Source organism: Littorina saxatilis, linkage group LG12, assembly GCF_037325665.1.
Source record: "Littorina saxatilis isolate snail1 linkage group LG12, US_GU_Lsax_2.0, whole genome shotgun sequence".
NCBI classification, from domain to species: domain Eukaryota; kingdom Metazoa; phylum Mollusca; class Gastropoda; order Littorinimorpha; family Littorinidae; genus Littorina; species Littorina saxatilis.
In genome coordinates, this window is record NC_090256.1 from 43,563,959 (window position 1) to 43,636,047 (window position 72,089).

At 42.3% G+C, this 72,089-nt stretch overlaps 1 protein-coding gene across 1 annotated transcript; it reads right to left on the minus strand.

Annotated features, from left to right (window-relative positions):
- Positions 1–13,790: 13,790 nt before the first annotated feature.
- On the minus strand, positions 13,791–49,181 carry LOC138982011 (sideroflexin-5-like). Its single transcript, XM_070355212.1, has 12 exons — positions 48,977–49,181; positions 48,137–48,205; positions 45,676–45,780; positions 45,194–45,248; positions 44,660–44,685; positions 44,171–44,281; positions 42,697–42,762; positions 35,989–36,079; positions 33,983–34,098; positions 33,389–33,474; positions 32,870–32,987; positions 13,791–14,374 (listed from the first exon to the last, which is right to left on the minus strand). The coding sequence occupies exons 1-12, from the start codon at positions 49,028–49,030 to the stop codon at positions 14,297–14,299; spliced, it is 975 nt and encodes a 324-aa protein (XP_070211313.1). The 5' UTR covers positions 49,031–49,181; the 3' UTR covers positions 13,791–14,296.
- Positions 49,182–72,089: the final 22,908 nt, after the last annotated feature.

Sequence of the window (72,089 nt, forward strand, 5' to 3'; positions counted from 1 at the left end):
GAGCCTGTTTAGCGCGGTAGTGGTTTCGCTGTGCTGCATAGCACGCTTTTCTGTGCCTCTCTTCGTTTTAACTTTCTGAGCGTGTTTTTAATCCAAACATATCATATCTATATGTTTTTGGAATGAGGAACCGACAAGGTATAAGATGAAATTGTTTTTAAATCGATTTTGGAAATTTAATTTTGATCATAATTTTTATACTTTTAATTTTCAGAGATTGTTTTTAATCCAAATATAACATATTTATATGTTTTTGGAATCAAGAAATGATGTAGAATAAGATGAACGTAAATTTGGATCGTTTTATATATAGAAAAAAATTATTACAATTTTCAGATTTTTAATGACCAAAGTCATTAATTAATTTTTAAGCCACCAAGCTGAAATGCAATACCGAAGTCTGGTCTTCGTCGAAGATTGCTTTACAAAAGTTTCAATCAATTTGATTGGAAAATGAGGGTGTGACTGTGCCGCCTCAACGTTTACAAAAAGCCGGATATGACGTCATCAAAGACGTTTATCCAAAAAATGAAAAAAAAATCTGGGGATATCATACCCAGGAACTCTCATGTAAAATTTCATAAAGATCAGTCCAGTAGTTTAATCGCTCTACACGCACACACAGACACACACACACACAGAGACAGACACACATACACCACGACCCTCGTCTCGATTCCCCCTCTATGTTAAAACATTTAGTCAAAACTTGACTAAATGTAAAAAGTCAGACAGAAAGGGAGAAAGAATGAAAGAAGAAGAACTGAAAGAGGAACATGATGACCATAACGACGACGATGGTGGTGGTGTTTGTGCTGCTGCTGCTGCTGCTGCTGCCGCAGCTGTTGCTGTTGCTGCAGCTGTTGCAGATGATGATGAAGATGAAGATGAAGATGTTGATGTTGTTTTGTGTGCTTTGTTTACTGCTTATGTTAGTGCTGGTGCTGCTAATACTCATTGTGATGATGATGATGATGATGATGATGATGATGATGATGATGATGATGATGATGATGATGATGATGATGATGATTACGACGACAACGACAACGACGACGATTTGAGAGAGCAACATTAGACGCCCAGTGATCGTCACTTAAAAACCTGTATAATTATGATTGACGCCCGGGTAAAGCTGTGAAGAACAACAGGGTAGAGATGGGGTGTCGAGATTATCGGCCAGAAGGCCATAGAGAGGGCGCCACCAGCTAGCCGTTGGCCTGCATATCGTCAAGATGGAGGTCAGGTCGTCCGGTGCTGGATATCAGAGGTCCTTGAGTCGGGTGAACGAATTCGGGTGGGTGGGTATATCTGCATGTGTATGACTTGCTTACTAAGATGGCGTCCCATCACCGAAAGTAATTATTACACCGATAATAACGTACAAAACTGCCAAGGACAACTGTTGAACAACTGATATTACGTGAGGACAATAGCAGTTACGATTTCTAGGCCAGTATGCCTCGGGAACAAAGAAACACAGATGAATATTGGAAATATCACAGTGACCTTTCTTTTTATAAGGGACGATTACGAACTTGACCACTTTGGCCGGAATACCAATATCTTGAGGGATTCGTTTGACGCTGGTACGGAAGTAAGCAATGTGTTAATTGCAAGTAAACCAACAATCGAATTATCAATTTCACAGTTGCTGCATGTGTTGTAATCAATCAATCAATCAATCAATCAAAATACCAATCAAGTTGTACTAATATTTCAAAAACTGATCAATCCTGCAGTGTCCTTTATAATTATTCCTTTTGATGCTGGTATGTCGCCATACGTTGGTGGGATACATCTGTGCATCCGTCACTGTATCTGGTGCGTATTAATTCTTAAAGTACAATTCAACGCCCCTTTTAAGACCCCACACTATAAGACTTCGTCTCTTTTGAGACCTTGTCTTTTCGCACTTTTCGTTCATACGCCTTGCAAAATAATGTACCCCCATTTGATGACTCCCTCTTTTGTAAGACTTGCTTTTCTCAGATTTGTGGAGGTCTTGTTCCACTGTAGTGCACCCTGCTGCTGCTCCGCGTTACGTTGGCGTCACACGGGCGATTCAATCGGAAAATTTATCCGATCGGGAGCCGATCGCAAATCAAATCGTAGGCCATTGACCCGTCACACGATGAACGATTGACGAACGATAACTCCACGCGAGCGGGGCGGAAGTGACGTATCACAGTGAACACGGCAAACGCGCTGCGCGAGAGCAGACGCTAATGTTCGCTCTACCTTTCTGAAAAATACCTTTCAGCATTATGCCTTTGCGAGAAAGTAAGTTCCCAGACAGTTGCAATTAATGGTTCCCGACCGCTGTACACGCCTAAAACGTCTCCTTAATATCTGAGTAAGAAACTGTTCTTCCAAAAAGTTTTGAATCGACGAAGGGACGCTGTCCACCATTTGTTCAAGTCACGGCGTGAAGGCCGCAACGACGTGTTCTGATTGGCTTTGCGCTACGATTGCCCTACGACAGTCTCGCGGGGATAGAACAAGTTCTATCGCTCAAAGCTACGAGGGAATCTCATAAGACAGAGTCGTAGCTTTGTCGTAGCTCTTTTCTAAGACTGTGCGACTGTAAATCTTAGGAAAATGGCAGCGTGTGACGGCCCCATTACTGGCTGAGTGCCGTGGGCTGATGTGGACGAACCGAAAGTGGGCGCCACCAAAACGGGAGAGAACAAACCGCGGGGTCTGTTTCGTTGAAATCACAACAAATCTCAATTTCAACAAATCCAACACCGCGGCAGGCTTCCATCCGGTTGGTAACTTTCTCGTGCAACTCGGCCCTGCTCACGTGAGCGTGACGACACGACTGGTGGCCCTGTCTGACCCCTTGTTCTGTCGCCGCCGCCAGGTTGCAACTGTGACGATGTGACGCACAGACGTTGGAACAGACAACGAATCCTTTATTACACCACAAACTACCCGTCCAACTGTTCACATACTGGTACAGTGACGAAAACCAACATCCACAAATGTCTGCTGGCGCCCCATAAACCAAAGTACTACCAAGACACTGATTGAATGAGGGAAAAACCCTGTAACGTCTGCTTGCATGCACCGAATGGAATTCTTTGACCTAGTTATTCATCCAGTCATTCTAACGTCAGTCCATGCAGAGTGTTGTATCTAAACAACGATGTTACTGGGGTACGGTTGTTTGAAAATCGCCCAGCGCTTTGCACGGTTCACATGGCGATTCACTTCTTTCCGTGATTTTGCACAGCCAAAATTGTTCGACCAAAATACAAATACAGTTATTGTCGTCCAAAATACCTTACATTTTGATGATTATAAAAACTTTTTTTTTTAGATACGTAAAATTTTAAATACAGATAGTTATTGTCGTCCAAAATACAGTTAAAAATCGGTGGCGAGTGGTCAATCAAATCAAATTCAAATCAAATCAAATCAAATCAACTTTATCATCTGCAATTTCTCCATGTGAGATAATCAAGTTAGCAAATAAACAATGGCGACTGCACGTGAGAGCGAACAACAAAAAGACCAAAAATCACTGAACTCACGTTAGAATGACGAACACGGAACAAATAACGGCGACGTTTCGACCTCTTGGGTCTTCCTCATGAAAAGTTAATTTGATTTGATTTGATTTGATTTGAATTAGGCACTACTTTACGTGTATGCTGTAGGTATGGCAATGCACAACTAGGGCGGCTAAATGACTACCCAGTACATGCACTTGCTTCACGTCGTTTTACAGACGACCTGCCGAATTGAACATGAACAATAGGATAGTGTTTGCACCGAAAGAGAATGGTGAGAAACAGAGCTCCTTTTCTTGTCGTGTCCTAATCACTGCAGTCATCAAGGACACGACATAGTTCCCAGCAAGGACTGGGCAGCTCAAGGTCACTGCGTGTCCACTTGCATTCTGTGTCCGAGATGCTAATCGGGACGGATCTGCTTCGGAAAGTAGCGGCTTGTGAAGCCATGACGTGCTCGGTAGGTCACTGGGAACACGAAACCAGCTGACAGGCGCACCGAACAGCTGCGTTTGTCTTCGTTTCCTATTCATGTTTGTTGAACTTTGTCATTTATTAAATAACTGATATCTTTCACGTGTGCATGTATCAATTTACGCAAAACTTTGATGAACAGGTTTTTGTATTTACAATTTTAATAACGTGCATAAAGGCAGCATTGAGCTATTTGTCCAACGAGCCAAGATGTCTCTTTCCACACGACAGACTGTTCACGCAATTCGGTCATGTGCAATTCTATTGTTGATGGTTAAATTCAATGAACTGCCTGTTATAAATGGAAAGAGAGAGACAGAGAGGGGGAGAAAGACAGAGACAGAGAGATAGTCAGTCAGATAGAGAGAGAGGGGGGGAGAGAGGGGGGGGGGAAGAGAGAGACAGAGATAGAGCGAGGATGTGAGAGAGAAAGAGAGAGAGATCGAGAGAGTGTGAGAGGGAAAGAGAGAGGGACAGAGAAAGAAAGAGACAGACCGTGAGAGTGTGAGAGGGGAAGAGTGGGGGAGAGAGACAGAGAGGCAAGACAAACGGACAGTAACAATCGAAAAAACACAAACAAATGACAAATACAAGAAACAACCTGTTTACTGTTTACATAGACAACACAATAGATACACTCAGAAGATACATCTCCGGGACTTTCCATGCTGATGATCTTGCAGTCTGGACAGCATCAGAACATACCACCACGGCAACACATACAATGCAGGAGGAATCCATGAACTGCGTCACAAAATGGGCAAACAAGTGGTTGGTCGTCATCAACAGGATCAAGACGGTGGTCACCTGCTTCTCTCTTTTCTCCCAACCGAGAGAAGTTCAGCCTCCAGACAGACGGAGAGGAAGTCCCACAGCAAGACACGCCAGCCTACCTTGGAGTGACACTGGATACAAAGCTGACATGGGCTCAACAAGTCAACGACATGGAAAACAAGTCCACGAAAAATATGGCTTGCTGATACTCAATGGGGAGCCAACAGCAGAATCCTTAAGCAAGTCTACACAGGATCTGTGCGACCCCACCTAGAGTACGCATCCACTTCATGGTCTACACCAGCCAGAACCAATACGGCCAAATTGAGCAAAATACAAAATGCAAACCTCAGTTTTAACACTGGCGGCATCAAAACCACACCAATCCTGGAGAGGACGTTCAGTTCAGGAGGATTCTCCCTCTGACACATTGCTGATAAGACCTATGCGGAATAAGCGCTTAAACGGGGACGTAGAAGAAGAATAAAAGAAACAAAAGAATAAACAAACAAGCAACCCAACAAAAGTAATACATACAAACATGTATTTTTTACAAAACAACAACAAAAACAAAGACCGAAAAGACACGAACAAACACAAAGAAAACCAACATTCTACAGTATGCATGCTTTTACCACAAATATCCGCAGGGAAAAGCTCTTTGTGCTGTACCTTTGACTATTGTGGGTCCACTCTGACCCCCCAGTAACAGATCAGCATAGTTGTGGAGACTGAAGGGCCACGGGCCAGAGGCAGGGAGGAAGAGAGTCAGGTCCATTTGTGTCCACTCTCTCTTGTGTTTTGTGATAAAACAATTGACTCTGATCGCTGCTATGCTGCCGGCACCGCGCCGGTTTGTCTGCAACACTTAGTGGGTGGAGGGGAGGGGTGGAAGGGACGCTTGGGGGTGGGGGGAGGGGCACAAAATACGTTTAATGTGGATAGAGGAAGGTCCAGATAGTTATGTAAGAGTGATTGGAAATGTCATCACTATTTTCGTATTTCATGTGTTATTTTTCCCCCGACCTGGGGCAAGCAAGTTTCACTACCACGCAGTCGTAAGATGAAAAGAAAAGACGACTTGAAGAAGTTGATTTCATTGGTGTCGGTAGGTGGGTTGCGGGGGGGGGGGGGGGGGGGGGGAGGTGGGGGAGGTATATTACTAAGGTTCAAAAAAAAAAAGGAGGACTGAAAAAATACGATTATCATTTTTGGTTTGCTCCATGCACGCGCATGGTCGTGTCGATGTCTAGACACTGATAAGATCTACATGGGGGCGGGCAGGGGAAGGAATTCACAGATCTTGGTAGTCCTTGTGGCCGCCACCGCCATCTTGTCTCCCCTGATTACGCTGACCGCCAGACACTGACAGAGTGCAGAGGCCATTGTTTTGTCGTTTTACACATCTCGCCACCAATTTGCTTCTTCGCGGCCATTAACTGATATTTGTGTGAGTACAGCGGAACTCCCTTTTAAGACCTACACAAATCTTAGATAATCAGGACTTTAAATCGTCGCGATATAACCTTCGTGGTTGAAAACGACGTTAAACACCAAATAAAGAAAGAAAGAAAGGACTTTAAAAGGAGGGAGTCTTAAAATGGGGGTACATTTACAACGGCTATGAACAGAAAGTCTCAGAAAAGAGGGTCTTAAAAGGGCGGGAGTATTAAACTGGGGGGTCTTAATATGGGGGTTCCACTGTACAACTTTCGTTTTACTGTTGGCCTCGTCTTTTTTACATTTAGTCAAGTTTTTTCTTCTTATTCTGCGCTCGTGGGCTGCGACTCCCACGTACACGTGTAGTCCGCACGAGTTGAAACCTCTTTGCCGACACATCTAGACAAATTCTAAATAAGAATAACGTGTACTTGACAGGTTATTGACACTCGTCGGCCTTGACTGTATGAATAAGTCGCTGAAATTTGCTTGCTTTGAATATCTGTCTATGTTCTAATTTGAATTTCTTTTTCTTTTTTCAGGTCGATGTTTGGGCTATCTTAATTTAAAATATTATCATTTGACTCCTGAGAGAAAAAAAACCCGTCTCCAATCGATATAGAGTAAATGGATGTGAAACTACGTTTACACGAGTTGGCTTTGTTTAGACATTCAAATGCAAGAGAACGCTAGCTTTTCTATCCTGGTGGCACACAGCAAGCCATGTAGTATTTTGCTTATCCTAGATCCTGCAGTCTGTAATCGCGTACCTTCTACCTCAAACTTCTAGACGGAGTCAGAGCAAAGACCTTGCACGGATTCCGTAGGGAAACATTCTTTGGTCGGAGTATCAAAATTGAAGACGATTTTTGTAACTATTCCTTTTACATTTAGTCAAGTTTTGACATAGAGGGGGAATCGAGACGAGGGTCGTGGTGTATGTGTGTGTGTGTGTGTGTCTGTGTCTGTGTGTGTGTAGAGCGATTCAGACTAAACTACTGGACCGATCTTTATGAAATTTTACATGAGAGTTCCTGGGAATGATATCCCCGGACGTTTTTTTCGTTTTTTCGATAAATACCTTTGATGACGTCATATCCGGCTTTTTGTAAAAGTTGAGGCGGCACTGTCACACCCTCATTTTTCAATCAAATTGATTGAAATTTTGGCCAAGCAATCTTCGACGAAGGCCGGACTTCGGTATTGCATTTCAGCTTGGTGGCTTAAAAACTAATGAGTGACTTTGGTCATTAAAAATCTGAAAATTGTAATTAACAATATTTTTTTATAAAACGATCCAAATTTACGTTCATCTTATTCTTCATCATTTTCTGATTCCAAAACATATAAATATGTTATATTTGGATTAAAAACAAGCTCTGAAAATTAAAAATATAAAAATTATGTTATGTTCAAAATTAAATTTTCGAAATCAATTTAAAAACACTTTCATCTTATTCCTTGTCGGTTCCTGATTCCAAAAACATATAGATATGATATGTTTGGATTAAAAACACGCTCAGAAAGTTAAAACGAAGAGAGGTACAGAAAAGCGTGCTATCCTTCTCAGCGCAACTATTACCCCGCTCTTCTTGTCAATTTCACTGCCTTTGCCACGAGCGGTGGACTGACGATGCTACGAGTATACGGTCTTGCTGAAAAATTGCATTGCGTTCAGTTTCATTCTGTGAGTTCGACAGCTTGACTAAATGTTGTATTTTCGCCTTACACGACTTGTTGAACTTCTCTTCCAAAGGGAAATATCTGACGTCAAAAGTGAAATAGAGCGCAAAAAGAGTCCACAGTGGGAATTCTAGCGTCACGTGAAACAAAGTTGTATCGATAATGAAGTTTGCCTCGGTGACTTCGTCACCATGAGCAGTGGAAAATTACTTCTGAGGTCTCTGCCTGACTTATAGTTTGACCCGACCTCATTAACATGATAATACACACGTACGTAAGATATATGATTTAGTTATGACTAGGGTGTTCTTTCTCACAGCCGAAGCAAATGACTTTGTCAGGATATACATTTTAATAAAATATACATGTATAAAGTATTATTTCTGATGTGAAGATTGATGTAATACCGGTATTTAAATTGAAATTGAACACATTATTTAAACACGGTAGTTGTAACTAATCACAACGATCTCAGTAAGTGTGCATACTTGGTGTGGACGCTAACAATTAAAGGAACCTTTGTCAATATGTTTTATGTACTTACGACGAACCCTGTCACTGATTCACCAACGATAAAAATCCGCAACAAATAGGCACAGCAGTAACGGCAATAACGTATCAACATTACAGTCAGAAACTGTGTCAGATTTTGAGGATTATTCAGTGCGATGGCATAAAATAGGTCAGGTCGAACAATACGAAACAGGATGACAATAACTCCATAATTGCAGAACAATGTAAATAGAGTGGAAATACAAGGGGAGAGAATACGCGCCAGGCTGACACACACGCAGCAGTATGGCGACGTAATAGTGACAAAAGTGATAATTACAAATATTACAAATATTTTATATTCACCTTCCCATGGAAATTACCATTGAGAATGCTGTCAGTCAATAATCCCTGAGCCCAAAATGATACTTACACACGATATAACCGTAAATTACCAATATAAGTCCTTTCACATCTACAACATCTGTTGGAAATGCGCTTAATTTCTGAAGATTAAAAGCGATTTATCGTCGATTTCGCATGTGCTGAGGAGCATTGTACCGGAATTTGACGCCGGGTTAACTTTGACTTCTGATGCTACATGTAATACGCCACGTGCCCAGTGCAAGAAGTGTTTTCACTGTAATTGTAATTATCATTGAAAGATTGCTCTGTTGGATAAGTTATCATCTGAGAAAATAAGCGCTCTAAATGAATACAACACGTGCAATGGAGTAAGTGAGAGTTATTCGGAACTAATCTCCTGGCACCTGAAAGAATAACAAGCGACTTTCATCCTCATTCATTGATTGTCATCATATATAAGTGATAGGTAGGTTTTTTGTTTTTTTTCTTCTTGTTTTTTTTCTTTTTCTTTTTAAAATTTTTAATCACTTTTGGCGCGTATAGGCCGCTATACAGCACAACGTGTGTCGCCACCCTGCTGTAGCCGCAGCACCCTGCCCGTTCCTCTGGCGACAACGCTCGCCTAACTGCACTTTAAACAGCCGTCCACTCCGTCACAGACAACAACTATTTCAAATGGCCGCCATTAAGAGTCAGGGGCACTTAAGTCACTCCTCGCATTGACATTCCTCAGTAAAGGGATGTAATTCAAATTCAATCGACGTGAGGGCCAGAGGAAACCACACGGTTAAGGTAGATAGGACTGACGTTATGGTAACGTGTTGTGACGAGACAAAGAGGATCGCACTTTAATGAACTTCCCACAACAAAATCAATTCTTTGTTTCCTTTTCTTAAAGCTGCACAAGGCACCTGTAAGAAATTGTGGAGCGAATTTAAGTGTCTTAACTTAGGTTGTTTTGTCATCACTTGCTCAAGAAGAATAACGGAAAATTTAAATTTAAATCTTTTTTTTTTTAAAGGTTAATAATTATTGTCAGTTTTCGCTGCAGCCAAAACAAAGCACACACACACAAATCTTCTGCCCATGCACAGAACCCCCCCCCCCCCCCAACCCTTTCACTCTCCCCCTCCCTTTATTTTTCAAACTTGATTGAACGAGGATTTTTCCTGTTCAATATCAATTCTAAATCTATATAACAACAATTATTTTACTCCAGAGGGTGGAACATTTGTTTGCTTTAGTTTGAGCTTCTGTTCCACACCATGCATAAAGCAACAATTTAGAGAAGAATGTGCCAGAGAATTCATGCTATTCGCTTGTGATGTTTGCTTGAATTTTTCCCTGTGCAAACTCCAGAGACAAGCCTAGTTTATCATCTCCACGCAACATAAACCGTAACAGCGTTTCTTTATTTAATGCCGTCGTTTGTGGAAAACAGTCGCTTGAACGCTTTTAAATGCTCGTTAGTAGAGTCATTTTGCAGAGTGGCGCGACAAAAAATAATGCATGATACCTTTCACCCCGCCCTAAGCCCACCCACCTAGCGACTTACTCAGCAGAGAACGCACAAAATAAGCAAGAAAGAATTTTTTATTTTTGTTTTGGTAAAAATATAAAAAATGAAAGAAAAAAAGCGCACGGAAAATTGGTCTTGCATACATTTGAGTTTTTTTAATCACTTCAGCTTGGAGTCGATTAAAATAACATCAAGAGAGAGAGAGAAAAAAAAGGTCGCAGACGGAAGTCGCGGTGATATCCCTACAACCTTCCCCCAAAGCCCCCACTACTCCCCCTACCCCTCCCCATTCGCGCATCCCCGCAGCCTTGTTCTCAAATTAACACGATAATCGCACATAATGTGAACATCCATGACAGATTGAACCAGGCATGGGAATGGAAAAAAGTTAAAAAAAGGCTGAACATTTGTAATTAATAGCCCTGCTAGGGAGGTTTGGGGGTATTTTGGGCGGAATTTTTTTTTCTCCAAAGAACCCAACTGGTGTAATTTGGTGTCATCTTAGCTCCAAGTTTGCCATTATATTCAGTTTTTAGAACCATTTTTGCCTCCCCCATTTATTTTTTCGGCGGACACTTTTGCTTTTTCGGCGAAACAAACAAAAAATTCGGCGGAAATTTGCCTTTCGGCGGACAATTCCCATGCCCGTTGAACGCCAAAAGAGTGGGAAGTCTTTAACGCCACAGTGTATGTATATGACCCTGTCTAGTACACCCATTCTCAAGCACCATACTTAAAGCGACTTAGGTAACCAATCGTCTTTGTTGTCCCCTCGACCCTTGACACCGCGGAATTATATTAGGACAGGTAAATAGTCCGCACTTTATTAATGACACCGTCGCCATTTGCCGCTTGTCAGCCTGGGTTAGCCGAGAAGATAAATGGGGGGAAGGGAGAGGGAGGGGGTGATAGTTAAAGGGTCGGCGTGATGGCTTGACATTAAGGTAACATAATCTCTCGCATTAAGACGGCTGACGTCGAGATTAGAGATTTTATACACCTAGATGTGGTGAGGACACGACTATCGTTGACGGGAACTGATTTTATTGATCGAGTATTTAAGGAGAAAAGCGAAAGGTGATGTTGGGCGAGCTATGGAGGTGGGGTGGTGTGGGGGGGGGGGGGGGGAGAGAGACAGACAACGGAAGAGACTGAGCATGGAACAATCACAAGATAGAACGAAAGAAACAAAGAATTAAAGAGAGAATGACAGAAAGAACGAAAGAACAAAAGAAAGAAAATATACAAAAAAGAAATCGTACAAGGAAAAAATTTAAACAAACAATAATTTATACGCGCTCAAATAAACTCCGCAAGGTTTCACGGCCAATATATTTGCTAATTTCTCAAACAATTTGGTTTTGACAAATACATAAATATAACATCCACAGGCTCACTCCTAGGCCTCAGTAACATTCATTTTTGATATATCCTCAAAGTTTCCCCGAACCTAATGCATCACGACACAAAAGGGAGCTAATCAAATAAACAAATGTTAAGTCCCCTAATTATGTGCACAGTTAACATTAACAGTGATTTAATTCCGTTTTGTGCAGACAATAGATCAGAAAATAAGCTACATCTTTTATGTTTTAAAATATGAGCGAGCTTCATTTCAACGTACATAAAATATATTTTCGTGGTAGAAAAAGGGAGCCGCGAACAGAAAAAAGTGACACCCCTTTTCTAAAGTGCACAGTTTACATTTGAATGTAATGTCGAGATGCAATTACATAAATAAATGGATAAATAAGTAAACACACTTCAACAGAGTGTTTTATTTACTTCAGCACAATACATGGTTTCATTTCAACCAAATACACCTGCACGACAGAAAAAGAGAGAGAATAGAAAAACCGTTTTGTATACCTTTTATGTGCAGACTTTACCGTGATCTAATTCCGTTGTGTACCGACAAGCCTTGCCACAGGTCGTAAAACAACAGCAAGTGTTCTTCCCTGCGAGGGGCGGGGGTAAATAGGGGATAAAGCGTCAATTTCTTCTGTTTTTATGGACGTTTACTTATAAACATATCGATTTCACAGCAGGGCAAATTGCGAGACGCAGCAGACGACACACCCGTTCAACCCCGACCTGTCTACAAGGGGAATCATTTTAAGTTGCCAAGTTGTCGTTCTTGTCGGCTTTTGTGTTTTTCGCGGCGAGGGGGGAAGACAGAAGGTTGTTAAGAGAAATCGTCATCAAAGTGTCAGCTTAAAACATTATCGTTTGCGTCACAGTGTTGTGTTCTGCTGCACGCCGTTTAATGGACGGAACGGACCAGGAAATCTGCGTGCATTCTTATCTGCTGATGCGTCCTAACTTTTTTTTTTTTTAATCGGCAATGCAGGTCACTGCAGTTTCTGCATCTTGGGAGGTTGTTATCTTCTGCGTTGTTATCCTTTGCGCGCGTAGAAAGATAGATAGATAGATAGGGATGGATAGATAGCACACACATACACACGCACGCACACACGTACATAGAGATGCACGTACGGACACACACAAGCACCCCCCCTCCCCCCCGCTCACACATACACACTGAGGCGATTTGGACAAAATGCGCGTTAAAATAAGCTATAAGTAATATATATTCTTTTTCAGGCAAAAAATCATGTTCAAAATAAGCTTTTTAGATCACACAAAAGTATAATGAAAGTGGCAATTCATCAACATTCAAGTACTGGAAAAATACTGAATAGATTTTCAACACAAAGGCTGGTTTGGTTAAGTGATAGGCAAAGCTATAAAGGCTTAACAATGTAAAGAGATTCATTATAAGAACAATTTACAATACATTTGTAAATACATATAATATAACTTCACTGTCATTATATACGTTCAACTTTGCTATAATGTTGTTAATTGAGAACACAAGACGAGGTTTGAAATAATATTGCAAAATTGATCAAAAAGATTGTTTAAAAATGGAAGCTTTCTAAAAAAAATATAAGAAAAAGGAGAGTCAATACTATATCAAAGATTGAGAAAATGGAATTAACAATTCCAAAATATCGCCCACCTTTCAAGTTCAAACACGCAACTAATGTCTATTTATAGAGTACATGAATATTATGAAAGCACTGACCACAGTTCTGAAAAATATCACGTTAAAGCTACAAAATGTATATAAATGCCCGATGTTTGGGAAAAAGCTCAAAACAAATATTTGGTTTTTCCTATTCAACAGTTCAGCCGACAGACATGGATTTATTGGGGTGGGGGTGGGCTTTTTTCCTCTCGATCTCTTGGAGCAAGACCAAACAAAAATGGAATGTTGGCCTCTCTCTCTCTCTCTCTCTCTCTCTCTCTCTCTCTCTCTCTCTCTCTCTCTCTCTCTCTCTCTCTCTCTCTCTCTCTCTCTCTGGACAAAGAAACAAACACACACTCACACTCATACACATACACAAGTGTGTGTGTGTGTGTGTGTGTGTGTGTGTGTGTGTGTGTGTGTGTGCGCGCGCGTGTGTGCGTGTGTGCGCGCGCGTGTGTGTGTCTGTGTCTGTGTGTGTGTGTGTGTGTGTGTGTGTGTGTGTGTGTGTGTGTGTGTGTGAGCGTGTGTGTGTGTGTGTGTGTGTGTGTACGTGTCTGAGTGGCTGTGTGTCTGTCTGTCTATGTTAGAATGTCTGCGTGCCTTTGCTTGTGTGCATGTCTTTGATTGCCTGCGTCTGTAAGTGTGTGCGTGCGCCCATTTCCGAATCATGATTGTTTTCAAGGATTTCTTGGCGACACAATTATTTCAGATCATCATCATCATCATCATCATCATCATCATCATCATCATCATCATCATCATCATCATCATCATCATCATCTCTCCCTCAGATTCTCCTTCTTCGCCTAATGTCTACCGGCTATAGGAGCCATCATAAAAGTTCTCCTCTTCAAAGATACAACAAACGCTTTCCAAGTCATCGGTTACAATAGACAACCAATTCCTCTGTTACAGAAACTATACCATCGCTGAATATTCTTTTCCGGTAGAAGGCAGCTTCGTCGCCACATTCGTGTCATGTCCACGACGTCATGTTCAGAGTCCTTTGTTGTAGTAGACGACGTCATCCTCTACTTCCTTCTGAAGTTCCGGTTCCAATGCATCGCGGGAAATCTGTATGAGGACGACAACAACAATACAAGAATTGTAAGGGAGAGCCGAACATGGTTTACCCACAGCAACTAGCTAGAGAACGAGCTACGTAGTACATTGTCATTGTGCATGCAGAGCATTATTTCAGTGTTGATACGTCAAAGAATACAGCATCAATTTACCACAGAGGCTAATTGTGAAAAGGAAGGCCATATACTTTGTGACGTTAACATTTCGTGCAAATTTACAGAGAGAGTGAAAGAACGAAAGAGAGAGAGAGAGAGAGAGAGAGAGAGAGAGAGAGAGAGAGAGAGAGAGAGAGAGAGAGAGAGAGAGAGAGAGAGAGACAGACACAGACACAGACACAGACAGAGAGACAGAGACAGAGAGACAGAGAGACGCAGACAGAGAGACAGAGACAGAGAGAGACGCAGAGACAGAGACAGAGAGAGACAGAGAGAGAGAGAGACAGAGAGAGTGTGTGTGTTTTGAGATAGATAGATAGTGAGAGTGAGTGAGGAAGAGAGAGAGAGAGCCATGGGGGTGGGAGTCACATAGGCAGACACGCACAAGGAATAGTAATTTCGCCTGACAATAATTAACACTATTGAGAAAGGAGATGACGACGACGAAGAAACATTACATACTTAATGTGTGTAAACATTTTAGGCAAAACATAATATTAAGACTGACTGACAGACCAACACATAGAAAATACAGGCTGGGATGATAGACAGACAGACAGACAGAACCAGAGCCAGAGACAGACAGAAGGCTGCACATAGCACCAAGGAGAACCAACAGAAACTTTCTACGGCAATCAAAGCGGGAAGGAAATGCGTGTAATGATGTCTATGAGGCTAAGTGACATCTCCATTGCCAGAGCCCCTGTCACCCTCCCCACTATCACCCGCTGCCATCACAACAGCACGCGCACTGGAATGTCAGGCAAAACATAAAGCAAACAATGCCCCTACACTGCCTGAATGTGTGTAGATGGACAGATAAGCATGAGAGAAAACCAACACTCTCTCTCTCTCTCTCTTAGTTCCCATCATCAAAATGTTCTTATTGCCTCCACTCCCCCCCCCCCTCCCCCACACACACACACTTTCTTGCCTCCACCCCCCCCCCCCCGCCACCCAAACAATGTATCTTCACTTACAAACCTTAATTTTTTGGTTTTAGAACAATAGATTAATAAATAGAAGAATAAATATATAAAATACTTCCTTAAACATGGATCCCATTATTATGATACATTTGTTTGTTACCTGAACTAAGCTTTAGATGAAAACAAGTTTTTCAATCAATTTTGTCGCTAAGATAAGATACATGTACATATTTGACCACTCTAATCATGACCAAGCCCATGATGGGTTCCTACGTATATATTACACTTTAAAGAACTGACATTGTCATTTTGTCAACAACATGCCTGAACAAATGCTTGAAATCATGTTAAGACATATTAATAAGAACTAAAAACTGCGGAAAACGGATTAAGCAAGCAGTGTTTCCGGTAAGTTGCATTATTTTATCGTTTTAAGAACATTTGGGGGAACCATTTTAGTTCAAGGGGGAATTTGTTGTGCCGGTGAAATCTTTATCATCTCTTATTAACATGTCTTTTACAATTTATTTGCCGAGTCTTTCCACTGACCCTTCCTTCGTCGAAATGGCCGCATACACTGACTCCGAATTACACGCACGCACGCTCAAACACACATTAGTACAATTCTCACTGTTGATTCCGAACGGATGGCAAGCATCCTCCAGCCAATGAGCGCACGTCTTTCGGTCGACACCCACTTTGCAAATGGCGGTCAGTTCAGCATCAATTAAATTGTAAAGAAATGCAATTTAAACCCACAAGAAAATACTTAACCACACACACACACACACACACAAACGCACACATATACACACACACATACACACCCCCCCCCACACCCCACACACACACGCACACACACACACACACACTAAACCCACGTTCTCTTTCTGACAGAAATGAAGACAATGGCGTCAGCGCAATGCAAATTGAAACGAATATGGGAGCGATGCGGGAGAAAAGGGCTGTAGCGTGGAACGGGCGGGCAAATGTGTCAAAGTGAGTGGAAACACTGAGTTTTATGCCGCCAGCATTCCGACAGTCTGTCAAGTGCCAGCGTGCTTCCACACCGCCAGGGGAAGACTTGCAGGAAAGGTGGAAAGCCTTTTAATGGAACCGCCGCTGCAGCTTGACTTTATTACTGTCTTTTGTCGCTGAGGACTGGCGGAGTGGGGAGGGGAAGATAAAGAAAAGTTTGTATTTTGAGAGGTTGTGCTTAGTATAAAATATATATATACAACGTTAAAAAGCGCAAAAAAGTAAACGACGGACTCACATGCGAGCCTATATTGAAACAAGTATGGTTTTTTTCTGACATTTTTCACCAGCCGGGACAGCAACATTCAATTCAATTCAGTACAACTTTATTATTTGAATGTAGGACAAACAGAATTTTTTCTTGATATTGACTAAATGTTTTCGGGGAATCGAGACGAGGGTCGTGGTGTATGTGTGTGTGTATGTGTATGTGTGTGTGTAGAGTGATTCAGAGAAAAGTACTGGACCGATTTTCATGAGATTTCACATGAGAATTCCTGAGTATGATATCCCCAGAATTTTTTGATAAATGTCTTTGATGACGTCATATCCGGCTTTTTGTGAAAGTTGAGGCAGCACTGTCACGCTCTCATTTTTCAATCAAATTGATTGAAATTTTGGTCAAGCAATCTTCGACGAAGTCCGGACTATGGAATTGCATTTCAGCTTGGCAGCATAAAAAGCAGTTAATTAGTTTGCTCATTAAAGTTGTCATAAAAATCGAATTTTCATTTACAGATTTAAAAATGATTGCATCGTATTCCTAAATTTCTCATGAATTCAAAAATATATATCTGTCATGTTTACTCTAAAAATGTGCTCAGGATTACAGAAAATAGGTTTAAGTAAGTAAGCTTACTGCGTTCGCTGCGAGGAGACGACGTGACCTGTCTCGGTCTTTTGGTGTGGTTCCAGGTTAGTCGAGACTATCTTGATATAGTCTCGGCGATGACTGGTTTTTGGTGTTCATCTGTTACTTTGATGCCGACAGCTTGACTAAATGTTTTTCTATCGCTTCACGCGACTTGTTTAAGATGTTAATATCATCTTGTCAAAACATCTTTGCTGGTTAATCTTTTTTAAAAGTAACTCAACATCTTCTTGTTCTAAATAAAATATCTACAAGAAGTTTTGTTTTCGACGAACATAATATAAAGTAGAGTCTTTCGTTAACAACAGTACTTTAAAATGTTTGCCAATTTTTTTTCAAAAAAAAATGTCGATGTTATCTTGTTCGAAGTACTGACAGCTTTTATACACAACATCAACATCAAAATGTAATGAACTTCGTGTTCAACATGTTGTGGAATAAAATACACGTATATATAGTTGAACTAGTTGACAAGAACCAGCTTCTCAGTCAGTGGGTAAAACCAACTCCAGACTCAACGCTGGAGAAGTGCAAAACATCGGTACTGCGTAGGCACCACCAGCATGTCAGCAGAATCTTGTCAACAAAGTCGTCTAAAAGTAATTAAATGAAAGAGAAATGTGAAAAGTGTTACCACAGTTCACCCCAAGACGTCGCGCAACAAAACCGACAAAACTTGATTTACGCGTCATCTTCTAACCTTTTTTTCGCGCCTAACAGAGCTTGTATGTTTCTGTTCATTTTATTTAAACAATCAATTCCAAAAATACCGAGAAGCATGTAAGATGCGGCGCATCAAACCATAAAAACTAGTGTAAATGTAACATTCTATTTTGTCAATAATTAAACGTTCCAATAACCTACCTTTCTTGTTTTTTGATTCTGAATTTTGGAACGTTGGCAGGCTATCTGTTTTTGGAAGATAGAAACAAGTGAAATGTGCCAAGATGATGCTTTTTTTTAAGTGTCCAGGTAGGTAACACAAATTTCGTTCACATCTTTGTCCTGCTTGCGGACGGTTTGGCCGACAAACAAAGATATGGTTAAACAAAAATGAAACGGGGTGCCGGATAGGATGAACGGTAAAAAGTGACAAAGCCAAACCAGACTCAGTTTCGACTTTACCCTGCAGGGTCCCGCAGCGCACAGGGTGCAAAGAAAGGAACCCGTCTCACTCCCTGCATACCAGGCTGTCATAATTCCGGCTGCACTTGGCGTAATGAAGCCCGACACTTTTTGTCATTGCCGCTGTCATTGAGGACAAGCGCCATCTTCCTGCCCCTCCAAATCTCCTCCAGAACAAAATGGGGGTCAGCCGGTGCATGCGCTGCGCACGCCGGGTCTAAGGGAGATAACACGTGGTGCAGTGGGCGCGACATAGTCGCCGCCCTTCTTTCTCACTCGCTCACTTGCGTTGATGGGGTCTAAGTCGACCAAAAGAGTGGGATTCCCTGTAGGTGGAGTTCCTGTAGAAGGATTCCCTGTACACAGGGAATCGCAGAGGGTGGAGTCCCTGTAGCGTTTCGCTGATCTTGCTGAAAGTCACGTGATGCTTAGCGACATCGGTAGAATTTGTTGTTTTTCTATCTTTTTTTTAAATATTATTTAGGAATACGAGTATGGTTTGCAATTTGTATTGAAAAAAAGTTTAAATCGATAACTAAATGAAAGAAAACGCAGCTAAAATAAATTACTCGTAATAACGACAAACTGCAAAGCGTTCCATTAGCATCTCACTTCCGTTTGACGCCATGGAGTTACTTCAAGCTGAGACAATTTGATGAAGTGAGGTTTCCTTAACCAAATCATTTCGAATTATACGACGTTCTTACCGAAGCATGTTAGCTTGGCTGATTGCCGCACGTAAATTCAGGAATTCTAACAGATTTTCTTGTGGAACCGCCATTTTGGAAGGGGAAGTAACGCTAAGGTAACTCAAATCGGTTTACGACAGTCACGCGCTTGGTGCGAGATTTGGCGCTATCGTATTTTCCTGCGAGATTTGGCGCTATCGTATTTTCCTACAGGAACTCCACTCTCAGGGAATGCCCCTACAGGAACTCCGCCTACAGGGAATCCCACTCTTTTGGTCGACATAGACCCCATCAGCCTCACTGTCTGAGCTCTGTTCCTTATCTCTGCCCCAAGTCCACCCCGCTCCTGCACGTGTTACCAAAGATTTGGATCCGAACGGTGGCGGTACTGACTCTGTTCATCAAATCACCAACAAGTTAGTTTGCTGTCATTTCGGCAGAGCTGTCCAACTGTCCACCTTGGGGGAAAGGTGACGCCAACAATAGTACTGCCTGAATCCTCGGAAAACTGAGTGCCCGATACTTTAACTACCATTTCGACACATTTGCCACAGGAAATGAGCAACATTTACATGAAACAAAGAGCGGATACTTCCACTAAGCCCTACTTAACTCTGGTGATGCCAATTGAATACCTCTTTCTGAAAGATTAAGGCCCAAAAAGTTCAACAAAATCTCAGCATACCACGCTCAGTCAGTTCACTGCCTTCACCAGACACTCAATGATTGTGTCGGAGTACACAAAAATGGGCCCCGCCTTGCAACACGAAAGTGATTACGGAATTGCAGAGAGCGAAAAGTACGCGGTTGCACTGCGGTAAAATCACTTAGATGACAGGGAAAGGGGGATAACTGATGAAAAAGGCGCGCTACTCGGCACTGCCAAATACCTGGCGTAACGTACGTAACGCCGGCACGTGACAGTAGATGCGAGGGACAAATGGAGGTAATTAGCCAATCACATGCAATCGCCGTGATGGCCAAATGAATGTAATCATTTCATCACGTTTTATCACGGCCGAACTTGTTAGGCAACGCGTATTCGGGACACATGTTTTTCTCATTATCAAGAAGCGTAACGGCTCTACATCAAAAACATGTTGAAGTATATGGGGTAAGCCAAGTCCAAAACATAGCTTGAGTGGATACAGGGTAAGCCGCTTCACGCTTTCTTTTAGAGATTTAGTAAGTGAGGCAAACGTCCACACGAAAAGTAGGTTTTCACGAAATGACCTTCGATGACAGGAGACTGATTTCAATGCGCATGAAGCTTGACTGAAACCGTCATAATAAAATCGATTTAACAAAAATTTGGTTAAAAAACTAGTACAATTCTTCATTCCGTCATGCCTAGTTATATATATGACAGGCAAAAGGACAAAGAGAATCGGGCATGGACTCTCTCGAGAGCATGGAGACTCACTCACTCACTCTCTCTCTCTCTCTCTCTCTCTCTCTCTCTCTCACTTTTTAATTTTTAATTTTTCAATTTTATCATTGTGTGTCTGTGCTTCCCAAGGACAGATGGTAAGAAAAGGCGTAGCCTTAAATCTTAATCCTTGTTAAATAAAGTTCAATTCAATGCAATTCAATTCTCTCTATCTATCTCTCTCTCTCTCCCTCCCTTCTCTCTCTCCCTCCCTCTCCCTCCCTCTCCCTCCCTCTCTCTCTCCCCCCCCTCTCTCCCCCTCTCCGTCTCTCTCTCTCTCTCTCTCAGCCCTTTCCCTCTCCTCCCATTCCCCCCCCCCCCCCCACCACCCCCAAAACCTATCTTTTTTTCCATTCTCGTCGATAATGCAGGTGACTTAATAAGCTCATAGGTCTCTGTCAGCCCGCTGTGTGTGTAAATCAGCGGGCAATTTGCCTGCAAATGACGGCATTGTCAGTGTAGCATCAGATAGCGGGTAGCACGAGCATTGTTCTCCCTGCTCTGTCTGTGTGTGTCGTGCCGTGACGCCACATTGCACAAATCGGCAACACTCTATGTGTCGTGCACAACATCTGTGGTCCACACACACACGCACGCACGCACGCACGCACGCACAACACACACACACACACACACACACACCATCACCCTCGTCTCGATTCCCTGTGCGCGCGCGCGCAGACACAGTCACATACGCACACTATTACACCCACAGCCCCCCCCCCCCCAAAAAAAAAAAAAAAAAAAAAACACAAACCCAACAACCACACATCCCAACAACAACAACAAAACATTGTATTACGTGATATTAACCTACACTTTACACGTACCGAAAAGATTATTTTCAAGTATTACATGTATGTAATTCTTTTTCTTTTCTGTCAATTTTGTTTTTTTCTATGACAAAAAAAATATCATAGGGCAGAAAAACTGTTACTTTGTAGCATCACGCATAAAGAACTTGCCATCGTGTAAGCATAACAAGGACGAATTGTGACTCTCAGAGGCTAAAGAGTTGAAGTCTTTATAGATATGTTTAGATAGACTGATCACATCAACTATGAATACCCCCGTATGGTTTTTAAGCCTAAAACAACAGAACTTTGGGCCTGGCATTTGTGAAATTGCACATCACTATACCCTGTTAGCTTAGCCTGCCCTGAATGTTATGGCAAAAATAAACACCGCTGAAGATCAAAAGTAGATAGAAAGTATCTTTTTTGGAAGTTGTGTTGGACAACGAACCAGTTCAAAAGAGCTTCGTCATTTTGAAACACTGAACTGACTGTCAATCAACGGTCTACAAAAATATTAACGTCTAGACACTTGGAAAAAACCTCTACCTCCTCCCCTAAATCCTTGTCTGAGACCTCACCCCCATCCCCACCATCCCCCCCCCCCTCCCCACCTTACTCTCCCCCCCCCCTCCCCCTTCCAGAGAGCAAAAAGAACGACAAAGCGGCAGAAAAATGACAGTTGTCACACTTAGACATCCCCGTTGCAGTCAGCATGAAGGAGCGAGCAGTAAATCACGAGCGCTGGCTGGCACCTTTTCAAGTCGGGGCCGAGAGAGAGGCAAACTGCAGCCCCCGTGCGCCGCGCTCTTGTTTTCTTTCAATGCCGATTTGTGTCGTAAATGCTGCGCGTGACGAGCCAGGCATAGCGTGACGGCCCACACACTCGGGTGTCTGCACTCTCCAACCTGGCTCCATCGCATGGCGAGCAGTGCCTCGGCATTCTTTACACCGTTTTGAGTGTGTGTGTGTATGTGTGTGTGTGTGTGGTGTGGTGTGGTGTGGTGTGGTGTGGTGTGGTGTGGTGTGGTGTGGTGTGGTGTGGTGTGTGTGTGCGTGTGTGTGTGTGTGCCTTTTAATAGATCTAATCTAGGATCTTCTGAACATTCACATCAACGCCTGCTTTGAAAAACAAAATGCCCTGCAAACCCTAGAAGAGGACCCCACTAACAGCTTTACTTGCAACCTAAATCTTTATCGTAGAATTAACAAAAAACGTTGGGCCTTCTTACTTTTACATTGCTTAAACTGGGACCTTCTGAAAAATCACATCAACGCCCGCTTTTTAACTGAAACATATTTTTTTTAATAAAAATGTCATGCAAACCCTTAATTAAAGAAGACTCCACTAAACAGCGTTACTTCCAACCTAAATCTTATCGTAGAATAAAAAATAAAAGGTTGGACCTTCTTACTTTCTGGTTACCTAATCTGGGACCTTCTGAAAATTCACACCAACGCCTCCTTTTTTACATAAAAAAAGGTTACGCAAACCCTAGAAGAGGACCCTACTAACAGATTTACTTACAACCTAAATCTTTATCGTGGAGTTCAAAATAAAAGGATGGACCTTCTTACTTTCCTTTGCTTAATCTGGTACCTTCTGTCAACTCACACCAACGCCTTCTTTTTCACTAAAAACAAAAACAAAAGCACAAAATGTCATGCAATCCCTCGAAAAGGACCCCGATAACAGCTTTACTTGCAACACAACTCTTTATCGAAGAATTTTTTTTTAAGTTGGACCTTCTTACCTTCTCATTGCTTAATCTGGTACCTTCTGACCCTCGGCACTGAGACAAAATAGCGAACGTTTTAGCAAAGCTCAAAGACTAAATTGAGACTGTGTTAAAATTCCGGTTCAGTTTACTTTTCAGCTCTGACAACTGTCGATGAAATCTGTTTTCAGCTCCGTCTGGGGTCGAAAAAGTCAATGTCAATGCCTATTCTCTAACGTACCTTTTTTCTTCTTAATTTCTGTTTAAACAGGCATCGGAAGAGTACCTTACTGAAGTCTCACTGCATGAGAACTTTAAACTTTGATATTAAAATCTGTTCACATCTTATTCCTATTATCACTTTCCCATGCACTTGGAGCTTCGCAAAATCCACTTCAAAGCCCGTTCTGAAACTTCTTGAGTTCCATTCATGACTTGGCATCTTATTAGAACCCCATGTATGAACATCAACGTTGATCGTGAAATGCAGTCAGACCTTACAGTTAACCTGCATCATCCTAGACTTTCTCAATGCCCACTTCAACGCCAAGTATTTAACCCTCTTAACTGATATTCTGACCCCAAAACAGGATTTTACTATACAGTCTCACCCAGAATCGAAACCTTAATATTAACACATATTTTCCAAATATAACAGAGAAACGTTTTATTTGTCCATCCAGAGTTTATTCTGGGAACACCTTAGACTTAGCACCAAGCTCACTAAAGTATATCTAAGCGATATATATACAGTCTTATCTGGAACTTTCTTTAAAGTCAAATTCTGAGCCTGTCTCGGTCCAGTAACATTCTTAAAGTTTCGTTCTTTTTCAGTATCTGTCGGTTTCGCTTCCAATACAAGTTTATAAACAAAAACAAAAAGTCCTATTCAAAGTCTGACTCCTTTCTTAGACGTCCTCGCTGTTTTATTCTATCTGTTCCGGACTGTACTTACAACCGCGATTACAATCCTATTTTTGTAACTGTCCATTCCCGTTTAGAGTCCTATTTTGGCATCATCTACATTCTCGTTCAGAAAACCATCTGAGGCCTTGTAGAATTCCTAGAGAGGGATATATTCACAACATTCCGACAAACCAAAACTGAACCTCAGTTGGCACTTTTTGGGGTGTTTTCCTGTGCTTTGTTTTCCTTAAAGAACATGCTGCAAACTTGTTAAACTTAAAGGAATGTCCTGGAAGAACATGCCGGCAACTATTAACAGTCGCGTAGAACTCTGCTCAAAGTCAGAATGAGCAAGAGACGCAGACATCTCATGCGCGGCGGGTAGCTTGCAACAATGTGGTAATTAGACCATTACTCCAAACGTTAGGAGGTAAGCTGTTTAGCTAATTGGGCGACAGAAAAAGAAGGATTGTTTAAGAGCACAAAACTGACAATATATTGTTTTCATGGAACTATGCGTGTCCAACATGTGAGAAATATGTAACTGCTGCATTTGCAGAGACGCCAGAGAGAGAATGGCTCCATGACAGTAGGCTACAGTGAGACACAAATTCAAAGAATGCCAATGGCACTGACACAGAAAAATCAATGCCAGAGAGAGACAGGTAAACAGACAGACAGACAAACAGAGGAAATGTGTTAGTACTATTATTGCATCTTAGACAAAGGTGCGACAAACAGAGACAGTTATTGACATGTGTTCGTAAAGCAAACATAGAAACCACAGGTACCACTGACACACAAAACAAGGATCAAAGGTGCAACTCGGACACAATTAAGGACAAAGAGTTTAAGAGAGACAAGTACTTAAGAGAGACAGACACAAAAGTGCGAAAAACAGCGTAAGAGAGACAGACACAAAAGTGCGTAAAACGTCAAGAGACAGACACAATAAGGTGCCAGCTATTCATATAGAAAACAAACAGAAGGCGCGAATAAAACAAAGACACAAAATGGTGCACATGAGACAGAAACAAAGACGAAAGAACCCCCATGCAGAGACAGATACAAAGGTGAACGATCGCAGCGACGTTAAAAGACTAAAGAATAATTCTTGGTCTGTGCCTCAAATTCGGATACAAATAACAAAAGATGTTCGTGAAACACACAGGATCAAAACAGGAACGATAAAAAGACAGATCAAAAGGACATGAAAACGAAACAAACACATTATTCGGAATATATGGCAGCACCCTTTTCATCAAAACATGTTAAAGGGCAAGAGGCGTAAAGTGAACGCATGATGGGCGAAAAGAAATTCATGCAGCTATCCAGGGAAAATGTAGCGCAGACCATAACACTATTCACCGCACAAAAAGAACCTCTCAAGCAAGACATTGGCTGCATTCATCATAACACTATCTAACAGATTCCAATACGCTTCATGATTATGTCGCGTAGAATACGACTCTGTCTACGGCCGCACAAAACGATCTTAACACGCACTGGCAAAACAGCGCAGATTACACCAAAGACAAAGCAAGAGACATTCTATCCATAACCAGCATGCGTCATAACACTTACACCTCCGCAAACCCAATTCATCTAAACAGCGTATATCATAACCCCCAAAGAAGCCAACATGCTGTTCATGAGCCGCATATAGGCAAACACTTTTTGCCTCACAAAAGTAAACCAGCAATAGCACGGGATCGTAAAGCTACCACACCACACACATGCAAGCCATCAGCAAAGGGGACCTGATATTTGTCTCCCAGCGGTTTATAGTCGAGGATAAAGAGGAAGAATTCAGGCTATGATGCGCAATTAGTAAGTCCGATGAGAACAAACAAGGCATCCAGTGCGCCATTGGGTGAGAGACGCCCGTAGCTCTAAGCCGTCTGGTTAAGCGCCGTTCACATGGACGCTTTGAAACCAATTTATGACGATTTTGTCCGAACGAAGAGGCCATGAACGTCTTGAACCTTACTTCTGGACGAGTTTCGTCGGTGAGCAGACGCACGAAAAACGCCCGAAAGTTGGCCAGGAAAAAATCACCGAGAAGTTGTACTTGTGAACATGGCGCCCAAATGTCAACCTTTTTCAAAACGACATTTTGCCGACTTCACATCCGAGTGAAAACTACCCAACTAAAATAAACCCACCAGTTTAAATGCGTTTATGTCACCGAGGTTTTGAAGGCACACTCGTGCACTGGAAGCTAAATCCAGATCAGTGTACCCCTCTGGGTCTCTCTTTCTTCGGTTCGCCTCGCAACCAATCTTCTGCCAGGACACTGAAAACTGGAAAACACACTCAAAAGTAGCTGGTCGGAAAATCTTTCCACATGACAAAGTTGTATAAAAAAAATATCTTACCTCCACAATTCGCAGAGAAAGCGTTCAAAGATTGGTGGCATACTAGACCAATGGCAAACGACCATTATCTTTTCACTTTCAAATGCTATTTGTCTCTAGACGGCACCTGTTTTGATTGTGAAGTTGTATCACCGATTTTGTATATAAGTTGAGCAAAAGTTGACGAATTTGTGCTAAGAAAGATGTCCACCGACTATCATCGTCGGCATGCTCTGCCACAAGCATCGCCTCAAGCTCTTCCACACATGTGACTACGCTGCCCTTGTGACACAGGAACACACGATCCCCAAGACACCTTACAGCACTCAAATGGTGCCTATACAACAATGTCCCGACAGGGGCCACAGAAACTCTCCAATGCGTTTAACATTCAGGAAGCTGTTCCGTCCTGCAGCACTGGTAAACTTCCTTGCCAGACGGAAGGCGCCATTGACCATCTGGGGCTGGCGCTTGATGGAAACGCTACGGTGATCAACACAGTTGATCAGAACAACGGTTGAGCTAACCATTTTAGAACATCAGCATACCGGTTTAAACCAGGAACAACGTAATTTAAAAGCAGATTTTCTTTTATAAAATGTCCTCTTAGAGTTTCTGATACATCCTCGCCCATCCCACCAATACAAAATTGTACACCTTCGCGAGGCTCAAAAGCTCTCACTGGAAGGTGGCATGGTGTCAATGTGAACACGGCTTTAGTCTGCTAACTCTCGCTCCTTACCACAGGAATAAAAGCCGGGGCCACAAACACAGGCCGTTAAGTAGTGAGGTATAAAACGGCGCGTAAACCATCTCGGGATAAAAAGCCTTGATGAAAATGAACGCGCTATCGCCGCCCGAATCTCTCCCCAACCAACGCGCATTGCGTGTCGGTGTGTCAGAATCAAATCATTTGCTGGCCCCATCATTACACAGACGAAAGGAAGGTTGAGAGGCGTGGTAATATAGGAGGGGGAGAAAAAAGCATAGCACCGCCCCATTACATTTCTCTCTTCACCTCGTAGGGGCGATTAAGGCTCGCACAAAGAGAAAGCTTGAAATGAATGGTTAATTCTGGGGAATGAGCGAGGAATCGGAGAAGTGGTGGGAATTCGGGGTGGGGGTTCCAGGCGACGACATCGTTAAATGGCGACAGGTTAGCAAGAAGAAAGAACGGAATGCTCGGCGAAGGACCTCTTTATTTACCGAGACATTGGCTGGGTGCACCGACACAGAGCACAAACAGACACATTACAGCAACAAAAACACATCGCGAGGACACCCAAGGCATACAAAACAAGCAAAATAAGAAGAAAGAAAACACCAAGAAGAAGAAGAGGAAAAACAAAGAAAGGCCCCTTGTGGAAAACGAAAGACTACAACAGAAAAACAAACAAAACAAAAAACTTATTGGAAATGCGCAGTTGTAGTGAACGTCTGCGGTAGTACCGACATCAATGTCGAATAAGTTTAGTTGTCCACAGCTTTTGTGCAGGAGCCAGTTTACCAAAATGCGAAAGTTGTTCCGATACTAAGGCATCTTTGTCGTATAGTTGTTCCGATACAAAGGCATCTTTGTCGTATAGTTGTTCCGATACTAAGGCATCTTTGTCGTATAGTTGTTCCGATACAAAGGCATCTTTGTCGTCGTACAAATCCTAAACAGATAGACTGCTAACACTCCAATATTTAGAATCAAAAACCAAGAAGAGGTTGGAATAATAATACCTGAAGATGAACATTTTAAAAGGTGTTTGACAAAGAGAATAGAAAAGCAAGTATGGTAAGTTATTGGTGGAACGATTAATTGATGACAAAATAAAATTATTTTTAAAGTGGACAGACAGACAAACACTTTTGTCATCATTTTCACGAGTTTTCATTCACAAGCACCTGGGGAATAAATCTCATGTTCCCCAGGCAATAAATCCCCGGTTACCATAGTTGCAAGAAGCAGGTTATACATGGATAATCAAAAGCAAACCCAATAGAAACGCTAGGGGATTCTTCGGCTCTTTTCATTGGTGTTTCCCCAGACCTAAACAGACGACACGACACTGCTTTGCAAAGTTCCAAAAACGAACTGGCAAACTGGCAAAAGTAAACAAAAAACAAAACTACTTCATGAAAGGTCATACATTCATCAAAAACAAATGAAACCTAGCGATATGTTTTGTCTTCTTACAGAGTCATGGAGTGCGTGTATCTGTGTTTCGATACACAGACGTTCGGAGAAACACGAACGTCAAGTTCAAGTAAAACGACCCCTGACACACACCGTGCACAAGACGTTGTATCGATAAACGAAGCACAAATAAGAAACAATATTAAAAGCAAAGAAAATAGCAACAAGATATGCAAACATCTAACAAAGCCGAGCAAGCAGAATGACAGGTCTAATGAAAAACAAAGAGGTACTGAGTCGGAAACAAGATCGCGATTCTTTTCCTTCGCTGCACGACGCAAATCTTCTGTGACCTTTGACCCAACGTAGCTTCCACATTCGATCACTCAGCTTAATATTTACAACAGACAGCCGAGGGGGTGGAATACCGAGATGAACCTACAGAACTGTGCATCCTCAAACCTGACATATTCATCCCAACATTTAATGAACTCAAAAACACAGAAAGTTGCTTTCACACGCCAGCTCATTCTGATAATCCTCGCTCCACGGCTATCGTTGATTGCCAGTGGTTATCAGCACGGAACCCATGTTTCAAAGCATGGCTCCCTGGGTTGATTGTGCACTTATTTTCTCACTACCAAAATGATGACAAAAACGATGTTTGGTGGTTTGTTGACAGACCAGCTTTTTTGTCGGTCCTCGGGGGGCATATGGACTTCTGTTTCATATTTATTGACCGCGGCCTTCGGCCTTGGTCAATAAATATGAAACAAAAGACGATATGCTCCCCCTCGGACAGACAAAAAAGCTGGTCTGTCAACAACCCATCAAACATCTTATAATGTTCGTCATTCTTCATGACTTTGACCATCATTCTCGCTAGAGACTGAGCATCAGCTTCGCTTTCGAAGCTATGCTCTTCTTCTTTTTTTTGTATCTGTACCGTAAGCGTTTGTCTGTTCACTTTAAAGAACATTAATTGGTCGACGCGTACGCAGTTGTGATTGTTTTATTTTGTCATATATTAAACGTTCCAGTATCTTACCATTCTTGTTTTTTTTATTCTCTTTGCCATACACTATTAGTATTAAAAATATTAAATCTGCAGGTAATCCTGGTGTGTGGTATAGTCGAACCTGCCCTGGAGACCATCTGTTCTTAAATACCGACTGCCCATAACGACCACCCCAAACGATCCCCGACGGTTTTACTATATAAATAACCTTTCCATAAAGACCAACTGTCCAACGCGACCAAAGACCACTCAATTTCGGTCCCAAGTCACGGTTTTCAACCTGTCATGTAAGACCATCCGACCCGACGTCTTTTTTCAACTCTAGTATAATATTCTAACCCCTAAACTGTGTATGTCTTGGGGAAATTGGAGACTTGTTTATTTAGACACGTTAGCGAGAAGAAAGAGCAAAATGTGATGCTATGCGAACTTGGTTTTTCTGTCCCCAGAACTGGTGTCTATTTGGGAAATGACGTGGTTATATGCTAGGAGAGGTGAGAGGTGGGACGTCTTCATGTACTGAGACACTGCATTCAATGCACCAAGAGAGAGAAAAAATAAGACACAACAACATGACACCGCAAGGACACCCATCACGTAAACATGATCACAAAAAAAAGAACCGTTAACATAAAGGAGAAGAATAAAAAGAAAAGAAAATGGAAAACAAAATCGAATAACGATAACAACAAAAAGCAAAGCAAAACAAAGTCAGACAAAATAAACAAAAATCGGATCTGCACATTTGGAGAAAACGCGCGCGGAATAACGACCACATGACTATCCAAAACGATTAGTCGACCAAAGTTTTATGCGTTTTTGTGATTTTTATGCGTGTGTGTGTGTGAGTTCAAATGCGCAGACTGATAGTGATAGTTCATGGGTTTATCCGGTCTACTCAATTAACACAAACAAAAGTTGCAGACATTTATTCTGATGACCGAACGAATAAAATATGTAGATAAATCAACAAGTCGCGAAAGGCGAAATTACTACATTTAGTCAAGCTGTGAAACTCACAGAATGAAACTGAACGCACTGCATGTTTTCACAATGACCGTAGTCCGCCGCTTGTGCAAAACGGAGTGAAAGTGACGAGCCTGTTCAGCGCAGTAGTGGTTTCGCGCTGTGCTGCATAGCACGCTTTTCTGTACCTCTCTTCGTTTTAACTTTCTGAGCGTGTTTTTAATCCAAACATATCATATCTATATGTTTTTGGAATCAGGAACCGACAAGGAATAAGATGAAATTGTTTTTAAATCGATTTCGGAAATTTAATATTGATCATAATTTTTATATTTTTAATTTTCAGAGCTTGTTTTTAATCCAAATATAACATACTAGATGATTACCCGCTTTGCCGCGTACCGGCTTCGCCGGGAAGAAGTAGAGCCGAATACCAGGCTGCGCCTGGGACCCGGCTTTGCCGGCGCACGAAGGAAGGAAGATCTAAAAATAGTAACGTGCAGTGACCTTCTTAAAATAGTAACGTAGTAACGGGAATATGGATTGACGCCACACGAAGGGAGATCTAAAAATAGTAACGTGCAGTGACCTTCTAAAAATAGTAACGTAGTAACGGGAATATGGATTGACGCCACACGAAGGAAGGGAGATAAACGCGCAAAACAAAACACTGGAGAAGATAAGGAAGAGTTACTGGGAATGGATATAGTGGATCTACAGAAAAACCAAAATCGTTCAGCGCTGAGAGCACGTATTGAAATATTTCATCGATGAGAGGTTGTGTCCGGGGTGTAGCTGAATACGGTCTCCAAATTTGAAAAAGATCGACCGAGAACTTTGGCCGTGCATCGCGAACAGACACACAGACACTAGTCGTATATATATATATATATTTATATGTCTTTGGAATCAGGAAATGATGTAGAATAAGATGAATGTAAATTTGGATCGTTTTATATAAAAAAAAAAAAATTTAATTTTCAGATTTTTAATGACCAAAGTCATTATTTAACTTTTAAGCCACCAAGCTCAAATGCAATACCGAAGTCCGGCCTTCGTCGAAGATTGCTTTACAAAAATTTCAATCAATTTGATTGAAAAATGAGGGTGTGACAGTGCCGCCTCAACTTTTACAAAAAGCCGGATATGACGTCATCAAAAGTATTTATCGAAAAAATGAAAAAAAAACATCGGGGGATATCATTCCCAGGAACTCTCATGTCAAATTTCATAAAGATCGGTCCAGTAGTTTGGTCTGAATCGCTCTACACACACACACACGCACAGACAGACACACACACATACACCACGACCCTCGTCTCGATTCCCCCTCTATGTTAAAACATTTAGTCAAAAATTGACTAAATGTAAAAAGCGCTTAATGTGACAACAACAACAACAACAAAAGAGAGAGAGAGAGAGAGAGAGAGAGAGAGAGAGAGAGAGAGAGAGAGAGAGAGAGAGAGAGAGAGAGAGAGAGAGAGAGAGAGAGAGAGAGAGAGAGAGAGAGAGAGAGAGAGAGAGAGAGAGAGAGAGAGAGAGAGAGAGAGAGAGAGAGAGAGCGAGCGAGCGAGCTAACAACTATAGAAAACAACGAACCAAGAAAACAAAAATAGTCTCAATTGTAAATATACATTTTAAAAAAAACTGCAGCTTTGTAATAAAAATCCTTATGCGGCGAGATCGGGTGGATGATGCACGAGGGAGGATGGTGCACGCAGATGACAGATTTCAGAACTGCATGGCAAAAACGATGACACGTAAAATACAAGGAGAAACTTGACATAAGGGGGGTTTATCAGGGTTTAACGTCCTCTTAGACCAACTGGTCTATATTGGGACAGGTATTGGTAATACGTTAAAGATATGGTGTGATACTTTGATTCGAACAAGCCCGCTGTGGCTGTCTTCTTTCACACACCAGCATTGGGTTTGTCTCGTCAAAGTATCGAAATACGATCATGATAATCGGAGACGAGAGATGATGCATGCGTGTCTTCGTGTTTTCCAAGCCCTGAGACTTTCGCTGTGAACGTGGGATCTTTTTCGTGCGCATGTGTGCACACGGGGGTGTTCGGACACCAATGAGAGTCTGCACAAAGTTGACTCCGAGAAATAAATCTCTCGCCGAACGTGGGGATTGAACCCACGCTGATAGCGACCAAGTCTCAGGGCTTGGAAAACACGAAGACACGCATGCATCATCTCTCGTCTCCGATTATCATGATCGTATTTCGATACTTTGACGAGACAAACCCAATGCTGGTGTGTCGAAGAAGACAGCCACAGAGGGCTTGTTCGATTGACATAAGAGCTAGTTGTCACGACAATGGCAACAATTGTGTTTCAAAATAGGAATGACTTACACTGGAGATCTGCGGGAAGAGGGCGATGGCCACCGGAAGTGCACACCCAAAAGCAATCGTACACACCATTGCGTTCAAGGGAAGATGCATCTTGGGATACGTGCGTAAAAACCGGGTTCTGAAAACGAAAAAGAAACCAAAATCTTTGCAGAACTTACGAAAAATCGACTGCCTTTTATAGTCTTCAAAAGTATGTGTATACACTTCAGGTATAGAATCGGCCGAACAACGTAAAAATATGATCTCACTACTTGTAGGTTTGGAGGGAAAGGCTCCCCCTGAAGGCAATGCAATGATTATGGTTGCTTGCGCTGGTAAAATGAATCGTTACGATCCCAACCACACAAATACAGATAACTCAACCTGTTGCTATACACAACCGTCGAAAGTAGTTCAACCCTTGAACATAAGTGACTAAGTGAAATACTTTTAGGTTTTAAGTATGAACGCGCTCATTCGTAGTTGTTATTTTTAGGTTCTTTGGTGTGTGTTTGTCTGTGTGTGCAGTGGTGTACTGACTTTTCCAGGTAGTTCATGACGACGGGGGGTATGAGCAGTATAGGTGCAGGCAGGATCATACGTGTCAGGGCCGTTTCCTCTAGAGCCTGCACAAACACACAAACACCTGTCAAGACAGCATCTGACAAATTTAATAGTCAATAGGTTGGGTGTTTTCTTAAATAGAATAAATAAATAAATAAATAAACGTGACATGATAATACCAAAAAAATAAATAAATAAAAAACCATCTGACAAACTTATACATTTTTTCAATATGCGCTGTTTATTTCACTGGCAATACCGTTAAATCGTTACAGGAATAAATACCCAACAGTGCGCTATCAATATCTTTCAGTGAACAGACACTGAACATAACTAAATCTTGATTTTCGGTCATCATTTAGAGGTAGTGTGTGTGTGTGTGTGTGTGTGTGTGTGTGTGTGTGTGTGTGTGTGTGTGTGTGTGTGTGTGTGTGTGCGTGCGTGCGTGCGTGCGTGCGTGCGTGCGTGCGTGCGTGCGTGCGTGTGTGTGTGTGTGTGTGTGCGTGTGTGTGTGCGTGTGTGCGTGCGTGTGTGTAGGGGGGGTCAGATCTCTATAATGTTATTCCTGACCTTCTTGGCCGCCGCCCTGGAGGATCCGATGACGTTGTTGTCCTTGTCAAATACCTCTATACCCTCCACCAGCTCGCTGTTGCGCATCAAGACCACGTTACACGTGCTTGCCATCGCTGAAAACAACATCAGGCAAAGTCTTAACTTAGTGAAAATATTATTGCACCCATTTTCGTACCCGAGCCAAATCATGCATTCAGAGTAGGCACAATTTGGCAACTTACGAGGAGAAAGTCCAATCATTTATCTATCCAGAACAGGTTGCTTTGTTTCGCTGTCTTGCGTATTTCGTGTGTTACGCCATTCCTACTGATGCAGGTGTCCTTTACTTTAGCTTAAAGGTCGAAAACGGGTGGTTTTTGCGTCCATTTTGAGGGGTACCATGATAACAAGCGCTGTTTTTCAGCAAAGATCCAGTGGATTGCTTTCAGGATCGCATACTTACATAACGAGTCGTTCTTTGGGTAACATTTTGTATCGTTAAAGATATTTGTTCAGATGGGATGCAATCTCCGAGAAATAAAAAAAATTAAAAAATCGTCATAGGTAGATCTACCTAGGTCTTACATCCAAAACTTTTTTTTTATATATATATTTTTTTTTTTAAGATTAAAGTCTTTCTTTTTACCCTGGCGCATGTGGCTTTTTATTGGCCAAAACGAGTCGGGAAGAAAATAAGGTCGCCGAAAAACCGAAAGCACTGATTTTTCTTTCTTCTCCATAGCCGAATGGCTTATTTCAAAGGCTGAGGTACTGTGTATACTTCACGTGACACGGAGGTCGTTGTTTTTCTTCGGACGCTTGGTTGGCTACAATTATGCATGAAAGCTACACATATTAGCGCCATTATCTTCAATTGAAAGAAGTTTGAAAAATAATGTTCTGTGACGTCACAGTACCTCATATCCGATTTGGACATTCTTCCCGCGAGGTGAAGAGTTACATCATTTGACTTCAAAGAAAAAGCCCAGTGGTCGCGCTAAGTATTTAGTAATCCAAGATCGGTAATAATGAACTTTAGAGTTGTAAATTCAAAGCCCACAATCCAGTGCAATTAGTACATCAAATCTGATAAGACATTAATCAAAGGGTTGAGATAAAAAATACAAAATTTAAAATGGCATACGTTGGTAATTCAGTTGTTTCGGCGTTGGTCGAAAAACAAGCATGATAATGCATACTCTGAAGTTCATGCACGCCAACTACGAAGATAGAAATGCATCTCTAACATGCAATTTATCAACTGAATTGTCTGAAATGTTCAAAAAACCATTTCATGTAGCCTATATTTTGTTGTGTTTTAACTGACAGGTCAATGCTACTGGAAAAAGTAGATGAGCTTTACGCAGGTGATTTCCCCAAGCTCGAATGTTGTACATGTTCTTACCCCTGAATAGAAATGTGCACGTTTCCAGATATCTCCTATCAACCGTTACATGGTTTGGGGCATCAGAAGGTACCATCTTTCTTTCTTTATTTGGTGTTTAACATCGTTTTCAACCACGAAGGTTATATCGCGACGGGGAAAGGGGGGAGATGGGATAGAGCCACTTGTCAATTGTTTCTTGTTCACAAAAGCACTAATCAAAAATTTGCTCCAGGGGCTTGCAACGTAGTACAATATACTGAGAGAATGCAAGTTTCCAGTACAAAGGACTTAACATTTCTTACATGCTGCTTGACTAAAATCTTTACAAAAATTGACCATTATTCTATACAAGAAACACTTAACAAGGGTAAAAAGAGAAACAGAATCCGTTAGTCGCCTCTTACGACATGCTGGGGAGCATCGGGTAAATTCTTCCCCCTAACCCGCGGGGGGGAGAAGGTACCATACCTTCAATCAATTTTACCTGATATTCAACAATTAAGTACAGAAAAAGGACAGAAAGAAGGAATGAATGAAGAAAGAAAGTAGCAAAACAGTACTCACACCTAAGGAAACAACAAACAATCCAGAAGAAGCGTAAACAAACACAAAAGAAAACGAACAAAGTTTAACTGACCTACTGCAGGAAAAGGCACAAATCGCTGAATCAGCGTTTTGGTGGTAGCACTGAATCGGTTGGCCCGTCGTATAAGCAGGCTCAGTCCTACCTAAATAGTGATAAACAGAAACCAAGACAGCATTGACGTTACATTTTGCTCACATTCAATAGTATATTCCAAACTGAAGTGTTCCACTTTTGAACACCCTTTCTGTTACCAGTTTTGAACACTGTGTGGTATACTCTATAGTTCTACTAGCAAAAATTAGCACACATGGTAAAAACTAAATAGCGTTTGCAATGTGCAGTGTTAAAAAAAACTGGTTACAGAAAGGGTGTTGAAAAGTGGAACACTTCAATTTAGAGAGTTCCTTCAGCCTACACACATCTGGTCAGATTTCTGAAACGTGTTTAAGACAATCCCTCAACTTGGACACATATTATAATTCAACGGCCTGGCTACTTTCTATACAGAGTGGACATTTTTGATATTGAACTAATTTCGTAGCGGACACAAGGGTCAACACGCAAATTTCATTCAGAAACAAAACACTCTGCTCTAGATATTAAAAAAAAAATTTAAAAAAAGATGTACCTAGAAAATAAAAAACATCTGTTTTGACGACACTGACCCAGCACAATTGTCTCTCCCAGACTTGTCCAGACGATCTGAAGTCTGCTAACAGTCGGCTTGAATACATGTATGTGGTGATGTGAGTTTTCGTCAACTTTTCCTTGGAGAATCTATACAGATGAAGGTTTGGCGAGGGCCTTCAGCCGCGTGGTTCCATGCGGAGTTTCAACGAGTATTTTGAAAAAAGACATTGACGTCGATCGACACTGGGTGTCCAAACTTCTTGTATTTGTGCATGAATCTTTTATATGTTAACGGCGAGAGTGTTTGGGGGCAGTGAAGTGCTTAGTTCAGAATAATTCTATTAGTTAGTACAAGTATTCATATGCATAATTATAATGTTGTAGTGTTTCGTCTGTCTTTTTGTTATTTTGCACCACCACTATAATTTCTCATACTTAAAAAACAAAACAAACAACAACAAAAAACACTCTGCTCAGAACGCAGCCAGACTGTTGAGATTTAGTATGATGTTTCCATTCACTGCAAAAGGCTGAACAGATCTGTGATGGTTGACATGATTGTGAAATTGATTGACGGAATGAGCTCCCAATTTAAGCATAATTAATTAATTTAGCCATTTGATCGACGAAAATCATCAGAAAATGCATATGTAATATATACAGAGTTTTCTCCCATTCTTCCAAAACAATGGCTTTTCCAATGTTTTTCTTTTAATAGCCATGAAAAAAAGGCACCTGTGCAGTTCATTCCGTAAGTTAAAAGGTATCTGAAATGACTTGTTATGCTTACAAGAGCAGGTTCTGTCAAATTGGAGGCTTCAATTGCAGTGGGTTGTCAGCTCAGAATTTACAACGCTAAAATTCAACATTACTCCAATAAAAATAAAAACTTATTATAAGTAGAAGGATTCAAATCCAGTGCTTTATACGGACATCAAAGTGATGCTTTCTTTCGTTGTTCGACGTCTATGCAAGCCCTTGGCAAAGAACGGTTTACACATATCACGAAGTAATCAAAGGGAAGTAACCGATGGAACGGCATCTTTTCACTTTTGTCTTACCCTGCTACACTGAGTTTTGTCCCTTAATTTTTAAAAATCACCATCTCAACCGTGTTAGCGCAACCAAACACATACGAGCAAGAAAGAAAATAAGTTAAAACAAATGTTCAGAGAAATAAAAACACGACAAATTAATTAATCAACTAATCAAGTGGTCAATTAAAAAAAGTCACCAAAAGTTGATACCGTCTTATATCAGTCTTGGTCCTACAACTGACATTTAAAATATTGAGGTATTGTATTGCAATAAAATACATCTCAGACACTTTACAAAAAATCTTCTTATCTTTATACCTTTTAAAACCACATTTATAGGGATGCATCAAAGTGTGCGGGTGATAGGTAGGGAGCGTTATCTACTGCACATAATGGGGAAGAGGTCGTTATCGACGTGGCCGGTTCCATCCGCACATTCCGATTCGGCGAGGGATTTATTTCCCAGATTCAAATTTGTGCAGACTCTCCCCAGTGTCCAGGCATGTGCACGATAAAGAACCCAAGTTCACAGCGAAAGTCTCAGGGCTTGGAAACATGAATACACGCATGCAGGGGAAAAACATGTGAGAGAGAGTGTGTGTGTGTGTGTGTGTGTGTGTGTGTGTGTGTGTGTGTGTGTGTGTGTGTATGTGTGTGTATAGTGTGTTTGTGTGTGTGAGAGTATGTGTGTACATGTGTGTGAGTGTGTGTATGTGTGAGTATGCAGTGTGTGTGTGTATGTGTGTGTGAGTGTGAGTGTATGTGTGTGTGAGTGTGCTCTCTCTCTCTATATATATATACTGTTCAAAAAAAGAAACGCATAGCTTGTAATATTTGGTTAATTTAGTTATATGGCTACAAGGATATCCACCAAACTGCCGAAAATGTTTATCTGGTCGTCGACCTTTCGTCCATTGCCACAAGTGAGCTCTGCACGTGACGCATGCGTTATCAGTGGCTACAATGTCAAAATTGCTCATTTGGCATGACCACTCGTCATGCTTCAGTGTAATCTCGTGAAACTCGGGGAATATTGAGCTCTCACCATGTCTTCCAAAACCCATAAAAGCGGATTGTTCGCCACAAAGAAATCAGACAACAATTCAGCGACGAAAGATGGCCCGATTGAGCAGAGAAGACCGCCAAATTGCATTGGGTCGTTTACAAGCAGGCCAAAGTCAAAGTGCAATCGCCAGGCACTTCCACGTGTCCCAGAGCACCATCAGTAGACTGTGGGTCAGGTTTCAAGCCACTGGCTCCGTTGCTGACTTGCCATGAGCGGGAAGACCAAGGGCAACAACTGCTGCTCACGACCGCTTCATACGGCTCCGCCACCTCCGGAATCGTTTCCTGTCGGCCTCATCTTCTGTCCAGGCTCTCCCCGGGCCACACCGATTATCGGACCAGACCGTGCGGAACCGCCTGCATGAAGCTGGTTTGAGAGATCGCAGACCTCACAGAGGAGCTGTCCTCACCCGCCGCCATCGCCAGAACCGAGTGCAGTGGGGCAACCAGCACCTTCGCTGGACCGTCCGGAATCACTGGAGACACGTGTGGTTCAGCGACGAGTCCAACTTCCTGCTCCAGCGACATGATGGTCGGAGGAGGGTCTACCGGAGAGTAAACGAACGTTACGCGCCCAACTGTGTGGATGAGGCACCCGTTCATGGTGGTGGAGGCGTCATGGTGTGGGGGGCGATCAATACCGCTGGAAGGAGCACCCTGGTGCACGTCCAAGGGCGCATAACTGCCCAGCGATACGTGGAGGAAATTCTGCGCCCACACGCCCTTCCTCTTCTGGCTGACCAGGATGCCATATTCCAGCAGGACAACGCTCGCCCGCACACAGCACGACTCACCACCCAGTTCCTCACCGACCACCATGTCCAGGTGCTTCCCTGGCCATCCATGTCGCCAGACATGAACCCGATAGAACACCTCTGGGATGAATTGGACAGACGTGTGCGCAGGCGAGAAGAAGCGCCGGCAAATCACCGCGATCTATTGCAGGCACTTCAGGAGGAGTGGGACACCATCCCACAGCAAGATATCCGGCATCTGATCCAGTCCATGCCCAGAAGGTGCCGGGCAGTTGTTGCTGCTCAAGGCAGTCACACCCCCTACTGACTTGACAGCCTCGGCACCCAATCGTATTGATTGACTGATTGATTTGAAGATGCAAATGAACTGTGTGTGCATTCAACTGTGTCCATACCAAATTTCAAACAAATAATCTAAATATTGGATTTTCTGTTAATTTTTTCGAAAAATAAAACAAATTTGGCAAGTAGCAACTATGCGTTTCTTTTTTTGAACAGTATATATATATATATATACTAGAATGAATACCCGCTTCGCCGGGTAGCCGGCTTCGCCGGGAAGAAGTACTTAGAGCCGTACGCCGGCTTCGCCGGGTCCGAACAATGGACCCGCCAAGCTTAGGTCCCTCCCAGATTCGTGGAATGGGAACAGCACGAAAATGATTCAGTGGCCATAATGCCATTCCTGACCATATCAAGTCCCATCCTTGTCGACGAATGTAACCGTGTTAATCACCTTTGGAGGCGAACTCCACTCAAACAGGACTGAGCAAGTTAGAGCTTATCTCTAAGCCCTTTTGAACTGTTATGGCTTCTCAAAGGAAGGCCAGTACACAAAATTACACAAAAGCCGCCAGACCACATCACAAACAGAACTGAACAATGCACAGGTGTTCCTCACATAGAGACACACACACACACACACACACACACACACACACAAACACAGAGAAGCCGTATCTATAGAGAGATAGATGACAGTGTATTTTTCGCGTGGCTATAAATTGATTCGACCTTTGCACTTTTACAGTGAGGATAATTTACGGGTCCAATTTACGTTCTGGACACTGCGGTGACCTTCTAAAAATAGTAACAGAACGGGGAATATCCGAAGATGCCCCCTTCATACAAAAGTGCACCATACGAAGGAAGGGAGGTAAACGCTGAAAACATGGAGAAGATGAGAAGATAAGGAAGAGTTACTTATAATGGTGAAATGAACACAAAAACCAAATTCGGTTCAGCGCTGCGCGCTGAGAGCACGTGTTGAAATATCTCATCGATGATATTGTGTCCGGGGTGTAGCTGAATACGGTGTCCAAATTTGAAAAAGATCCACCGAGAACTTTGGCTTTGGTGTGTCGGTATGGGGGCCCGGGTAGCTGAGGTGGAACCAAAATAGCTGAGGTGGAACCAAAATCGGTTCAGCGCTGCGCGCTGAGAGCACGTGTTGAAATATCTCATCGATGAGGTTGTGTCCGGGGTCTCTCTGAATAAGCCCACCAAATTTGAAGCAGATCCATCGAGAACTTTGGCCGTGCATGGCGAATACACAGATACACAGATACACAGACACACACACAGACACACAGACACACAGACACAAGTCGTATATATATATAGATATAAAACATCAGAAATTGTGAAATAAACAATTGAAAGTCAGCAGACTTTCTTCCGAGATTTAAATCTCTAAAGCCCTGTCCAGACTTGGCCGCCGTTTTACGCTCTATGCGCCGCAGGCCGTTTTGTGCGTCGCGCGGGATTTGCCGAGTGGCCACACATCGACGATTCTTTTCACAACGCGGTATCAGTCAAGCGGGTCACCTGACAAGAAGGTTCAGTTGCATTCGACTGCCGCGCCGCGAGCAGCTGACGTCATCGCTCTGGTTTGCTCTGATTGGTCAAATTTCCGTCGTTCTATGTCTGTGTCATAGAAATTAGAACACGCGCTATTCTTCTGCAAATAACGCTTCGCGATCATAGCACGACGCGGTGCGCCGTTTTGAGCATAAGTCAAATGTGGACAGGGTCGGCCGGGACGGGCCTTTAGCAGAGAAAGAGAGAGAAATAAGTATCCCTTCACAGACAGCCTATTGGGAGCACCAGATCCTCCTCCAAGATTTACAGAGCAAAGTCCCTTTGTGGGGACATATCACAAGGTAATCTAGTCCTGAGGAGGACCATTGTTATAGTACCTAGACCAGACACCTGTTTCCACACTATTGTGTCTCATCAGTGGTCAGATGGTTCTGATGGCGAGAAGTCAACCCATGGTATCCAACTAAGAAGCAAACCACTCTCTGAATGGTAGCTTCTGTTGGCATGGGAGACTACCCTCATCTGACAACCCCAAGGGGATATCTGTGAAGGGAAACACTTTGATTTAAGGCCAAAGTGTGGAATTGATATTTATTAAGAAAGAATTTAGAAATTTAGACAAGTTTTAACCAAGAAATTAGGTTAAAGCAAGGGAAATTTGAAAAAGCCTAAAGGGAGGTAACTCTGTACCAGCCTGCAGATCCAGAAACGGATACGCGAACAAGTTAGATCTAATTTTGAAAAGGTTAAACAGGAAAAACGGTCAACTTTTCACTGCTGTTCAACACAGTATATATATATATATATATATAATTTATCCTACATACGTGAGAGAGACACTCGTGAGATAATCATCGTTCAAATCACACGTGTGTATACCATGTAAATGAGGTCATGTCAAGCAAGTCTGGCAGGGACCTGTTTTTCCACTGCTCATGATGCCAAAGTCACCGAGACAAACGTCATTATAGAACAAATAATTGCGCTCGCTAATTACCCTCGATGAATGTTTAGAACTAACACGTCACGCCACACTTTCAGAGTGACGTTTCTTTACTTTGACGTAATAGATTGCACTAGGCTTTGGAAGAGATCGAGGTTCCAAACAAGCGTCTTCAATCTAGCTGCCTCGACTGCAGGACATTTTCAGTAAAATACACGTAAGTACTGTATGTAGGATAAACAGAATACTACATGGCTTGCTGTGTCGTACCAGATTTACACTCGTTGCTTTTTCAAATAGTGAACAGCTCGCTTTCGCTCGCAGTTCAATATTTAAAAAAACAACTCGTGTAAATTTGGTACGACACAGCAAGCCATGTAGTATTCTCTATACATGTATATCTCTCTGTGACTTCACTATATGAATGGCATATAACTTGTATATACATATATTTGGATGTTTGATTCTAAGCACAATATGGTTAACTGTAATAATTTGTTTCTCTCACCGCTATAGAGACTGCACTGGTGACAGCACCAACATATCCTAGAACAAATCTTTCTGTTGGGGTTGGCTGCAAAACAAAGTTACACATTTTATAAGAGTGGGTAGACAAAGAACGGAAAACACTGGCCAAACCGCCCACAGTGACATCGCTGCACACCAAGCTATGGGGCAGCACTCAGGACCTGGAAATGACAGCCCACTTCGTCAACATCACGGGCCAAAGAATCTAGACACAGCCATCGTCGAACGCTGAAGAAGAAGAAGAAAACTGGCCAAACCCTAACATATCACACATTTTATTAACATTGACACAGACAACATTCTATTTAAGCAATGACTGTTATAAAAAAAAAGTGAGAATTAACATGAAAACAAGCTCTGCCATTCTATCAAGTCTGCATCTTAATTGATAAACACACACACATAATTCACTGTCAAGTAATGTTTTAAAAAGTTAAACCAAATACAACCGCAAAAACAATTCCTTCACACATTTGTGTCAGTCTTGCCATCTATGCCTGTGTTACTGCTCTTTAATGTGTGTGGTAAAATTTATATCAAAGCCATAAATGACAATAAATATTACACATCCTTTGAAATTGCTATTTAGACACACAATATACTCCGGTTTCAGCAATGCATATAAACTTTTTTCTAATATTAACAAGAAAAACTAGCAAAGATCCAAAATACAAGTGCTTGTGACAAAAAGGTTTTCATGTCCGTGTCACAAATCTCATTACCGGCATTCATTTTTCATTCTGGTAAGTCTGTTTTTTGTTGTTGATAATCTCAACAATTGTATACACTTGCTTGTCAACTGGATTTGAAGTAAAAGTAACTTGATGTGCATTTTCTGCAGGGAGAAAACCATCATCCGGTTTTCTATCCTTTAAGAATGTGTTACAAATGACTTAAATGTTCTGTGAATAGCTATTTGTGGCTATCGTTATAAGCTCAGTAATATGTACTGTGTTTGTAGAAAATACTGAAAAAGAATTAAAATCAGTTATCACTTCCATTTTCGGCTTCATATTTTTCCATTATTAAATTTTGTCAAACCTGATCTTTTGTCACATACATAAATTGTTGACCCAGGGAAGACAACTCATCCCGTCACCACAGAATAATAGACCAACTCTGGAAATAACTCTGTGGGGTTTGCATGGTTTGTAAAAAAAATTGAATACTCTTGCTTTTATTGAGGGAAGCTTTCTACATGCGCTCTTTGTCTACATGTTTCCACACCCCTCGCCAGTGACTGGCCTATAATGTCATGCAAGAAAGTTTGACTCATTAAAAGCAAGAGAATTTACTCTTTCACAGCCCATAGAAACCTGACAAGAGTTATATCCGGAGTTGGTCTATTATACTGTGGTGATGGGATGAGACAACTTCCTTGGGTCAGCAAGTTCACAACCCATTCAAACCCGACAGAGTTATTTCCGAACAAGGTCTACTGTGAAGGTACTGACCTTGGAAGCATTCCTGTTGGCAAAGTTGACGCAAGCGTTGTGCGACTGGTTGACCCACTGCCAAAAGATAATCCCACGTAGGGTGGGGTTTGGTAGCAGCATCCCCACAACCTGTAACACAACAACCAACAGCGGTTGACAAGTTTTGCTTCAAATACAGTATCATTATCGATCCTAGTTCTAGTTCTCACATATCGAGCCTGTCTTTTTCTCTTTAATGTCAGAAAAAATTTATTAAAAGTATTTGTGTGAGTGTGATTCTGGTATGCAAGGCAGTGACATTTTTTAGAACTACATTCTCTCTCTGCCTCTGTCTGTCTGTATTTCTGTCGGTCGGTTAGTCTCACACACACGCACATATTCATGCACACACGCACACACACACACACATGCACACACACACACACACACACACACACACACACACACACTCAACTGCAAATTTAAAGAGTTTGTGAGGAAAGCTATACACAAGCCAAGCCAACATACCGGTATTGTTCCAAAAGGCACAAAACCTGCACACAAAACAGAACTACAGTTACTACATGTAGACAATGATTCCCCAGGCAAAAGCTAAATTGCATCTTTTTTTGCAATGTATCTTGCTTTTCAATGTAAGTATTGCAATTACACTGCAGATGGAAAACCCTGATGGTGCCCCCCCCCCCCCCCCCCCCCCCCCTAAATAATTTCAGATCCATACTATACTCAGGCCAGTTAGTCAAGTATTGCACACATTGAAACACAAAGGGCTCTTTTAAACAGTGGTTGTGGTGACGAATATGCATCGCTTTTTGTGAAAAAGGCTCATTCTGGCATATCTGAACAATCATGTCATAAATTAACATGCAATAGCATGTGTATCCATCAAAATTATCATCAATCAAACATAAGTTTTATTCATTCTCTTGTACTCACACACAGATGCTAGAAAAAACATGAACTAGTGCTCACAGCGCGTGGTAGTGAAAGTTTTAAAATACACAAAGCACTTTGTCGCCCTGAATAAAGAGGTATACACACCTGACATTCTGAGAGGCAGGAAGATTTTCTCTCCGGTGTCTGGGTGGATGATTGCCTGTTGTGTGCAAACAAATTGCAATTCTCAATCATTAACCATAAATACATGTACCATAATAGACCTTTTTCCATAAATAACTCAGGAATTTTAAGCTGTGTGGTAAAGTAAGGCCCACTTTTACGGGGAAAAGCTTTTCAAAACAAAGCGAAGCAAGCACAACACTTCCAATCAGAACTAAACTTCCAAACTTGACTGAACGTAAAATCAACGCCTACTACTGAGCAGTACTTTCGCAGGCTCCTGGTGGGCCCAACTCGTTGTTGTTGTTGTTGTTGTCATCAATGTGGTTGTTGTTGTGGTTGTTTTTGTTGTTGTTGTGGTGGTTTTTGTTGTTAGTTTTGGTGGGAGCAAACATTTCAAAAAGTTTTCTTTTCCTTTAAAAAACCCACATTTTTTACACATATATTTCTTCAAGTTCATGTACCTGTTTGATTTTCTGAGCCTCCCATAACTGTTGATTGGTGACTCCAGGAGGGACAGCTCCCTTCTTGTAGTCTTCCAGCAACTTCAGACTGGACTCCAGCTGTTCCTGTTACATGACAACAAACAATAAATACAGCACAGTGGAACCCCCCTTTTAAGACCCCCCAATTTAAGACCTTGTTTTCTCAGACTTTCTGTTCAGAGCCTCTGTAAATTTACCCCAATTTTAAGACCCCCTCCTTTTTAAGACCTGATTTGTTTCAGATTTTTAGAGGTCTTAAAATGGGGGTTCCACTGTACATGTGGTTATGTACAGCCGACTGAGCCATGTACCTGTCCCCGCTACCTCCTGTATTCCTTTGTCTCAGAGATATTTGTATTATCGATCCGGCATTGCTATTACCGCTCAGTCTCTGTACAGGCGTCGGTATCGTGTGGATAAAACTGTATGGCGCTAATGCCGATAAATATTTGACTTTTTGTCTGGCGGTGCAGTCAGGCTTTGAACTGACTTTTCAAGGGATAGTGGTTATGACAGTTCCAGGTGGAAGGTTCAGGGTTCGAATCCCGGCTACTTTTAGAGAATATTTGTTCAAGACCTCTGTAAATGTACCTTCATTTTAAGACTAGATCCGGGCATCGGTAGCGCGCTGGAATTGTATCCAGTTGGCCGCTGTCAGCGTGAGTTCGTCCCCACGTTCGGCGAGAGATTTTATTTCTCAGAGTCAACTTTGTGTGCAGACTCTCCTCGGTGTCCGAACACCCCCGTGTGTACAAGCAAGCACAAGACCAAGCGCGCACGAAAAAGATCCTGTAATCCATGTCAGAGTTCGGTGGGTTATAGAAACACGAAAATACCCAGCATGCTTCCTCCGAAAACGGCGTATGGCTGCCTAAATGGCGGGGTAAAAAATGGTCATACACGTAAAATTCCACTCGTGCAAAAAACACGAGTGTACGTGGGAGTTTCAGCCCACGAACGCAGAAGAAGAAGAAGAAGACTAGATCCCTCCTTCTAAAGACCTGATTGATTGTGTTTTGGGAGGTCTGAAAGCTGGAGGGTGGTAGTGGTGGTGGTGGTGGTAGTGGTAGTGGTGGTTGGCGGGAGGGGGTGTAGGTGTGTGGTGGGGGGTCAACTGTATCTAATTTACTAAAACTTCAAGCTGATGATTTTTTTCAGACTTTTCCTGATCTTCTCCACTTACTCAGTTTCGTCTAAGGCTTCTTAGTCACGCTGATGGGGTCTATGTCGACTAAAAGAGTGGGATTCCCTGTAGGTGGAGTTCCTGTAGGGGGATTCCCTGTATACAGGGAATCCCACAGGGTGGAGTTTTTCAATAAAACTTGCAACCCATACTCGAATTTCTAAAAAATATCAAAAAAAGATAAAAACAAGTCGCGTAAGGCGAAATTACTACATTTAGTCAAGCTGTGGAACTCACAGAATGAAACTGAACGCACTGCTTTTTTTCACAATGACTGTAGTCCGCCGCTTGTGCATAACGGATTGAAACTAACGAGCCTGTTCAGCGGGGTAGTGGTTTCGCTGTGCTGCATAGCACGCTTTTCTGTACCTCTCTTCGTTTTAACTTTCTGAGCGTGTTTTTAATCCAAACATATCATATCTATATGTTTTTGGAATCAGGAACCGACAAGGAATAAGATGAAATTGTTTTTAAATCGATTTCGGAAATTTAATTTTGATCATAATTTTTATATTTTTAATTTTCAGAGCTTGTTTTTAATCCAAATATAACATATTTATATGTTTTTGGAATCAGAAAATGACGAAGAATAAGATGAAATTGTTTTTGGATCGTTTAATAAAAAAATAATTTTAATTACAAGTTTCCGATTTTTAATGACCAAACTCACTCATTAGTTTTTAAGCCACCAAGCTGAAATGCAATACCAAACCCCGGCCTTTGTCGAAGATTGCCTTGCCAAAATTTCAATCAATTTGATTAAAAAATGAGGGTGTGACAGTGCTGCCTCAACTTTTACAAAAAGCCGGATATGACGTCATCAAATGTATTTATCTAAAAAATGAAAAAAACGTCGGGGGATATCATACCCAGGAACTCGCATGTCAAATTTCATAAAGATCGGTCCAGTAGTTTAGTCTGAATCGCTCTACACACACACACGCACAGACACACACACACACACACATACACCACGACCCTCGTCTCGATTCCCCCTCTATGTTAAAACATTTAGTCACGGTCAAAACTTGACTAAATGTAAAAACATCACATTCTACCGATGTCGCTAAGCATCACGTGACTTTCAGCGATATCAGCGAAACGCTACAGGAACTACACCCTGTGGTATTCCCTGTATACACAATTACAGGGAATCCACCTAAAGGAACTCCACCTCAGGGAATCCCACTCTTTTGGTCGACATAGACCCCATCAGCCTTAGTCACTGTCATTTTTGCAGTGGAAAAAAGATGTTACCTTTGTTGTAAAGAGAGTTCTTGGGTCAATGATATCCAGAAAATGACGTAGTCGACCAGCGAATTTTCCCTGCACAGAAAAAAGAACATGTTAAAAACATAACGTTCATAGCTTTACAGAACACACGCACACACACACCGAGGCACACACGACGGAGTTTCGGATGAGTGGTAAACAGTTCAATTTCTAGAATGCGTCTGCAGATGCAAATTGAGAGCTGTTCTGGAGACACAGGGTATCCCGTATTTGCTGCAGTAGGGGTATGGGTATGGCTCATCAGAGGCTATACTCTGCTTCCGTTGTTCTTTCACACACACACACACTCACACAAACTTTGTGAACACAGCACACACTCCGCACACACACACACACTGTGCGTGCATCAAGTCTGCTCTTTTCCTCCCTCAATCTCTGTAAACATGCACACCCTTAAATTCTTAAAATAACTTCCCACACAGTTCCTGTAAGAATCCTCTTTACATAATAATTCCCCATTCCCGATTTACCACTAGTCAGCACAACCCAGATTATATATCAGGGGACATAAAGTTCCATCTAAAGCTTTGAACACTTTTTTCTGCATTGCCTCCCTTGGATCCAAAAGCCTACCAGAATTTGCCGACATCAGAAGAGAATGTGTTTCTTCAGTCAAGCATAATTGTGCATCTACGGTAAGGTCTGGAACTCAAAACTGACAGATACATTCAAACAAAAATGCAAGAAGTGAAGAAGAGAACATTTTTGAAATGCACAGATCAGCACAATCATTCATGTCACGAGACTTCCAGTGCGCGTGACCCACGACCCATGACCCAAGTGGTTATTCTGTGACACATGTACCTGATCAAAGCGTGGTTTTCCCAGCTGAAATGGTGGATAACCCGAATCAGACATCGCGCAACAGCCACAGAAAATCCAATCTATTGCCCAGACAAAGTCTCACACGCCGACTGTCACCCGACAAATGACGACAGACGCAACAAACGACTGAGCAGTGAGCTTTTCGTGTTCGGCCTTGAAACGTAACGAGCAGACGACCTAAGCTTAGTCTGCTTCCGGTGCTTTTCGGGTCACGAAAGTGTCGTCTGCTTCACAGGTAGGCCGTCGCCCGCCAATGCTTTGATTTCGTGTCGCTGTGACCGTGAACTGATGCGACTTTGCGGTCAATAGATAACGAGCGCAAGGCGGCCTAAGATGACCTTCACCTGTACAAGTTACCAGTACTCAGTTTCCGCAGTATTCGGATAACTTACTATGCCGCGCAGCCGCAAAGCGGGTTGTTACAGTGAAAATGGTTACTAACGGGTTGACATAGAGTTAAACGCATTGCCGTGTCACGTTGTTGTTGTTGTTGTTGTTGTTGTTGTTGTTGTTGTTGTTGTTGTTGTTGTTGTTGTTGTTGAGAAAAGCGACTACAGGAACTAATTTACACCGGCTCGGCATGATTGTCGTTCAGTTGTCGGGTCAAGTCAAGTTCAAGTGTAACACTGACTGACTATGATGATGACTGATCATAGTGCCGAGACTGAGACAGACGAGAGGGGGGTGGCAGAAACAACTTTGTGGTATCGTGAAACTGGTGTTTCTTTGTTACGGTGTGCCTGACTGTCGCCGATTTCCATGTCTGTCTCTTTGTCCGACTTTCAGTCCGTCTTTCTTTCTTTATGTGGTGTTTAACGTCGTTTTCAACCACGAAGGTTATATCGCGACGAATTCAGTCCGTCTATATTCATTTGCCCGTCCGGCCGCGTCCCTCCGACTCATTTCAGACTCTCTGTTTCAAACTCTCTGTTTCAAACTGTGATACGTTGCCAGGCAGTATTTATATATAGTACTAAGTTTAAAAACTAAAGAATGTTGTACTCACCAATACCAGGACAGAACACACAAAACTATGTCAAATTTCGCCCATGGAGCTTCTTCAGGACTTTCCGTGAACAAACAAATACAAAGGGAAACACTGAAAAAGAAAAAGCAGCACGGAATAAAATATATACAGTCACTTTAAATAAATGTTCTGCAAACTGAAACTGACACAATACATTTTAAGGCTGAGCATGGCCCGTGTAGGATATTGTCGGCGAGGGGGGGGAGGGGGGGGGTGTTGGTCAGGGATACACAGACGGACTGCACCCAGACAACAAGAGCACGGCGGGATTCCCCCAGGCCGGGACGCGCATTGAACACGCTGGTGGGAGATGATTAGACCGGTCTGACGGCGCGACAACCCCTTGGGAGAGAGACGTTAGACGCTTGGCTGAACCGGTTAATTCTATAGAGTATCCTCGTAAAGCACATCTCCATTATTTGTATTATCGATCCGGCATTGCTATTACCGCTCAGTCTCTGTACAGGCGTCGGTATCGTGTGGATAAAACTGTATGGCGCTAATGCCGACAAATATTTGACTTTTTGTCTGGCGGTGCAGTCAGGCTTTGAACTGACTTTTCAAGGGATAGAGTCACGGTGATGTGTGTGGATATGGTCGTGCAGCTAGGCCTACCGCAGGGAGTTCTCTCTGATCAGCGTGTTGTGCGACATATGATTAGCACTGTTTACAAATGTGTGAAACTGTCCCCAACGAGCCATGGGAATGACTGGAAAATACTTCGTCAGCATCCCTCTCTCTCTCTCTCTCTCTCTCTCTCTCTCTCTCTCTCTCTCTCTCTCTCTCTCTCTCTCTCTCTCTCTCTCTCTCTCTCTTTAGGGCGAGGGCCAGATGCAAAAAAGTATACCTGCATGCTTATTCTGTTACCCTCGTAAAATAAAGAATTGTCATTGTCATTGTCATTCTCTCTCTCTCTCTCTCTCTCTCTCTCTCTCTCTCTCTCTCTCTCTCTCTCTCTCTCTCTCTCTCTCTCTCTCTCTCTCTCATCATAAAGGAAATGATGTTGCTTTCAACGTTTTCAAACTGTCCCAAAAGATTGTAATCAACATTTGTGTTTTGATACATCATGACAAAAATTGTAGAAATATGAATTTGGAAACTCTCAATTCTGTGCAGCAAGAGTATTCGGGGAAGTGACGAATCCAGACGCTGCACACAGGTCTTTGGCCCCACAATTAACGTGATAACGGGAAATGTTAATTACTTTTCGGCGGGACTCGGATGCGAACTAACAAATGGCATACAATTTCGTTCGGCTGCCGCATAGTCATCTGTGGGATAGTTGTGTCAAATGAATTGAGTGTTTATATCCTTATCTACGACAAGAAGATAAATCGCTGCTTCGACAGTGGTCTGCGCAGACAAGCATCTTTGAATGGAAGCGTGTGGAATCGCGATGAGATTAGCCCCAAGCTGTGAAGACAATGAGGGGAATGGACGTATCGTGTCCAGCTGTCATGTCTTGTCCAGCTTCCCTGGCTTCATCAAATTACCGGATTTGCCCCCCCCCCCCCCTCCCCTCCCCCCAACACACACACACACCTCGCTTCCTCAGCCCACGCACCACCCCCCGGCTTTTTCGTATATGGGGAATAGATCATTCCAATCATTGTTCTTCTGATGAGATTCATGGCCGGTTCCGGGCCGTTGAGGTGTGGAGTCAGTATAGATCGAGTTGAAAAAAGTTACGTGTATTTGCGTGCGTGTCCGTGTCCGTATGTGTGTGTGTGTGTGTGTGTGTAGTGTGCGTGCGTGCGTGCGTGCGTGCGTGCGTGTGTGTGTGTGTGCGTGCGTGCGTGCGTGCGTGTCTGTCTGTCTGTTTCTCTGCTTGCCTGTCAGTCTGTCTGTCTGTCTGTCTGTATGACTGGTCTATGACTATGTTTGATTCTAGTGAAATTTGAGGAAATCCTCCAGACAAAAGGATTGATGTTGTTGCCTTGAATAATAAAGTTTAAATGAGGTACTCGTGGCCAAAATTCCTATCTCAAATCGCTTCAAGAGCTACAGCGTTTGGTTTGGGGGAGGAGGGGGGGGAGGGGGGAGGGGGGTCGGGTGTTGAATGATGGCACCACACATAAGGAATACCTTAAAGTTTATGTTTGACATTTGAATCTGTAATGCTGTGTTTGGGTATAGCTAGCCTATTTGCAGAAGGTGAATCCTCCATGTACATTGTCTTTGTTATCGCCTTGTCCTACCGTTTCGTAATGGAACTTGCTCGCATTTGCTATATTACATTACAAGATTGAATTCCAAACATCTAATGGTGGTTGTTGTTTTGTGTGTATGGTGGTTGTTGTTTTGTTTTTCTTGGTCTGCTAGACGCTTGCATGACCGTCTGCAATGAATAGAATTAGACGATGAACTGAATATATATATATGACTTTGGCGCAGGAGAGTATACCGGTCCGCTTTTACATTAATTAAATTGCACGATTAACATAGTTCAGTATGGATCAGTTTTCATTGAATCAATACAGATGCGTCTAATTCACAGTACAGGAAAATGTACTTTTTACTTCTTGAGGTGACATTCGCCAAGAAACGTGCCAGTCTTCTGATGTAGTATCTGTTTCGAGAATGCTTACCGCCTCACTCCAAACATTTAACTCACACTGAACCCAAAAGGAAGAAAGAGAATGTTTGTGACCGCTTAACGTTTCAATCATTGGTTGGTTTGGAAGTTTAATCGTGAAAAACAAAAACGTGCTGGAAAGAAAGTAAATGGCTGTAACAAGATAGTTCGTGAGAAACAGAAAAAGTGTTATTTGTAAAGTCAGATCCATTGCAAATGTTTGCACACATGTGATTGCTAAACATTACGAACTCTTGCCCTCCGGACACTTTCGGGTCCCTACTGCCAGGGCTGTAAGAACAAAGGACAGTTTTGTTCCAATGTCTATCGAACTCTGTAATAGGTATGTTTAACCAGGTCTTGCGTTCCACTGATCACCATGATTTGTATGATTAATCGATTTATTTTATCTGTAAGTGAGGAGGATTTGTTTGTGTGTGTGCCAGTGTGTGTGTGTGTGTGTGTGTGTGTGTGCCGTGTGTGTGCTTGCGTGCGTGCGTGCGTGCGTGCGTGTGTATGTGTGTGTGTGTGTTTGTGTGCGTGTGTGCGTGCGTGTGTGTATGCGTGTGTGTTTGTTTGTGTGTCTTTGCGTGTGTGTGTGTGTGTGTGTGTGTGTGTGTGTGTGTGTGTGTGTGTGTGTGTGTGTGTGTGTGTGTGTGTGTGCCCACGTAGTGTTTGAAGATTTTTATTTTATGTTCTTAAAGACGGAGTTAATCAATACTATTGTTTAGACTTTCTTTTTACTTCAATGTTTTTAAACACAAAAAGTATAGTAATCTAAATCTACTAAATCTTAGTGACTTTTACGCAAGAACTGAAATGTATATTTAAATGTATACATGTGTAGAAAATACTACATGGCTTGCTGTGTCGTACCAGATTTCCACGAGGTTTGTTTTAAAATATTGAACTGCGAGCGAAAGTGAGCTGTTCACTATTTGAAAAAGCAACGAGTGTAAATCTGGTACGAAACAGCAAGCCATGTAGTATTCTGTTTATCCTACATACTGTACTTACGTGTATTTTACTGAAAATGTCCTGCAGTCGAGGCAGCTAAATTGAAGACGCTTGTTTTGGAACCTCGATTTCTTCTAAAGCCTCGTGCAATCTATTACGTCAAAGTAAATAAACGTCACTCTAAAAGTGTGGCGTGACGTGTTAGTTCTACAAATTCATCGAGGGAAATTAGCGAGCGCAATTTTGTTCTTCTATAATGACGTTTGTCTCGGTGACTTTGGCATCATAAGCAGTGGAAAAACAGGTCCCTGCCAGACTTGCTTGACATGACCTCAATTTACATGATATATACACGTGTGATTTGAACGATTATTATCCCACGAGTGTCTCTCTCACGTATGTAGGATAACACTTTTTTTCAACTCTGGGAAAAGGTGACGCCAAGGTCTGTTTTAAACTTCGTGTAATTGCCGAAACGTTTACGTCCATTTCGGAAAATTTGTCCATGAAGAAAAATCCTTCCAATCTAACTGCCCAGAGAGAGAGAGAGAGAGAGAGAGAGAGAGAGAGAGAGAGAGAGAGAGAGAGAGAGAGAGAGAGAGAGACCGACTGACAGACAGACAGGCAGGCAGGCAGGCAAGGCGGGCGGGTAAACAGGCAGGCAGGCAGACAGACAGACAGAGACAGAGAGACAGATCACAGACAGAGAGTTAGACACAGAAAGAAGAATTTAGACTTTAACTCCACACTTTTCAATAAAATGCACAAAGTCAGCCAACCCAATCCTTTCAGCACACTTTGGCACGTACGGTGTCACTGACTTCAATCCATCTTTCTACACCAAACTTCCAAAAGGCCTAACGTTCTCAGAGGCAAAAGCTCGGGTACGGGGTCTCGTCTGTTTTCAACTGATCGTTACTTATCCCAAGTGATGATGATTTGATTGTGGACTCACAACCTCGCTGGCACAGAGCCTTTCTGTGCTATTTGCTGTTAAAATCCTGCGGGACAAAGCAACAAATAATCGTAATGGAACCGTTCTCGGTCTCTCAAAGCGCTCCAACTCGCCCGCAGAGAGTGTGTGGCAGCCCGATATACCCAAGTGTAATACTATGATACTTTTGAAATGAAGCAGGGATTATTTTGAATATGATACTGGCATGAACTGGATGAGAACTTGATAAACTCACTTTTTGAAAATTGGTTTTGTTGGAAACGTCCCCTGAGACGTCTTTCACGAGCTGGCTTACTTATTGTAACTCTTTTCCCGTCACAAAAATAGATATAGTTTGATGTTATGCAGGAAAAACAAAGTAAAAGTAACTCACATCATTTGACTGCCTGTTCATTGTACAAACTGACTCTGTTGGACTCAGGCCAAATTTTCTGTAACGAAACCAAGTATGATTTGGCGCGATCAGGGGTATCATTTGGTGTCGACAATCGGCGAAACGTCTAACAATTTAACAATCACCCAAAAGTTTGCAGTCATTTCAGCCGACAGAGATGTCGAACTTTTCCACATTGGAGGAAAGATGACGCCAAGGATCGCCTTACACTTTCAAAACTTGCCGAAACTAGTATGGCCATTGCGAGAATTTTGCCCATACTATTATGGCCATTGCGACAATATTGCCCAAACTATTCTGGCCATTGCGACAATTTTGATGGCCATTTTGACAATATTGCCGAAACCATTATGGCCATTGCGACAATTTTGCCGATACTATTATGGCGATTGCGACAATATTGCCCAAACTATTATGACCATTTCGACAATTTTGCCCAAACTATTATGGCCATTTGGACAATATCGCCGAAACTGTTATGGCCTTTTTGACATTTTGTTCCGAAATTATTATGACCATTTCGACAATTTTGTCGAAAGTATTATGGCTATTTCAAAAATGTTACCGAAACTATTATGGCCATTTTGACAATTGCGCTTTCGCTCGTATTTCAATATTTCAAATGCTGTGACTCCTGCACTGCCCCTTTAAAAATGGTAAGGCTATAAGCAAAGTTCTTTCTCTATTTTTGCAACCTCGAACTTTTTTTTTCTCCAGTTCTCTCTTACTCCTTGCTGGTGTACTTTTTTTGTTTGAATTATGTAGGGCGTATCCTCTTACCCAAAAAAAGGCTATTGCGGTTAGTTTCTGATGTCCTAGACTTTCGCCAAGGAAAAATATTTATAGTTATCTGCCCTCAGAAGCAACAAAATATGGCCGCGCATAATCACCCCAAGGGGAGATTAACAGGCCCCAGGCTCCTATGACATTGTTTATCTCCTCTTGCCCTTCCAAAACCATCGATTAATTGACCGAGGTGTAAAATAAACTGACACAGATTATCGTGTCTACATGGGCGGAAATCACGTGCTTTATGGCGAGATGTCACGTGATAATCGATACGGCGTTTGGCGTTACACGCACAGAGGCGTGCGTCTAGTCGCTTGTTAACTTGTGTGATTTGCATACCGTCTGGGGAAACCCATCCGGGAAGAAGCGGGATGTTTTTGTTGTTATTCTCTGCCAGTTAAGCGGCTTGTATTTTTCTCCCTGTTTTGCTATTTTTTTCGTTACCTGTCTTTCTTTATCTCTTTTACTTTCTTTTCTTATTTCTTTCTTTCTTTCTTTCTGAATTGTGTTTAGTGGGTTACCTAATCCCATCTCCTCTCCAATCCCAACCCATCCCCAAACTGACCAAAAATGTCTTCTAAACAATCGAATGACACAACCGTCAGTTAGCAATCATTTTGTCTGGCACTATTCACATACATTAAAGAGGGGACCCTTTCTAAGTCTATGAGCGCTATTGGATATGTCTTTATAGTGCATGCTTACGGATTATCATAATGCTACATGTATGACCAAGAGTATTTGTCAACTCTTTTTATTTTAAAGAAAGGGCTGCATAATGCTGCAAAGACTCATTGAGACCTGCAAATAGTCTTCAAATATCTGTTTTTTGGTGTGATTTTTATAATTCAGCGTTTAAGGGCTACGATTTACACAAGCATTAACATTTCTAGCGAGTGGACTTTTGCGTGCATGTCCCTTGTCTAGCCTGTCAAATGGCAGCCATAAAGCGTTTTCGGAGTATTGCTATAGTGTTAGTATTTAAATGTTATTATCTTTACACTCACTCATTCCTCTGTGGCTTTCTTTAAGTGTGTGTGTCTGTTGTTTGCCTGTGTGTGTGTGTGTGTGTGTGTGTGTGTGTGTGTGTGTGTGTGTGTGTGTGTGTGTGTGTGTGTGTGCTCGCGTGCGTGTGTGTGTTTGTGCGTGTGTGTGTGTGTGCGTGCGTGTGTGTGTGTGTGTGTGTGTGTCTGTGTGTCTGTCTGTTTGTCTGTCTGTCTGTCTGGGTGCCTGTGTCTGGCTGTCTGTCTGTCTGGGTGCCTGTGTCTGGCTGTCTTTCTAGCTGTCTGTCTTTGTGCCTGTCTGTCTGTTTGTCTGTCTGTCTGTCTGGGTGCCTGTGTCTGGCTGTCTGTCTGTCTGGGTGCCTGTGTCTGGCTGTCTTTCTAGCTGTCTGTCTTTGTGCCTGTCTGTCTGTTTGTCTGTGTCTGTCTGGCTGTCTGGCTGTCTGTCTGTCTGTTATCTGTGTCTGGCTGGCTGGCTGTCTGTCTGTCTGACTGTTCGTCCGGTTCTCAGCGTCAGATGCTTGACACACTCTACTCCTGCACTCTCCTCGTGCAAAACTCTGCCCAACAAATGAAGACTATATCCTTTTATCGAGTTGAGTATCGTTAACACAAATGCATCCTCACAAAACTGCAGTGCCTGATAATAAACGAGAATCGTAGCGGACAAAGATGCATTGATTACAACTTCATATTGATCGCTGAAGGTGATAATTGCGTACACTAAACATAAAAGCAGACACATACAATCTTGGAATTATTATCATGGCATCATTATTATCGGTAAAGAGAAGGGATCGAACACTGCAAAACATGGCTGACTTAGGCTTCAGTAACGCCAGACGGTTGCAGTTATGAGTATGGAAGAAAGAGGTTTTTGGCTAAGGAAATTTGACAGGGGCGTCGGGCGAGTGAATTACATACGGGTATACAGATTTAATAAAACGGCAGAAATATTGCATAGACAAATTGGGAAAGATCATATTAAGAGAAGACTGAAATAACTGCATTTCGGGTTTCAGGTTTCGCGTATAAAACGGCAGTTTTGTGTTTAGTTGACAACGACTTTATTTTGAAAGCGCTTGAATGAAGCTTTGGCCTTTGCCTTTAAATGTTTACATGAAGAGTTTTTCTCTCGTATTAAATATTGGAAATGATGGATGCTGTTAAGGACAGTGTATGTTGGCTCTTTAAAATGCCTTCAAGTGAGAAAAAAAAAACTTAAATCATTTAAAATGCATTAAGTGCATTGTTACAATTTTGAGGCGGGTGAACACGCTCACTTCTTTCCATCCGACAAAACAACACAGCACTCCTAACATTGCTTTTGCAAGTTTTCAACACTTTGTGACATTGTACATAGTTCTGCTGGCAAACGTTTATGTGTTCATTATTTGTCTCTTGCACTAGTAGAAATATTTACATTTGTGTTCTATGTCACAAAGTGTTAAAAACTTGTTACAAAAATGTGTTCAAAACGTGTTCACTTGTGTTTGGTGTGAGAAAACATGCAGACCCTTCTTAAATAGATTCAGTATTTTTTTCTGTTGTAAACTGAGCAAAACAAAATAGTGCACCTATTTTCGTACACGAACTAAAACATTCATTCCCGTGGCATTTGATTCAAACTGTATATGCCATTAAATGCCCTTCATGTGGCTACCTGGCACACTTCAAAGATTGCTGTCATAAGTGTCACGTGACCGCCGCCGAAGTAAGGGTACCCCAAAATCGACCTGACAATAACGTCAGGTACCAATTAAAAAAATAGACACAAATTCAGAATAGGTGGAACTTGGCAATTTTTACATACGAGAAGAAAGAAAAATCATTTATCTATCCAGAACAGGTTGTTTTGTTTTGGTATCTTGCGTATCTCTTGTGTTATGTCATTTCTACTGATGCAGGTGTGAAATGCAAGAGCAGGAGAAAACGAGAGGATTTGGCGCCCAATTTGAGGGGTACCATGACAAAAAGCGCTGTATTTCTGAAATACCTCAATAGATTGATTCGAAACTTTCAGGATCTGATGTCTATATACGAGACATACCCTGAGTGAAATTGTGGATCACTTTATGTTTGTACTCAGATGTTATGCACTCTTCCGGTAAATGTTTTTAAACTCGTCACAGGTTTGTGAATATGCATCCCAAAACTTCATGACTTTGCATGCATACAGACAAATGGTTGTTACAAAAACTGCCAAAGTTTCATTCCAGTATGACCACTGACGGACATTTTCTAACCATGTAAACACATGAGAAAAAATTGTAACGTTCAGGCTGTTTGCTGTTGACAGCGGTTATCGCTGAATGATTATCAAAACATGCTGCGGTCACGGATGACTGGACATGGCTGTCGCACTGCAATCCTCCCGAAAAATGTGATCGTGTTTTCAGGACTAGGAAATGTAATCTAGTGATTGTATTTGAATGACACTTTGGCAGTATTTGTAACATTTACTTATCTGTAGGCATGCAAAGTCTTGATTTTTTGGATGAAAAACTTAAAACCTGTGACACGTTTTATAATATTTTCCGGAAGATTGCTTAGCATCTAAAAAAAAAACCAAACCTGTAACGATGCGCAATTTTACCGGACGTACGTCTCGTATATAGACTTGAGATCCTGAAAGTTTCGAATCAATCGATTTTGGCATTGCTAAAATATAGCGCTTTTTGTCATGGTACCCCTCAAAATGAACGCAAAACCCTCTCTTTTTCTACTGCTCATGCGCTCCACCCCTGCATCAGTAGAAATGACATAACACAAGATATACGTAAGATACCAAATCAAAACAACCTGTTCTGCATAGATAATTGATTTGGCTTTCTCCTCGGTTTAAACGTTGCCAAGTTAAGCCTATTCTGAATTGTTGTCTATTTTTTAATTGGTTCCTTACGTTTTTGTCAGGTCGATTTTGGGGGTACCCTTACTTCCGCGGCGGTCATGTGATACCTGTAATAGGAATCTTTGATCCGAAAATTGTACCAGGTAGCCAAGTAAAGGGCCTTTAATGGCATATAAAAAACGCTCGCGCTGGACCCGAGTACTCTTCAGACTGGCTCGCTCAATAAATATAAATGTTTGGAATGTCTGTGGTGTGAATGTTGGTTTCTGACCAGAAATGCAGATCTATCTCTGACCGATTGATACAGTCAACCTACAAACTGCGACCTCATCTGTGATCAGATGGCCAAGCAATGCGTGAAATCTTTTATTCTAAAGCCTTATGGCTCGTTTCGACAAGCATTAAACGGATGAAATTAACCACATGCAGTTTATTCTTCAGAAAAATGCACACAAAAAATGGGTTGGGTTCGGTGATTTGTACATAAACGTCTTCCTCGCGATAGATTCGCTTATTATTTTGTCTTATGAAGCCGTCATCAACACGAACACAATGATTGCAGAAGCAAACTCTGTACCTACACGACCGAGACACAAGACTGATTATTTCACAGCTGCAATGAGAATAGAGAACAAAGACGTTTTGGGTAAGCTTACTCACGTCAGGTCTTCACTGACAAGCTAGGAACAGACGGAAAATTCCGAACAAAAGTAAATGACGTCAAAGTCTCTTTCGCTTTGCGTGTAACTTTGTCATGACGTATTTTTGTGTGACGCGTTCGGCTGTTCTATCAGGTCAATGGCTGCGTGTTGCCCCGCCGGTGTGAACTCCTCCTACGGCCAAGTCGTTTTTGTGGTTTATTTCGCATTTAGGTCCCAGGTAACATTATGAAGTTTTAATACGATCAATCGGACCTATTATCAAGTTAGTGTATCAACTTTTGAACGAACTGCGCCCAGTAGTTTCCCAGCAATAAGCTGTTAAGTGGAGAAAGACAGACAGACACACAATTAAAGTCTGCTGAGCCCTAGTACTAGCGTACTCGGGGATAAAGTTTGAATGTAATGACACTGGAATGAACATTTTAGTCGGGGTCCAAAAATGGGTGCAATACATTTTTTGCTCAGTTTAGTTGTTTTCCTTTTGGATGAGGACTAACACACACACACACACACACACACAGAGACAGCACACACACACACACACACACACACACACACGCACAGGGAGGGTAGAAAGAAAGACGAGATCGAGAGACGGAGAGAGAGAGAGAGACATTCGATGAGGGTGGTAGTAAGAGAGACATAGAACTCTATTTACGGAGGGTCACTCATGGGACCCAAGATGCTACGCTCCAGCGCGCTATTGACAGGTGACTGCCGCCATGTTTCAAGGGAGAGAACTCGGACACGTTTCCTCCTTGGTTTCACAACAACACCAAAGAAAGCGTGCCGGACTGACAGGAAAGTGGCTGAATGAACTATTTTCGGAAATAACTCGTCTATTAGCTTCTGGGACAGCGACGAACCCATATTAATGCTGTGTTTCCGGTAATGCTGTCTTCCTCGTGATATTAATTTCATATCCCACGTATACGTATAGTGCTTTTAGTTATGCGCTATAGAAATCTCCTTAATAAATAAATAAAATAAATACTGTGTCCCCACTCACATCCCCGTTAATATTGTATCCTGTCTAATGCTGTGTCTCCACTTTCATGTATCTTTGCTAATGATCTATTCCTTTTAATGCTATTTCCTGGCTAATGCTGTATATCCCCAAAAATGTTGCCTTCCTGCATATACCGTATCCCTCGCTAATGATGTTTCCTGGCTGATGCTGTATCTCCATTATTCCTTTATCCCTGCTAATACCCTATTCTTCTAATGATGTTTACCGGCTGATATTGTATCTCCATTATTCATGTAGGCTACCCCTGCTAATACCCTATTCTTCTAATGCTGTTTACCGGCTAATGCTGTATCTTCATTATTCATGTACCCCTGAAAATACCCTATTTCTTCTAATTCTGTTTCATGGCTAATGCTGTATCTCGATTATTCCTGTACGCCTGCTAATACCCTATCACTTCTAAATCTGTTTATGGCTAATGCTGTATCTCCATTATTCCTGTACGCCTGCTAATACCATATTCTTCTAATGCTGTTTATGGCTAATGCTGTATCTCCATTATTCCTGTACGCCTGCTAATACCATATTCTTCAAATGCTGTTTACCGGCTAATGCTGTATCTCCCTTATTCATGTACCCATGCTAATACTCTATCCCTTCTAATTCTGTTTATGGCTAATGATGTATCTCCATTATTCACGTACCCCTGCTAATACTCTATCCCTTCTAATTCTGTTTATGGCTAATGCTGTATCTCCATTATTCACGTACCACTGCTAATACCTTATCCCTTGTAATGCTGTTTATGGCTAATGCATGCTGTATCTCCATTATTCACGTAGTCCTGCTAAATACCCTATCCCTTTTAATGCTGTTTATGGCTAATGCTGTATCTCCATTATTCACGTACCACTGCTAATACTCTATCCCCGCCAATACTGTTTATGGCTGATGCTGTATATCCCCAATAATACTGTATGCCTGCTAATACCGTATCCCTCGTTAGTTATACTGTGTCTCCGTCAATACATTCTCCCGACTAATGCCGTATCTTGGCGCAGGATATGAACTTAGCTCTCATGCAGTTCTATTTCCCGGCTGGTGGGGAGTAGGAAATAGTGGAATCAATCATTCATGGTGAAACTGTGAAATCAAAGTAAGTTTGTAATCAAAATGCTTCCTCCGGTACGGTGACTGTTGTCTTCCCCTTTGTCATTATAGTTCTTGGAGAGGGATGGGAGAGGGGGTATGTCCTGAAATATCTCTCTCTCTCTCTCTCTCTCTCTCTCTCTCTCTCTCTCTCTCTCTCTCTCTCTCTCCCTCTCTCTCTCTCTCTCTCTCTCTCTCTCTCTCTCTCTCTCTCTCTCTCTCTCTCTCTCTCTCTCTGCGCAGTCGCCACTACACTACATGCTGCGATAGGGCTTATGACGAGTACTTGGCCTGTTTTCTTTTCACGCAACGTGTAGCTGGCTGGGGAAAAAAAGAATCACATCAATAATCTGTAGTGCGTCGTCTGTCCTGCTGGCGTTACATGTTGTTTTGTTTTTAAGCGAGCGGATCGCCTTCACACAATGAACACAACACGACTGTTTTTTTCATCCTTCTCCACGCGTACTCTTTCATCCAAGCTGTCCGATGATACGGCAGAGTCGAGACGGTTGTCGCTGGTGTTGCTGTCCGTCACGTGGGTGTCGTCAATCACTATGGTGGGCACTGACTGACCAACTCACTGTCTTCAAACCCTTCTCCTTCTCTGGACAACTCTCGTCCGAGTCACTGCTGGGCAGGAGGGCAGGTGCCGTCTGTCCTGATTGGTGCAGGTCCATTTGACAGGTCGATCCCGATTGGTAAACAGGTTTTTGTCCAGTACAATTTGATTCGTGAAGAAGTGGCACGGCGTCCTCTGATTGGTCACGAGTTTGCTGTTCAGCGTGTTCTGATTGGTGGAGTGTTTCAGTTTTTGTCGAATCGGTATTGTGATGCACCTCGCTAACGTGGCGATTGGTTGTGTAACTGTTGGACTCACGAAGCTGTTGTGTTGGTCCGAGTCTGTTCGAAGTATTCGCATTGCCTTCGTCTCCCTTTACACCAACCTTGCATGCCTGTTGTAGACGTTTAGCTTTCTCTTCCTCAGACACATAGCTGAACTTCGGTGTAAACAAAACAGACGGTGACATTGAAGAAGATCGACCTCTTTTCCAAGCGTTTAAGACACGAAAGGACTGTCGCCTGCCGCCATGGTGCGTGTCTCGCGCAGCCTCCAACATATTGTAAACGTCGTGAGCTAGCAACGCCTGGCGAGACGTCAGATCCGGCGGTGTCTGGTGGATTCTGTATCTGTCTTCGGACGACTTGTGCCTCTGTCTGTCTTGAGTCTGCTGGACGGACGAGTGTCCTTTTCTGTCTTCAGACAGGAGCCTCTGACCTTGACCTTGACCTTGACCTTGGAGCGTTGTGTCGGCGTCGTGTCTCCAGTTGGACAGTAGACCGGTTGCCTGCAGGAGGTTTGGTTCTGACAGCGTGGGTCTCAGAGAAGGTCTGGTCTCGTAACGTGCAGTCTCCACCTTGGAAAGGATAGGATTCAATGTATTTTCGGGTGTCTGGAGGTCAATCCGTGTTTAAACTTCACAATGTGCCCTTTGAGCTTGCGCGCGCGTGTGTGTGTGTGTGAGTGTGTGTGTGTGTGTGGTTTATACCCAGGCACTTTTAAAGTAGCGATAGATAATAGTGGTACACGTAATTGATGATGATGATGATGATGATGATGATGATGATGATGATGATGATGATGATGATGATGATGATGATGATGATGGAAAAAAACAATAACAACAAAACGACATAAACAACAACAGCAACAGCAACAACAGCAACAGCAACAATAGCAAGAAGAAGAACAACAACAACTACAACAACAACAATAACGACATCTACAACAACAACAATAGCAACAACAACAAAACTCTCCCCCACCTGTGCTTTCATGGTCCTGGTAATGATGGAACTAATGAGCCCTATCATGACTTTCTTGCGGTCCTGTTTGGCCATGTGGTATCTCCGCCTCTCGAAGCGCTTGACAAACTCATCGGCCTCCTTATCGGACTGATCCTCGCTGACGCTGCGGCGATGATAGATGCCCAGCAGACCGATGACACCGACGCCGAAGACGAGGACGACGGCGATGGTATACTTCACGGCCCCCTCATGGTCGTAGGCGTCTGTGGTGCTGTCGAGGCTGATGGTGGTGGTGTTAGAGATGGGGGTGGTGGTTTGGAACATTATTGTCGTCGTTGTTGTTGGATTCGGCAGGCAGGTAGTCTACTGAACATCACTATGTGTAACGCGTGCTGTGTTTGCAGAGAAAGAGTCATAAATAACATGACGTGATATTGTTTGCAGTTGTTAAAGACAAGGAAGAATTATATTGCAACATTACCGGAGTATAATCATAATTTTCAGTAAGTACTGGTGTCACATGACTGATGTGAACCAGTTGATTGGCTAATGGCGATGCGCTTAAATCTGTTAGCGCACTCTTGGAGTGCGCTAACTTTTCCACAGAGCGTATTCTTACGCCCTTTGCCAAAGCGAGACTGTACTCTCATCCTCAGAATTAATTAATGACAAGTAGCTTATATTCTCCACTTTACCAAAAAATAACCATACATTTCCTGCGACTCAAAGCAGAAGGTTTTTTCTGACAGATCGCAGGCGCCGTTAAGCCCACTGATCTCAAAAGAGAAGCGGCTGTATCTCTTCCACAGATGGTCTCTTCTCGTTTTGACTTGCAAAGATTCTTCTCATATGCCGTGTTAGTGGCATGTAGCTTATTAACCACATTACTAAATGATGAGTTAGTATAAAATTCCCAGCAGCAAATAGAAAACACAAGTGTTATTCCGATAACGTACCAGCTAGACCAGCATTTGGAAGTCGACTCTGTTATAGTAGACTACACTGAAATACGACTGCATCAGTTCAGTAAATGAATGGTTTCCGAATTATTATTTCAAGGCAACAACAATCGGAATCGAAAACGTGTAGGGTTAAGAACGTTTTTACCATGTATAAAACTTATTACCAGCCTGCCTCATGCGTGCAGACGAGCAATTGTTGTTTTTGAAATGAGACTGCAGTGCAGTGGTTCGATTGCCCTAGCCGCCTAGCAGACGACATAAACCCCGCAGCAAATTAACATGTTGGGCAAATGTGAACAAACAAACGATGGGGACATAATACGTGTAGGGTTCACAGCATTCTTACGGTTCATATATGGTACCAGTCTCCCAGATGAGTGAAGATACAACACGAGAAACATACCACATTTACTTTGAAAATGGGCTAACCGTGGTCTTGGAGTCAATTCAAGGGGCACCACTCTGCACAGTCAATCTGTCGAAGCTCCGATGAAGGTTTCGAATCGCAAATAACTAAGAGCACAGTCCTTTCTCCGAGTTCAAATGAGGTCTCTAACGCTACACTGGAATTTACCAACAGGAATTAAAACAAGAGTTTGCGTGTGACAAAAGCACGACACACTTGAGACATCCCACACAAAAGTAGATCTGACACAAACCTGACCACACAGTTACGCCTATCCAAATGCGTGTTGCAAAATGTGCGTTTTGAATCTTCTTTTTTCTCTGGCGGTACTGACAATATCGTTATTGAAACAATCCCAGTGCACTAAGGGATTTATAGAGCAAATCTCGAAAATAATTATTGAACTCAGCGCTATGCGCTTCGTTCAATAATGAATTTTCTCGATTTGCTCTATAAATCCCTTAGTGCACTGGGATGTCTCAATAACTTAAATTATAAGTAAATATGCTGCTTGAATTTGATCAGTAGCACTACATTTCTGTGATTTGTATTCGAATACTGTAATCTGTGAACAGAATTAGTAAGGAGTCCGTTGACATTTTGAGTCGATTCGGGAGAAAATGACGAACTATGAATTACAAGAAACCGACCAGGTGAAACCCAGAGGAGGAGACACATTCGTGTCAGCCGGACATTTTGAGTATTTCACCGGATTTTGACACCCAAAACATACCGGTAAATTGGTCGTCATTCAGTCTGTCGCAGCGGTTTTGCTTGCATTTAACAGGTGTTTTTTTATCAAAATAAAATAATTGCTTTGTCATTTTTACATCGAGTACTCACTCGGTTACCGTTGCTTTGTCATTGAATACTGGTTTGCGACACGCCTGCCAAGATCTTTGAATCGGACGACATTTTTTTAAAGTGTACCGCAACACAGCGTCTCCCTACGACTTCATACTCTTTCTGTGAGTGAACAGAAACATTTCAAACCTTGAAAAGCCTTAAAATACAAACCTTTAACAGAACAAGAGTCAAAATATTACTGTAATTCCCACTGAGTTTGAAACTCACACAGCGGTGGCCATGCAGCTTGGCAATTTCTTTTACAATGAACCTTAACTGCTGATTTCAGATCGCGTGCTGGTAAGTTGGTTGCCTTTCATTATACCGTACTCTTGGTAAAGAGACAAAACGAAACGTATCCAAGTTTGAAACAAAATTAAACTGCACTGAACTCGAGAAAGAGATTTGTCAAAACACTCTTAACCAAAAGCAACCTCTCGAGATCAAAGGCACTTAGATCAGAAATAAGGTTCGACAAATTAATGTTCATCAAAACAGGACCTTTGCCTTTGATAAGGAAAGCATAAAAACGACGTTAAAAGACAGCATTAACAGCCCTTCAAGATAAAATAAAAAACGCTCGCGCTGGACCCGAGTACTCTTCAGACTGGCTCGCTCCCCCAGTATGAAAGTTTTTGTCTTGTGCACGTTTAAGACCAAGTGATTGCTCTGTGTGAATTACAGGCATTCCCTTTGCTATATAAATACATTGCATGCGAGCCGAGGATGTGCGTGGTACTGGCCTTTCTCTTTTATTTGATCACAGTGAAAAATATACTGCCGACCCTCTTCATAACTTAACAATATAAATGTTTGGAATGCCTGTGGTGTGAATGTTGGTTTCTGACCAGAAATGCAGATCTATCTCTGGCCGATTCATAGATTCAACCTACAAACTGCGACCTCATCTGTGATCAGATGGCCAAGCAATGCGTGAAATCTTTTATTCTAAAGCCTTATGGCTCGTTTCGACAAGCATTAAACGGATGAAATTAACCACATGCAGTTTATTCTTCAGAAAAATGCACACAAAAAATGGGTTGGGTTCGGTGATTTGTACATAAACGTCTTCCTCACGATAGATTCGCTGATTTGTCTTATGAAGCCGTCATCAACACGAACACAATGATTGCAGAAGCAAACTACTCTGTAGGCCACCTACACGACCGAGACACAAGACTGATTATTTCACAGCTGCAATGTGAATAGAGAACAAAGACGTTTTGGGTAAGCTTACTCACGTCAGGTCTTCACTGACCACAGGCGGAAGGTATCGTTCACTGGACCACTACTTCCCGATACCTTCCGCCTGTGCACTGACAAGCTAGGAACAGACGGAAAATTCCGAACAAAAGTAAATGACGTCAAAGTCTCTTTCGCTTTGCGTGTAACTTTGTCATGACGTCTTTTTGTGACGACAGTATCCGCTGGCTGGCTGTTCTATCAGGCTGCCTGGCTGGCTGTTGCTCCGTGTGAATTCCTCCCACCGCCAAGTCGTTTTTGTGGTTTATTTCGCATTTAGGTCCCAGGTAACATTATGAAGTTTTAATACGATCAATCGGACCTATTATCAAGTTAGTGTATCAACTTTTGAACGAACTGCGCCCAGTAGTTTCCCAGCAATAAGCTGTTAAGTCGAGACAGACACATACACACACACAGACACACAGACACACAATTAAAGTCTGTTGAGCCCAAGTACTAGCGTACTCGGGGATCAACTATTATCAATCGAAGTCCTGTCATCTTGTTACACTAATTTTTCAAATTACAAACGATAACAAAAAATTAATTAGCGGGCACATTTCCTTCACAATAAAACAGGAATGGCGGTAAAGAACTAAAACAATAGTGTTCATTTCTTTTGGTTGCAAAGTTCCTGTCAATAGAAGTCTCTGGTTTGTCACTGAATGTCATGTCCGTCAAATGTGTATTGAGGGAAGGAGAGGTCATGTATTTTTTAGAATAAAACTGAATAAGTATCACAAACACTTACGCTTTAAAGGCACAGTGCGCCTCCCGTAAACCATCACAGATACTGTCAGGCTTTTACACACAGTACAAACACCCTTCCATTTGAACGCTCACCAACCTGGAACATCCTGACTGACTATTAGGGTTTAACGTCCTCTTAGACCAACTGGTCTATATTGGGACAGGTATTGGTAATACGTTGAAGATATGGTGTGATACTTTGATTCGAACAAGCCCGCTGTGGCTGTCTTCTTCGACACACCAGCATTGGGTTTGTATCGTCAAAGTATCGAAATACGATCATGATAATTGGAGACGAGAGATGATGCATGCGTGTCTTCGTGCTTTCCAAGCCCTGAGACTTTCGCTGTGAACGTGGGATCTTTTTCGTGCGCATGTGTGCACACGGGGGTGTTCGGACACCGAAGAGAGTCTGCACAAAGTTGACTCCGAGAAATAAATCTCTCGCCGAACGTGGGGATCGAACCCACGCTGATAGCGACCAACTGGCTACAAAGCCAGCGCGCTACCAACTGAGCTACGTCCCCGCCCTGGGAACATCCTAGGTGCCCTACGTAAAAAGCGAGCAATTTTCAAAGAATTAATTTTGCGGATTGTGTCAGAGACAATCGGACCGTGGTGCGTTTTGGCGCTAGACCTAACTTTTAAAATCTAAATAATAACTTGACAGCTTGTTACACAAACATTATTAAATCATAAAAGAATTCTTTTTTCATCAAGACAAGATCAGTACAATTCGAAGTTTTGAAAGTTTGAAAAAAGAAAAGCCCGGAAGCACGGTCACGCAAGGTCGTGGTTCTCGTAGCAGACGACGGTTTATACCTATCGCCAGTTCCTCTGAACAGTCAAAAGCCATCGCTAGAGTTCTTGTGAACCATAGCCGTTTGTTTCGTGCATAGTCAGAGGACGTGTACTTAATAACGTGCTATTGCAGATAAGCTCACAGCGAGTCGCATTCAAATTACTAACTGACGACTACATTGTGAAAAAGGGAAACTTGATCACACGGGTTCACGATGGCTCAGGGTAAGATAAACAACTCAAAAATAAATTCTTTGAAAATTGCTCGCTCTTTACGGAGGGCACCTAGGATGTTCCCATTTGGTGAGCGTTCAAATGGAAGGGTGTTTGTACTGTGTGTAAAAGCCTGACAGTATCTGTGATGGTTTACGGGAGGCTTACTGTGCCTTTCACAAAAATCCAGAATTAAGAGAGACGCGTCGACGTATTTCTTCAAAACCACAATGCATGAAACAATCCCCTGTTATTGAAAAGGAAAGAGCTTTGATTGCAGTGAGTATGGTAAGCAAAGAGATTAGCTGTGTGTATGGGTTTGGATTTGCCTAGCCGGGTCCGTAACAGATCATTATGTGGGCGGGATTATCGGGATTAACCTCGGGTGTGCGTAGTTTTTGTGTCTGCTTCACTGCGTACCTGCGACGAAAGGCTATTATTGGGAGCAGCATAACTGTGTGACTGTCCCCACATTCCGGGTGACGTTTCATGACAGGTACATTTCGGTTAGATTAATTGACAATGGGACAGCACACTGTGTCCTTAATGGGAGGTGTCCTCTCATCAGAGGGGGCTCATATTGTATGTGCCACCGCAGTTATCTCAAAAATTCTGTGTTGGCTTAAACTAAAATGTATTCAAATTTAGCACCGTGGCATATAGTATCTAACATTCAGGATCCGTATTCAAGCATAAAGCTTAAATTGGCGTATCCAAGGGGAAGCATAGAAAAAGTAGACACGATGCAAACGGACAAAGTATCGTTGCCGGAAAGATATCTGACAAAGTATCGTTGCCGGAAAGATATCTGACAAAGTATCGTTGCCGGAAAGATATCTGACAAAGTATCGTTGCCGGAAAGATATCTAACAAAGTATCGTTACCGGATGGATAACTGACAAAGTATCGTTGCCGGAAAGATATCTAACAAAGTATCGTTACCGGATGGATAACTGACAAAGTATCGTTGCCGGAAAGATATTTTACAAAGTCTCGTTGCCAACACGTTTAAACCTGAACAGTGACAGAAGCACAGAGCACATAGGCCTTCTATCACCGGCTTAACAATTAGTACCCAGCATACTGTACATCATTGATACCAAAAAAGACGCAAAGGTGCTGAAGAAACTCAACTCTACAGATAATGACCCTCCACGAACATCTAACAACTTGATTGTGTAAGACGGTATGGGCCAGGCAGACGGTCAAATACTGTTTTTGTCGCAGCCAGACAACCACTACTTGATATACTCTGTCCGCAACTGATGGGCTGACCTCGGTCACTCTGGTCAAGTGCTATGGGCAGCTGATCATGTCCCCGTGCCAAGCGACGTAGGGAGATTATCTCTACAGTTTTGGGGCCAGACCGTTCCACACATTCATCCCCACTAAACCAGTTGTGACAGCAGCCAGAGGATTACGTAGGACTCAAAAAACAATGATATAAGTGAGAGAAGAGCACGCCAAGTCACTGACACATTTTTTTTTCTTCACAGAAATGCACACATGTACTCCTGGACGCGCTTTAACACACACACACACACACACACACACACACACACACACACACACACACACACACACACACACACACACACACACACACAAACACACACACAGACTGGGAATTAAGAGGGAGTTGACCGATTGACCTTTCTAGCCGGATATAACTGGTTTTAAAATAAACGACCTCATCACTCAGATCTGTAATCAAACGCAACTACCTAGTCTTTATTTAATGACGGATAGTACGGGAGCCGACAACGGTAGCCGATATAGCGCGTCAACACACATATTTTCAACTAGATGATTACCCGCTTCGCCGGGTACCGGCTTCGCCGGAAAGAAGTAGAGCCGAATACCAGGCTGCGCCTGGGACCCGGCAAAAACGCCGGCTTCGTCGGCACACGAAGGAAAGGAGATAAACGCGCAAAACACTGGAGACCTTCTAAAAATAGTAACGTGCAGTGACCTTCTAAAAATAGTAACGTAGTAACGGGAATATGGATTGACGCCACACGGAGGAAGGGAGATAATCGCGGCTGAAAACACTGGAGAAGATAAGGAAGAGTTACTGGTAGTGGATCCCGACAACAACAACAAAAAATCGGTTAAGCGCGCACAGCGCTGCGCGCTGAGAGCACGTGTTGAAATATCTCATCGATGAGGTTGTGTCCGGGGTGTAGCTGAATTCGGGCTCCAAATTTGAAAAAGATCCACCAAGAACTTTGGTCGTGCATCACAGACAGACACTGGTCGTATATATATATATGACTAAGTGCCAAAAGGTGCGCACGAAAAGCGGACAAAGGGGCTAAAAAATAAAAGTTGACAAACACGACTGATATTGTGATTTTTGTTAAGACAACAGATGCTGGAACCCAATTACGAAAAGAAAAGATAAATTTACCCAAATGATTTTACAAATAACGATAATTTTGTTCGTTATATCATTCAAAACGGCACTGAGTCATAGCATTAAGGTTATCTCGCACGTTTTTAAAGCTAGGGCTTTGAAACTTGGCACACAACCAAAGTATAATGATCTCCAGGTATGGTGCACATCACATTAAACAACATTGAATTTCAAGGTCACAGCGAGGTTAAATTTCCTTTGCAATCTGGAAAATTGTCGTTGTCACGTCTTACATGTTTTAATACTAGATCAGTTAGACTTTACATACTTCACATACTTTCAGCATTTTTATAAAACCTCATTAAAAGTGACCTGCT

Bases quoted from the DNA above. Each gene is read 5' to 3' on its own strand.
- LOC138982011 (XM_070355212.1), bottom strand. From the start codon at position 49,030: ATGTCTGATTCGGGTTATCCACCATTTCAGCTGGGAAAACCACGCTTT. The intron at 45,781-48,136 runs GTAACATCTTTT...GTCATGTAACAG, and splicing joins GAACTCTCTTTACAACAAAG to GAACAGCTGGAGTCCAGTCT. The intron at 45,249-45,675 runs GTACATGAACTT...TGCACACAACAG, and splicing joins AGGCTCAGAAAATCAAACAG to GCAATCATCCACCCAGACAC.